This window comes from Zingiber officinale, chromosome 7B, assembly GCF_018446385.1.
Source record: "Zingiber officinale cultivar Zhangliang chromosome 7B, Zo_v1.1, whole genome shotgun sequence".
In the NCBI taxonomy this organism is placed as follows: domain Eukaryota; kingdom Viridiplantae; phylum Streptophyta; class Magnoliopsida; order Zingiberales; family Zingiberaceae; genus Zingiber; species Zingiber officinale.
The window spans coordinates 96,490,552-96,562,640 of NC_055999.1; the positions used below are offsets into that span (position 1 = coordinate 96,490,552).

General features: G+C 44.4%; 2 protein-coding genes across 2 annotated transcripts; both read left to right on the top strand.

Annotated features, from left to right (window-relative positions):
- The first annotated feature begins 21,577 nt into the window (after positions 1-21,577).
- LOC122003952 (F-box protein SNE-like) lies at positions 21,578-22,244 on the top strand. Its single transcript, XM_042558912.1, has one exon. The coding sequence runs from the start codon at positions 21,613-21,615 to the stop codon at positions 22,117-22,119; it is 507 nt and encodes a 168-aa protein (XP_042414846.1). The 5' UTR covers positions 21,578-21,612; the 3' UTR covers positions 22,120-22,244.
- Positions 22,245-42,500: 20,256 nt separating this feature from the next.
- LOC122006414 (short-chain dehydrogenase TIC 32 B, chloroplastic-like) lies at positions 42,501-44,625 on the top strand. The gene is made up of 8 exons (XM_042561911.1): positions 42,501-42,717; positions 42,823-43,054; positions 43,126-43,205; positions 43,322-43,475; positions 43,557-43,635; positions 43,871-43,955; positions 44,078-44,124; positions 44,292-44,625. Exons 1-8 carry the CDS (start codon positions 42,600-42,602, stop codon positions 44,457-44,459), a joined length of 963 nt encoding a protein of 320 aa, XP_042417845.1. The 5' UTR covers positions 42,501-42,599; the 3' UTR covers positions 44,460-44,625.
- The last annotated feature ends 27,464 nt before the right edge of the window (positions 44,626-72,089 follow it).

Genomic DNA, 72,089 nt, shown 5'->3' on the forward strand with positions numbered 1-72,089 from the left:
AGGTCCCAAGATTTGGGTACCTAAAACATCTATCTTTCGTGTCTTGTAGGCATTGGTAAAGGGGGAGCGTCTATCAACTTGGTTTGTTGATAGTGGATGCTCCAAGCATATAACCAGGGGCAAGTCACTATTTTCTACCATTCAAAACAAAAATAGAGGTAATGTGTCATTTGGTAACAATGGTAGTCTTAAGGTTATAGGAGTTGGAGACATTCATATATCCGAATATCTCCAAATCAAGAATGTCCTTCTAGTCAAGGGGATGACTTTTAATCTCCTGAGTGTCAGTCAATTGTGTGATACGGGTTACACAATTGAATTTCATTCGAGTCAATGTCTAGTCAAAAACATTGACACACTTGACACGGTACTAGTAGGCACAAGGGTAGATAACATTTATCAAGTTTCTTTTAAAAGTGTTACTAATGCTCTTGCTAAGTGTTTCATGTCAAAAGAAGAAGAATCGTGGCTTTGGCATAGGAGGTTGGCTCATGTGAACATGAAGAATATCCGGAAACTGGCCAACAAAGGGTTAGTGCGAGGCTTACCAAGCATCAAGTACCAAAAGACCAAATTGTGTAATGCATGTCAGAAGGGTAAGCAAACTAAAGCGTCTCATAAAGGTAAAAGCGTTGTAAGTACAACTACTGCCTTAGACTTATTACATATGGATTTGTTTGATTGCAGTAGTGTTATTTCATTAAATGAAAGTAGATACTGTTTAGTGATTATTGATGACTTTACTAGGTATACATGGACCTTCTTTTTGAAAATTAAGGATCAAACCATAGATATTTTTATTTCCTTTTGTAGAAGAACTGAAAATGAAAAATCAACAACAATTAAAACCATTAGAAGTGATCATGGTGGGGGATTTCAAAATCATAGGTTTTTAGAATTCTGTCAAGAAAAGGGATATAGGCATGAGTTCTCTACTCCAAGGACCCCACAGCAAAATGGGGTTGTGGAGAGAAAGAACCGAGTCTTACAAGAGGCTGCACGAAGTATGCTCAATGAGTACTCACTACCGAGTTACTTATGGGTTGAAGCTGTAAATACAGCTTGCTATGTGCAAAACCGAATCCTGATACATAGGTTTCTAGGAAAGACTCCCCATGAACTTTGGTTTGGAAGACCCCCTACAATTAAACATCTTAGGGTGTTTGGTTGTAAGGTGTTTATTTTGAACACCAAGGACCATCTTGGAAAATTTTCGGCCAAGGCTGATGAAGGGATATTGGTCGGGTACTCGCTCACCAGCAAAGCCTATCGAGTCTACAACAATAGGACTAAATTGATTGAAGAGTCCTCTGATGTAGTTTTTGAAGAAATCCCTAACTTAAATGATCAATCAAGGGATGTAGGAGAAATTCAATTTGAACTTAGAAATCTAAGTTTGAATGATCAAAATGAAGAACGAGTCGAAGTTGACTCTGATGTTGATGAGCAAAGGCAACAAAGAACTCAATCTGATCCTTTGCCTGATATTGAGTCCTTGCCGGTGCCTAGTGAGACCATTCATGAGGCACCACCAACACCAAGACAATCTAGGATAGCCACGAGTCATCCCCAAGACCAAATTGTGGGAGACATCCAACAAGGGGTTAGGACTAGGTCATTCTTTAGAAATGAGTCTAATGAAGTCGCATTGATTTCAGAGATTGAACCAAAATTAGTTGATGAGGCATTGCACGATCCTGATTGGATCTTAGCTATGCAAGATGAGTTAGGTCAATTTGAAAGGAACCAAGTGTGGGACTTAGTTCCTAGACCTAAGAAGACCACCATTATTGGAACTAAATGGGTCTTCAAAAATAAGTTAAACCAAAAGGGAGAAGTCGTAAGGAACAAGGCGAGACTTGTAGCCAAGGGCTATAGTCAAGTCGAATGTCTCGATTATGATGAGACTTATGCTCCCGTGGCACGATTAGAGTCCATTCGTTTAATGCTAGCTTTTGCTGCACATAGAGGTTTCAAGCTCTATCAAATGGATGTTAAATATGCCTTCTTAAATGGCTTTATTAAAGAAGAAGTCTATGTTGAACAACCACCGGGGTTTGTGAATACCGAAGCTCCAAACCACGTGTACAAGCTCAAGAAAACTCTTTATGGGCTTAAACAAGCACCACGAGCTTGGTACGAAAGGTTGTCAACATATTTACTAGAAAAGGGTTTTGTGAGAGGCCAAATAGACCCAACACTATTTCTGCGTAGAGATGGTGAAAATATTTTTGTAGCCCAAGTGTATGTCGATGACATAATTTGTGGCTCAAATAACAAGGGCTATTTGAATGAATTTATCACTCACATGGAAAGTGAGTTTGAGATGAGTCTAGTAGGAGAATTGACATTCTTCCTTGGACTTGAAATCAAACAAACTCGAGATGGAATTTATGTCCATCAGACGAAATACACTCAAGAGATGCTCAAAAAATTCAACATGAGTGACTCTAAGGAAGTGTCCACTCCAATGGCGACAAACACTCGTCTGGACAATGATGAGAGTGGGAAATCAGTTGATCTAACGCAATATAGAAGCATGGTCGGTAGTCTTCTATATCTCACAGCTAGTCGACCGGACATACTCTTTGCTGTGGGCATGTGCGCTAGATATCAAGTCTGTGCCAAGGAATCTCATTTAATTGCAGTTAAGAGAATTCTGAGATACCTTAAAGGCACAATTAGAGTAGGTCTTTGGTACCCTCGTACTGAGTCTTTTGACTTGATAGGTTATACCGACTCCGATTATGCTGGATGCAAATTGGATCGGAAAAGCACTAGTGGGGGTTGCCAATTTTTAGGTTCATCATTAGTTAGTTGGTCAAGTCGGAAGCAACATTGTGTTGCTCTCTCCACGACCGAGGCTGAATACATTGCCATGGGAGAGAGTGTATCACAATTGTTGTGGATGATTCACACTCTAGAAGATTATGGACTTTCGTATAAGGGAGTGCAAGTGTTGTGTGACAACATTAGCACAATAAACCTAATGAAAAATCCAATCCATCATTCAAGGACCAAACACATTGAAGTGCGTCATCACTTCATTAGAGATCACGTAGCTAGGGGAGACATTGCACTCACATATGTTGAGTCAAAGTCAAACTTAGCCGACATTTTCACCAAACCCCTTCCGAAAAATGAATTTAGTCATTTAAGGAGGGAATTGGGAATGTGTTTGGCTCAATAAGTCATTTTGACCACATCATGATCAATAAGGACAACTAAAACTACAAGAGAAATTGGGAAATTAATTTGGGCAACTTGGGAACATCTCACACAAACTATAAGGTTTAACAAAATGTTTTTGTTTGCTAGAAATGGGGTGAGATGCTAGGATCAACCAAATTATTCAAAATGTATCATGCATCCCTTGAATAATTAGGTTGAAGAGACATAAATTGAGTATGGGGAAGACCATTACATAATTCATATGTATTTGGTTCCTAGATCTTACTCATATATTCCAACCAAGGAATCTTGGTTGGACTTTTGCCTAGAAATTATCTAATTATGGTTGATGGCTGATGTGTTGATTGATATTGTTGTTTGATTCATTTCATGACTTTGATTGATTGATAATAAGATAGGTTGTTAAAGGAAATAATAGCAACTTGGATATATTTTGACAAACTTGAAACTGATCATAGCAATCCTAAGTCTAAATTAATACCTTGGTTCACTATAGGTAATAGTTTTATAAGGTTTTCTGAGATTGGAATCCTAAGATTCCAAATGTCTGAGTTTTTGGTTTTAAAGTCTGAAACTTTCGGGCTCTAAACAAGCTCAGACCATAAGAGCTCACTTTTTGAATATACTTGTGGGTGTTGATTCTTAGGTTCTAGGTTATGAATTTGGGAGGTTCTGAATTCTTGAGTTCTGAACTTTTCAGAATTCTCGATAGACAACGGCTCAAAATTTCAGTTACTGAAATTGCTGAAATTTGAAATCACTGATTATCAGACACTGATCGGTCCAGGGACCGATCAGAATGATGCCTGATCGGTCTCCACGACCGATCAGGACTCATTTGACCTCTGTTCGATATCTGATCAGTCTGCAGACCGATCAGGGGTTCTGGCACGTATCACTAGTTACTGATCGACCTCTGATCGGTCCGGGGACCGATCAGGAGGTTCCCTAATCGGTCTCCACAACCGATCAGGAGGCTCTGGCACGCATCCACCTCTAATCGGTCCAGGGACCGATCAGGAGGCTCCCTGATCGGTCTCCGCGACCGATCAGGACACTCCCTGACCGATCAGGACGTTACCTGATCGGTCAGGATTTCTCCTGATCGGACAGTCGTCCGATCATTTCATCAACTGTATACCCATCAGTAAACCATTAAAACTTCCCGACCTCTTCTTTTCCTCTTTCACGCGGAACCCTAGCCGACTCCTTCCCTCACCTCACTCCTTCTCTTCTCGTTGCACGCGGACCTCTAGCCGAACCCTAGCTGAAGCTCTAGCCCTCCGAAACTCTAGCCAAAAGTTCAATGGCACCAAGGTAACTCTCTACCTCTCTAGAACTTTGGCAGTTCGGTTTCATTTCTCACCATATATGTTTTTTTTGGTGCTGGTGGCTCCGGTGCTCACTCATTGCCCCATTTTTCCACTTTGTTAACCCTTAGAAAGAAAGTAGTGGGTGAAGGGACCTCTAAATCTAAGTCACCTGAGAAATCCAAGTCTCAGGCACCCTCCCGACCTCAACCTTCCTCTTCTTCAAGATTCCCGAACCGCCAGTTTGAGCAAGCATTTCAACAGAGGACATTCAAGCTGCTTCCATGTCGATCTGTGGATCGAAAGTACATGGATGAATTTTGTCCCTCTGTATCCGAAACCCTAGCCTATTATAAACTTGACTCGGTAGTCTACCTAGAAAGGGACATCAACCATGACCTAGTATCTGAATTCTACAACAATCTTCATCAGAACAGTGATGGTGTTTATAAAACTCGAGTCACTAAAAGAACTATCGATTTCTCCATCAGAGAATTCTTTGGGTATCTAGGTTGTCGTATGTGTTCAGAGGATCCTTTTCCCATTTATCCTGATTTACCAGAGTCACTACCTCCTCCACTTGATGTATCACCTGACACTATCTATGAGTATTTCTTTGGACACCCTAGACCTGATGGACTAGATGAGCTAGATGTTGACTTCCCTACTTTTGCAGCCTTGAGATTATCTCCTCAAGACTACATTCTTTTTAAGATTGTCATGAACTGCCTTCTACCTATCACATCTAAATCATTATCTGAGATCCGATCATATCATTGTCTTATGCTTTATGGTTTACGTCGGCGTCTCGATTTTGATATCATGTCGAGCATCTATTCTTCGATCATCTCATATTCTCAGCCTAGCAGCTCCACTGTTTATATGCCTTATGGCCATATAATTACAGATTGGCTCGAGACCCTTCAGATTGATGTCTCTAAGGGTAGAATAGTCAAGATGGTCAGACAGGATTGCAGACTTGGGAAGCGGGCATTTTTCAAGTCTGGAATCATAGGACAAAATGGGGATGTTCGGTGGAAGGATGGGAGAGTACTAGGTGAGTTACCACGGGGACCTCCACGACAGGTTGCTCCTGTTGCTGCTCCTCCTGCTGTTGACGATGGAGAGGCCGATCCTGATCTGCACTGGCAGATCGCCGAGCTGGAGAGTCGCTTTGATCGACACGATAAGCTACTGGCTGCTGAGCTCCATGGACTGCGTGTTCGGATCGACCAGCGCTACGATGACTTGCGCAGTCAGCAACTGGTGACGCAGCAGCTACTTCTGGGCTGGATGGCCAACTACCCACCTCCGCAGCGTTTCTCGGGCCATCCACCTTCGAGCTCCAGCATGCCGCCTCAGGGTTACGTGCCTCCCGCGGATGATGATGATGTTCCTCGTGTTGAGGAAATTGATTGATACATTCTGTTTGACTGTCTGTATTTTGGATGCTATTCTGTTGGATATTTTTGTATGACCTGGATATTTGCTTATTTCATCTATTTATGCTGCTCATTTTCCTGTTTTTCTTTGTGTGTCATTTCCTATTGACTATTAATATGATGTTCCTATGCCATGACTTGATTGTATCTTATCTCTTTCTTACTGTCATATTATACACTTAGAGGGAACTATAGGTGCAAGACAGTATGGGTTAAGGGGGAGTCTTTTGAGTTTTGTAACCTCATTTGCACCTTTTCGGTGTTTGACAAAGGGGGAGAGGATACCTAAGTTTAGAGATGTATGAAGGCTTGATTTTAGGGGAGAAGATAACGGGAAGGATCTTGATTCCCGTTATTGACTTAGTGGAGTATCCATCTTAGGGGGAGGATCTTGATTCCCCTAAAATTATGAAAATAAGAACATTTCTGATCTTTCTGATCTAAACTTAAATTATGTTGTCAAACAACAAAAAGGGGGAGATTGTTGATACAGTCTAATCTGGCTGTTGTTTTGATGTTGACACTGATTTAAGTTTGTATCAGATATTAATTGAACTCGGTTTAATTAATGATCAAGGTTGATCAAGTGGAAGGGAAAAGTCCAAGTTGGAAACTTGGCACGCGAAGTCGGAGAGGGCTTGGTAGCTCGTTCTCCGGACTAGGTCAGAGAGGGCTCGGTAGCTCGTTCTCTGGACCGGACGAAGTCGGAGAGCTGGAAACTTGGCACGACGAAGTCGAGAGGGCTCGGTAGCTCGTTCTCGAACCAGGCCGAGAGCACATAGGTGTCTCTGGACCGGACTGGGAAGTCGAGAGGGGCTCGGTAGCTCGTTCTCCGGACTAGGTCGAGAGGGCTCGGTGGCTCGTTCTCTGGACGGGCCGAGTCGGAGAGGGCTCGGCCTCGTTCTCGGACTAGGTCATAGAGGTTCGGGAGCTCGTTCTGCTCGGTGAATTAGGAGAGGGACCTAAGTGGACATTCCATGGAACATTGGATCGGTCGGTAGACCGATCGATGTTACATAAGATGCTGGATCGGTCGACGCATCGATCTGTTGAATTTCCATGAATCGTGCGGTGACCGATCAGAAACACTTAGTAGCACATCGAGTGCAATCGATGATGCGTAGACCGATCGAAACTTCGATGCACACCGGTAATCGATCGATGCAGTCAGACCGACGTCAAGAGCTTCTCGACACCGAGTAATCGATCGGTCTTTGGACCGATCGAGAGATATGCGAAGAAGAAGGAGGGATCGGTCGTGGAGACCGATCCACTGCCCGATCGGTCTCCACGACCGATCGGACATGCTGGACCGATCGGGATGCCCGATCGGTCCATGGATCGATCCGTGACCGATCCACACACAATCAAATTTGTTGTTTCGCGATTCCTCCACCGCATTTGATTTGCAGAATCATATAACCTCCGTGTCGTTAGCTTTTGAGTTTGCAGGATCACGGTGTATCATTCCAGCTTAATTTCAAATTAAGTACATAAGAGGAATACGACAAAGGGCCTTTCTGCTGTGATTCGCGGCGCATGGTGCATTTGAAGCAACAACGGCTACTGGTGTGATCTGGCCGCTTGACTCCTGGTGATTGGTTCGAGCTCAGAAGACACCAGTGAAGACTGTGATTTCATTGGTGTGAGTTCAGAGAACCAGGTAAGGAGGAAGAGGGATTGGCTGCAGCGATGATTCTGTGCAGTTTGACCACGATCCGTGACAGCGGAAGACAGAGGCTTAAGAAGCAGTAAAAAGCGAGAGAAAAGAACAAGAAAAAGCAAGAAAGTGAAAAACGTTCTGTTGATCGTTGTGGTGTGCTAAGTTCTTGAGCTCTCGGGTGAGAAACTGCTGTCTGCTGAAAATTCTCTATTTCCACTGATCCTCGCGTGGTTGTAAGCTTTAGTTCATTCTTCTTTGCCACCGAGCTCTGTAAGTCTTGTGGTTTAACATATATATTTCTTGAGACTTTGTGGAAAGGTTACTCCACCGAGAAGGAGAGCTTCATTAGCCGGAGTCATCCGGGGTGTGATCTACCGAAGATCAAGGGCTCGTCCACCTTACGGACACGCCGAGGAGTAGGGGCAAGTTATCCCCGAACCTCGTAAATCAGTGTGTTAGTGTGCTTGTTTCCTTCTTGTTTTAGTTTTCTAATTCCGCTGTGCTAACAAGTTTTTTGTAGAAATTTTTGTTTAAGTTTTTAAGGGGCTATTCACCCCCCCCTCTAGCCATCTAAGATCCCAACAGTCGTGACCCGGAAGAGTGGGTGCATCTGAGCCAACTGAAGAGAAACTGGGTCCGGAGGTGATGACATGGAGTCTAGTGCAGCAAGGATCCGAGACGGCGGCACGCAAGCCAAATATAATAGCGGCTCGCAGGCCGGCACACGACAAGCAGGCCGGACAATACTAGTAATGCACAAGCACAACAACAGTGTGAATAGAGAAGCACAACAACTCGACGGCCGGAACCACATCGGCTTACCGGCCGAGCGCCTTCTCGGCTCGAAGGCCGACGTAGACAAATAGTATAAAGGATGCAACGACTCGGAAAATGATGACATCCACTAGAGACGGTGGTTGTGACCACGGGAAGAGGCAGCGGCGACTGCCAGCGGTGAACGTGGCCGTAGGAGGGGGCAGCGACGACTGCCAGCGGTGAATGTGGCCATAGGAGGGGGCAGCGGCGACTGCCAGCGCAAGGAGGTGGCTGTCGCGTGCCGAGGCGACTGGACGTGGCAGCGAGTGCCGCTGGACGCGATGGCGAGGGCCGCTGGACGCGGCGGCGAGGGCCGCTGGACGCGGCGGCGAGGGCCGCTGGATGCGGCGGCAGCATATGCGGCGACGATGGAGGGCCATGGCGGGAGGCCCCTGCCAACGAGAGGAGAAGGAGAGAGGAGGGAGGCGGCTCACCGGTGGCGAGGAAGAAACAGTGGCAGCTGTGCCTTCCTTGCATCGTGGTGGCGGCGAAGAAGCAAAGACACGAAGCGATCGCCCGGTAGTGGCGTCGCGATGAGGAGAAGAGAAGAGGAGCGTCAGCGACAAGGGAGAGGGGGGGAAGTTTGTCGGCGGCGGCTCCCTGCGCGAGAGGGCTGGCAGCGCAAAAATCTCGAACTCCCTTCCCCCTGTTTAGTGGCTGCCACCTCCCTCAGACCTCCCTTTCCTATTGCTACAGTGCCCCCCTTTAAAGAAAAAACCCTTATCTTATGAAAAGACCCCCTTGCCCTTCCTCTTCCCCCTATTTCCATCTTATGTCATAACCTGCATCTGGATCACAAGCCTCCCCTTCAAGTCTAGTCGAAGGAGGCGTGAGTCCGACTGACTAGACCAAGCCCAAAACAGAATCGCTACCGAACGCGAAATCAAATCACTGGGCTCATCTTATCACGTCGAATGAGTAGTTGTGGCAATGCCGAGCAAGTGACCCAAGTAGTATCAAGCGCGCGACGAGAAATGGTACGATCCGGGCAATAGGAATAATGCTACTCGGGTAGAAAGACGGGCGATCGAGCCGGACGCGCGATCAAGAATATGCTGATCAGGCAATCAAAAAAATGTGAACCTGCGTAATCGAGAGAGTGTCGCGCGAGAGACGGTAGCAATGTCGAGCGTACTTCGAGAAATAGTATCATGTCAATAACCGAACAAATGCAGGGCAGGCGGTCAAACGACAAGTGAGCGACGAGTAGAATGATAGTAGACCGAGCGACGCATGAGATGCTGAGTAGACCGAGTGGACGAGCGATGCCGAGCGTGCGACCGCGAAGATGCTGACCGGGCGATCGGAATGTCGATCGGGTGAATAGGTGTCGGGCGGACGATGCCAAGCGCGCGACCTCGGAGATGCTGATCGGATGATCGGAAGGATGCTGATCGGATGATCGGAAGGATGCTGATCGGATGATCGGAAGGATGCCGATCGGGTAGATAGGCGCCGAGAGAACAATGCTGAGCACGCGACCGCGAAGACGCCAACCAAGCACTCAGAAGAATGGAAATCGAGCCTCGGAAAATGTTGGTCAGATGACTATAAAATGTGACTGGGCATCCTAAAGAGCATCGATCGTGCGACCTAGTTCAAGCGTGTGGCCGAATGGACGGTCGAGCGATACCGGTCAGACGGCTACGAGAGTGCTGACCGAGCAGCACCAAGAATAGTCAACGGGCGATCGTAAAATGCTGGCCCGACAATCGAGTAAAGCTGAGTGGCCGATGCCTAACGGCGCAGAGCCTATAAGCTATCCTGGTTCGCGACCAGTGGGGACTCTTGTCCATGACCATCGGCGATAGTTTGACCCAGAACGGGAGGGGGGGGATAAGATGCTCCTATATGCACCGCGACTCGTGAAAACTGCTTGATCCCGAACGGGGAAGATAAATGCTCGTGAAGACTGCTCGACCCCGAACGGGGGAGATTGATTATCCGATGAACTAGTACATGAAGATGGGGGTTTAACGTTGCCGCTCGACGGTTTTCAAGCCGGGGTTTTTATAGTCGCCGATTCGACTCTAGAGTTTAACGTCGCCGCTCGACGATCTTCAAGCCGGGGTTTTTATAGTCGCCGGTTCGACTCTAGAGTTTAACGTCGCCACTCGACGGTTTTCAAGCCGGGGTTTTCATAGTAGCCGGTTTGACTCTAGAGTTTAACGTCGCCACTCGACGGTCTTCAAGCCGGGGTTTTTATAGTCGCCTGTTCGACTCTAGAGTTTAACGTCGCCGCTCGACGGTCTTCAAGCCGGGATTTTTATAATCGCTGGTTCGACTCTAGAATTTAACGTGGCCGCTCGACGGTCTTCAAGTCTGAGTTTTTATAGTCGCCGGTTTGACTCTAGAGTTTAACGTCGCCGCTCGACGGTCTTCAAGCCGGGGTTTTTATAGTCGCCGGTTCGACTCTAGAGTTTAACGTCGTCGCTCGACGGTCTTCAAGCATAACTCAAACCCGACCGATCGGCCCGGGATCTTCGATAATAAGCTCGCGGCTCAGATAATATACGTTTGACCGATCGACACGGGGTCTTCAATATCGAGCCGGTGGCTCGGATAATATACACCCCGCCGATCGGCACGGGGTCTTCGACATCGAGCCGGTGGTTCGAATAATATACGCCCGACCGATCGGTATGGGGTCATCGACATTGAGTCGGTGGCTCGGATAATATACGCTCAGCCGATCGGCACGGGGTCTTCGACATTGAGCCGGTGGCTCGGATAATATACACCCGGCCGATCGACTTTGGGTCTTCGACATTGAACCGATGGCTCGGATAATATACGACCCGACGACCGGCACGGGGGTCTTCGAAATCGACCTGGTGGCTCGGATAATATACGCCCGGCCGATCGGCATGGGGTCTTCGACATCGAGCCGATGGCTCGGATAATATACGCTTGGCCGATCAGCATGGGGACTTCGACATCGAGCCGGTGGCTCGGATAATATACGCTTGGCCGATCAGCATGGGGTCTTCGACATCGAGTCGGTGTCTCGGATATTATACACCCGCCCGATCGGCACAGGGTCTTCGACATCGAGCCGGTGGCTCGGATAATATACGCCCGGTCGATCGTCACGGGGTCTTCGACATCAAGCCGGTGGCTCGGATAATATACGCCCGGTCGATCATCACGGGGTCTTCCACATCGAGCCGGTGGCTCGGATAATATATGCCCGGTCGATCATCACGGGGTCTTCCACATCGAGCCGGTGGCTCGGATAATATACGCCCGGTCGATTTGCACGGGGTCTTCGACATCGAGCCGGTGGCTCGCATAATATACGCCTGGCCGATCGGCACGGGGTCTTCGGCATCGAGACGATTGCTCGGATAATATAAGCCCGATCGACCGGCACAGGGTCTTCGATATCGTGCCGGTGGCTCGGATAATATACGCCCGGCCGATCGGCACGGGGTCTTCGACATCGACCCGGTGGCTCGGATAATATACGCCCGGTCGATCGGCACGGGGTCTTCGGCATCGAGCCGATGGCTCGAATAATATACGCCCAGCCGACCAGCACGGGGGTCTTCGACATCGAGCTCGTGGCTCGAATAATATACACTCGGGTCATCAGCACGGGGTCTTCGATATCGAGCCCTTGGCTCGGATTTGATGGAAACCCGGTCGTTCGGCACGGGAGTCCTTGCTCGAGAAACTATGATAAATTCTATGACCGAAAGAGAATACAATTGAAAAACTAACCTGCCGACCAGCAGAGGATCTGACTCAATTTCTCGACTCCCGAATACCCGTGGAGTGAGGAGGATACGATATACTCGTTGAAACCCCTCAAGGCCATGAGGATGGCGGAACTTTTAGGGTCATCCGTCTTCACGTTCCAGACCAGGTGCGTTCCCACATGCGGCGCCAAATTGATCCTGTCGGGAAGCGGAGAAGACGAACCTGCCGAAATGACATGTCTGGAAGGTTGATCGCATCCCCATGACCCAAACGGTGAGCTATCTTCTGTGTTGACCAAGTCGTCGGAAGTCCTCCTCTGGTTAACCGTTCATGTATCCAGCGACCGGGTTACCCCGGTCCCTGGTACCTGGATGCTCGAGGCGGGTCCCACGAATATGTAAGCAGCCTAACAATAATAGAATAGTGAAATAAATGTAAGATAGGTACAATGACATACCCTGGCCCCGGGGGGGGGCGCCCTCGGAGGGATTGGCGAGTGGGTCGTGAAGCTAATCGAGTCGTCGTGACCCGGAAGAGTGGGTGCATCTGAGCCAACTGAAGAGAAACTGGGTCCGGAGGTGATGACATGGAGTCTAGTGCAGCAAGGATCCGAGACGGCGGCACGCAAGCCAGATATAATAGCGGCTCGCAGGCCGGCACACGGCACGTAGGCCGGACAATACTAGTAACGCACAAGCACAACAACAGTGTGAATAAAGAAGCACAATGACTCGACGACCAGAACCACATCGGCTTACCGACCGAGCACCTTCTCGGCTCGAAGGCCGGCGTAGAGAAATAGTATAAAGGCTGCGATGGCCCGGAAGATGACGACATCCACTAGAGACTGCGGCTGTGATCGCGGAAGAGGCAGCGACGACTGCCAGCGGTAAACGTGGTCGTAGGAGGGGGCAGCGGCGACTGCCAGCGGTGAACGTGGCCGTAGGAGGGGGCAGCGGCGACTGCCAGCGCAAGGAGGTGGTTGTCGCGTGCGGAGGCGGCTGGACGTGGTGGCGGGGGCCGCTGGACGCGGCGTCAAGGGCTGCTGGACGCGGCGGCGAGGGCTGCTGGACGCGGCGCCGAGGGTCGCTGGACGCGGCGTCAAGGGCTGCTGGACGCGGCGGCGAGGGCTGCTGGACGCGGCGCCGAGGGTCGCTGGACGCGGCGCTGAGGCCCGCTGGACGCGGCGGCAAGGGCCGCTGGATGCGGCATCAGCGTACACGGCGACGATGGAGGGCCATGGCGGGAGGCCCCTGCCGGCGAGAGGAGAAGGAGAGAGGAGGGAGGCGGCTCGCCGGTGGCGAGGAAGAAACGGTGGCGGCTGTGCCTTCCTTGCATCGTGGTGGCGGCCAAGAAGCAAAAACACGAAGCGACCGCCCGGTAGAAGCGTCGTGATTAGGAGAAGAGAAGAGGAGCGTTAGCGACGAGGGGGAGGGAGGGAAGTTGGCTAATGTCGGCGTCGGCTCCCTGTGCGAGAGGGCTGGCGGCGTAAAAATCTCGAACTCCCTTCCCCCTGTTTCGTGGCCAACACCTCCCTCAGACCTCCCTTTCCTATTGCTACAGTGCCCCCCTTTAAAGCAAAACCCCTTATCTTATGAAAAGACCCCCTTGTCCCTCCTCTTCCCCCTATTTCCATCCTATGCCATAACCTGCATCCGGATCATCGCCCATTTAATTACAATTGAAAAGAATCCAAAAAAGAGAGAAAAATAAATAATTATTTTCTTATTGATTATTGCATTCTCATCATGGTATCAAAGTCATAATCCTTCATTTCTCCTCCATCAACTTTTCTACACCTTCATCATCTCTTACTTTGACCGATCCTCAAATTTATTAGAGTATTGTTGGAGGCTTATAATATGTCACTATCACATGCCCTGATTTATCTTTTGAGGCTGGTCAATATATGTATTATCCCACTGAACAATATTGGGAAGGAGTTAAGAGAATCCTTCGCTATCTCAAGGTACTATTCTTCATGGTCTCTTTTATATCAATATTCCTTACGAGAGTTAAATGCATTTAGTGATGCAGATTGGGCAGACTCTCCTAAAGATAAATGTTCTACTGGAGGATATACAATATTTTTTTAGACGAAATCTTATCTCATGACATTCTAAAAATCAACCTACTGTATCTTGATCTAGTACTGAAGATGAATATAAAGTTTTTGTTAATGTAACGTTTGGAATCATTTGGCTCCAAACCCCTTTCTCATAGTTACATATTTCTACTAATGTTATACCTAAGATATGGTTTAACAACATTGGAGCAACATATCTTACTGTAAATCTAATTTTTCATACTCGCACAAAACAAATGGATATAGATTTTCACTTTGTATAAGAACATGTAACGGCTAAACAACTGTCAGTCTCATATATCTCTACAGAGGATCAAGTTGCTTGCATCTTCACCAAATCATTATCTAGAAAACAGTTTCATAGAATGGCAATTGATTCGGATGTAAACGGGGGACATGGGGGTAATTATGGAGAAGGAGGGGGCAGTTGGGACTTTTGACACCTTAAGGATTTTAGTATTTTTAAGGAACACTGTTCACGCAGAAGAGGAGGTCGGTTCATGTTTAGGCCGCCGCCAGCCAATGAGGAGTCTTCTCCCTCTCACACCCTTCGTCGGCACCCGACGAAGCCGCCGGCGCTGCCCTCCTCCTCTACTCTACCTCCTTTTCGCTCCAGCGCCTTCAATAGGAAAAAGGGGCATCGTGTTTGGCTTTCCCGCCGCCACCTAGCAGAGGGAGGGGGAGCTACTGCCTCCGCCTAGTTCGCCGCCGACCCTGATCACGACACTGCTCCTCCTCCGCGTCTCCGGCGCCGGCCATCCTTGGTCGGTGAGATGGCCTCCTCTCTCCTCGCTCTTCTCCTCGTCCTTGATCTGGGCCACAGTTAGCTGAGGCATGTCGCCACCGCGAGGGAAGCTCACCACCTCCTCCTCCCCCTTTCTCCAACGTCGACGCCATCGAGGGACATCGTCGTCACTTCTAGCAGTTGTCGCAGTCGCCTCCAGCAACAGCAGCCACCTCCGACGACCAGTGTCGTCGCCTCGTGCGACCATCACTACAGCCGCCTTCGGTGTCCAGCGCCGTCGTCTTCGGCGTCCAGCTTCTCCGCCTCCAACGACTACCGTCGCCACTGCCTCCGGCGACAACAAATGTCATCGCCGACATTTCCAGTAGCCGCCGGCACGGCCTCCCGTGGGCGTCACCTCCGGCGACAACCACCGTCACCCTCCGGACAACCGTCATCTGCATGCTCAGGTTTTGTACTATTTGTCTACTCTGGCCGGCGAGCCGATAGAGTATTTGGCCTTTGCACCGTTATTGTATTCCAGCCTTCGTGCCCCTATTCCGGCCTGCAAGTTGGTGTTGTAATTAAACCGCGTATCATCATACGGATCCCTATCGCGTCCGACTTTGAGCCACAGGAGCCAGTTATTCATCTGGTGGACGCCCATCTACTCTTCCCGATCGCGACGATTCAATTAGCGCCGCAGTCAGCTCATCCATTCATCCGAGGGCGCTCCCCCCGTGGCCAGGGTACGTTCTCATACTTGTTACTTATTTTATTGCTCTATTTTACGCGGCTACTTATATCTTCGTGAGACCCACCTCGAGCACCGAGGTACAAGAGACTGGGGCAACCCGATCGTTGGTTGCAGGTAACGTTGACCAGAGGACTTCTGCCGACCTGGTCAACACAGAGGACAACTCACCACCGGGTCATGGGGATACGGTCAACCTTCTAGACGCGTCACACTAGTAGGTCCGTCTTCTCAGTTTCCCGACAGGATCATATTTTGACTAGAGGACTTCTGTCGACCTGGTCAACACAGAGGACAACTTAACACCGGGTCATGGGGATACAATCTACCTTCCAGACGCGTCACACCAGTAGGTATGTCTTCTCAACTTCCCGACAGGATCATATTGGCGCCGTCTGTGGGAACGCACCTGATTTGGAACGTGAAGATGGGCAACGTCGGAAAGTTCTGCCATCCTTATGACCTCGGTCAATTTTTGCGTTATCTTTTCTCTTTCAATTATATGATCTGCCATAGTTCCTCGATCGAGGACCCCCGTGTCGATCGGTCGAGCGTATATTATCCGAGACATGGCTCGATGTCGAAGACCCTGTGCCGATCGGGCGGGCGTATATTATCCCACGGCTCGATGTCGAAGACCCCGTGCCGATTGGTCGGGCGTATATTATCCGAGCCACGAGCTCGATGTCGAAGACCCCGTGCCGATCGACCGTGTTTGAGTGATGTTAGAAGACCGTTAAGCGGTGACGTTAAACGCCAGAGCCGAACCGGCAGCTATAAACACCCGGCCTGAAGACGGTCGAGTGGCGACTTTAAACCCTCGCGTCATCGGCGGTCGAGCGGCGACCTTAAACCCTCGCATCATCGACGGTCGAGCGGCGACCTTAAACCCTCGCGTCATCGGCGGTTGAGAAGCGACCTTAAACCCTCGCGTCATCGGCGGTCGAGCGACGACCTTAAACCCTCGCATCATCGGCGGTCGGATGGTGACCTTAAACCCATATCTTCACCGATCAGCTTAGCAGAGCATCTATCTCCCCCGTTCGGGGTCACACAGTCTTCACGAGCATCTTATCTCCCCTGTTCGGGGTCCCACAGTCTTCACGAGCATCCATCTCCCCCGTTCGGGGTCGCACAGTCTTCACGACAATCTATCTCCCCCGTTCGGGGTTGAGCGGTCTTCACTGGGCACGAGGCATATCAGAGCATCTTATCTTCCCTGTTCGGGGTCGAGCTATCTCCTATGGTCACGGACAAGAGTATCTCCACTGGTTTTGGACCAGAATATCCCATAGGCTCTGCGCCCGTTCGGCTAACGACTTTCGCTTCCACGCGTCTTCTACTCACGGGCTACACTCCGATGCAACTCATGTGCGACGCGCCCGTTCGGATCACGACTTTCATTTCTATGCGTATCCGATTTCACGGGCTATGCTCTTGCTCAGTTTTCAGGCTCCACTCCCGCCTAGCGCTGCTTCGTCTCTCGCTCGGTATTTGTCCAGGCGCTCACTGGGCGTTCGCCCGATAGCTTGCTTGGCAGCCGCTTAACATTATTTTTCGTCGCTTGGTCGACACTTTGGTAGCAGCCTGATCCTACGCCCGATCGTCCACTTAGACACGCGCTTGTTTTGTACGACATCCTGGTGGTTGGTAGGTCAACATTTTCTCGATCACCCGTTCAACATCGCTCGCTCGTCCGCACGGTCAGCATTGTATGACCTATTGGTCAGCATTTTCTCGATCACCCGATCGACATCGCTCGCTCGTCTGCCCAGTCAGCATTGTACGACCTATTATTCAGCATTTTCTCGGTCGCCTGGTCGGCATCTTTGCGGTCGTGCACTCGGCATCGCTCGTTCGCTCGGACTACTCTTGGTCCCTCGTGTCGCTCGGTCTACTATCATTTTACTCGTTGCTCGCTGGGTGTTTTGCCGCTCGCTCGGCATCGGTCCGATGGTCGACTTGGTATTATTTCTCGTAGTTCGCTCGACATCGCTACCGTCTCTCGTACAATGCTCCCTCAATTACTCAATTCGTCTTTTTTCCGATCGCCTGAGCGGCATCTTCTCGATCGGGCGTTCACCTCGATCACTCGTCTTTCTACCTGATCAGCATTATCTTCGGTGCATGGACAACGCTATTTCTCGTCGCTCGCTCGACATTACTTGAGTCACTTGCTCGGCATCGCCACAGCTACTCAGTCGACGTGATAAGACGAGTCCAGTGATCTGATTCCGCGTTCGGTAGCGATTTTGTTTTGGGCTTGGTCTAGTCAGTCGGATTTGCGCTTCCTTCGACTAGACTTGAAGGAGAAGCTTGTGATCCAGATGTAAATGGGGGGCATGGGGGGTATTTAAGGAGAAGGAGGGGGTAGTTGGGACTTTTGACACCTTGAGGGTTTTAGTATTTTTAAGAAACACTGTTCACGCAGAAGAGGAGGTCGGTTCATGTTTTGGTCGCCGCCAGCCAATGAGGAGTCTTCTCCCTCTCACACCCTTCGTCGGCGCTCGACGAAGCCGTCGGCACTGCCCTCCTCCTCTACTCTACCTCCTTTTCGCTCCAGTGCCTTCAATAGGAAAAAGGGGCATCGTGTTTGGCTTTCCCGCCGCCACCGAGCAGAGGGACGGGGAGCTACTACCTCCGCCTAGTTCGCCGCTGACCCCGATCACGACACTGCTCCTCCTCCGCGTCTCCGGCGTCGACCATCCTTGGCCGATGAGATAGCCTCCTCTCTTCTCCTCGTCCTCGATCCGGGCCACAGTTGGTTGAGGCATGTCGCCGCCACGAGGTAAGCTCGCCACCTCCCCCTCCCTCACTAGATGTACGACACCGCCGTCTCCTCCCCCTTTCTCCGGCACCGACGCCGTCGAGGGACATCGTCGTCACTTCCAGCAGTTGTCACAGCCGCCTCCGGCGACCAGCGTCGTCGCCTCGTGCGACCATCGCTACAGCCGCCTTCGGCGTCCAGCGCCGTCGTCTTCGGCGTCTAGCTTCACCGCCTCCAGTGACTACCGTCGCCTGCCTCCGGCGACAACAGATGTCGTCGTCGAAATTTCCAGCAGCCGCCGGCACGGCCTCCCGCGGGCGTCGCCTCCGGCGACAACCACCGTCACCCTCTGGACAACCGTCATCTGCATGCTCAGGTTTCGTACTATTTGTGTACTCTGGCTGTTGAGCCGATAGAGTATTTGGCCTTTGCGCCGTTATTGTATTCCGATCTTCGTGCCCCTATTCTAGCCTGCGAGTCGATGTTGTAATTAAACCGCGTATCGTCATACGGATCCCTATCGCGTCCGACTTTGAGCCACAGGAGCCAGATATTCATCTGGTGGATGTCTATCTACTCTTCCCGGTCGCGACGACTCGATCAGCGCCGCAGTCAACTCATCCATCCATCCGAGGGCGCCCCCGGGGTCAGGGTACGTTACCGTACTCGTTACTTATTTTATTGCTCTATTTTACGCGGCTACTTATATCTTCGTGGGACCCACCTCGAGCACCGAGGTACCAGAGACCGGGGCAACCCGGTCGCTGGTTGCAGGTAGCGTTGACTAGAGGACTTATGTTGACCTGGTCAACACAGAGGACAACTCACCACCGGGTCATGGGGATACGGTCAACCTTCCAGACGCGTCACACCAGCAGGTCCGTCTTCTCAGCTTCCCAACATGATCATATTTTGACCAGAGGACTTCTGCCGACCTGGTCACCACAGAGGATAGCTCACCACCGGGTCATGGGGATACAGTCAACCTTCCAGACGCGTCACACCAGCAAGTCCGTCTTCTCAACTTCCCGACATGATCAACAATCAAACTCAACGTGTTGCACATCCCGTTGAATTTATCGGGAGTAATGACAACAAAGATAGCAGTTCAAGATAATAATCAGAAGATTTATCATGTTCCGGATAGAAATAAGAAATTGATTTCAATTATTGATAGCTTACTATATTTGGATTACAATCATAATCATATTTATCATTATTTTTATATTTATTATTACCATAGATATTATAATATGTTAATATATCTATCATAATATTTTTATATATATTATTTGATCATTTGTATTAATAAATCTGTTCCAATTTTTCCATTCATTTATTTGAGACTTCTTTATTTTCTTATAAAATATATATGTTTGGGATAAGGAAGATATATGGTAATAAGTATTTAAATTGTTATTAGGATTAGAAAAGTTCTTTGTTTTTTTTCTGAGAGTCGAAAGAAAGTTTATTCTATGTTAATTTATTTCATCAATTCCTTATTGATTTTTTTAATCGTTGTAAACGGATTTAATAAAAATAATAATTTTTTCTTTTTTTCTTTTTTTACCAATTACATTCTTGTCAAGGAGCACATCCCAACTCAAGTCAATCGCCTCTAGACGAGCTCAACGATGATATACTCAAACAGGAGAAGACCATGCTCTCACTCTCTCTCTCTTTTTGAGCTAACTCAACCCACACGTTTCGCAAGCTGATAGACACAGCTCATGCAGTAACTCGGCTTGCAAAATCCAAAGACAGGTCCGAGCAGCAAGACGACAGGCGCAATAGCTCGAAAGGCTGCGCCGAGTGCTCGAGTTCAAGCACTTCATTCCTGCCTACTAAATACTAAAAACCACCCTCCCTCTCACTGTCTCACTACCTAAAGAGCAGTTGGCTAACCCTCTTCTATTTCCAATTCTATTTCTATTTCTATTTCTATTTCTATTTCTTCCTTTTGCTTTTTTTTTTCTATGTTTCCGATATATATTTTCCCCTCTCATCTCACGAGATGATGAGGTGGTGACATGACAACCATGCCATCGCCATGCACTCCACTTGCTTCTCTACAATCTCCATCTTTTTGTTTGTTTCTTCCTCTGCTATCTTGTGAAGCCCTTAGCCGAGGCAGAGACAGATGGTGGCCTCTGTGTTCTGTTGACTTATTCTGCGAAATTAATGTTTTGGCAGTGATTCCAGGGGTGGTGCGGAGAGATTGCCAGAGCAGATTTTGGAGCCTCGCCATTTCTCCACTTGTTCCTCCAGGAATCTGTCCTCCATGGCTGGTGGCTTTAACTGCGACGCCCTTTGGTGTAAATTGAACTACCATTATTTGAGCACCAAGGTAGCTGCAAAAAGAATGTTTGGTTGCGTAATTGTTCGACTTTGGTGCCGTTAATTATTGTGTATGTCACGTGTGAACAAAATGATGCACGATGTGACACCGGATCGATGAATGTGTTTCAATTAAGTACTTCGATCGCATCATGGATTAATCATGTTCGAATGATACTGATCGCTGTCAATTTGGCTTGGACTGCCTTAATTGCGGAGGAAAGGCTATGAACTGGTGGCCATGATCACCCACTTTGTTAGCTGCTGTAACTTCCATTGAAGTCGAGAGAAAAAGGAGGCCTGATGCATGACGATGAAGAAGAGAAGAAGAAACCGCTGGTATAGGTGTATATATATAACACCACCATGCATGCACCAAAAACAACAGGGAAATGCATTTTCAATTCCCAATCAAATTTAGTGGCTGACAAGAGTGTTTCGTTAATTAATGCATGGAAGGAAAGGGAGATCAAAATAATACAACATAAAGTTCACGTATACTTTTTGCGCATCCCCAAGCTCTTGGCCCTTCCTTGTTGGCCCCATCCCCTCGTCTTCAGAGATACCTTTCTCCTTCTCTCCCTCATTAATATTTTTATTATTATTAATAATAATAAAATTCATTTTGTTAATAAAAATTAAAATTTAAATAAAAACATAAGAATTACGAGAGAGTAAAAGAAAAAAAAGGAAAATGTGGGAGTCAAAAAAAAAAAAAAAGGAAAATATCTCTAAGTCTCGTAATTATAAAACGTTGCCATATTCTTTCGTCTCTGTAAAAACAGAAAGGAGAGGAGGCAGAGCGCTTGAGCGGGGATAATGTTACTGGAAGAAGAAGAAGAAGAAGGAAACGGGAAGACTAGGCTCTTCTCGATCAACGACAACGTCGACCTGCTCTCCGAGATACTGGGCCGCCTCGACGGACGGTCGCTGGCGGTGGCTGCTTGCGTCTGCAGTCTCTGGAGCGCCGTCGGCCGCCGGGAGGGCGTGTGGGAGGCCGTCTGTCTCCGCCACGCTCCCTTCGGAAAGGGGGCGGCGGAGACAGCCACCGTTGGCTCCACCCGGTCCGTGGTGGCCGCGCTGGGTGGGTACCGCAGGCTGTACCGCCTTTGCATCGGCCCGGCGCTAGACCGGCTCGCCTCCGGAGGCGGAGGAAACGTGCCACCTTCGGCCTCCTCCGCGCGCAACCTTTCTCTGTCACTGTCGCTGTCGCTCTTCTCCATCGATTGCTACGAGAGGCTGGGCGTGGGCACGGCGGCGGCCGGTGGAAGGCAGCAGAAGCCCGCGTCGCTGCTCTTCCTGTCCAAGCCTGTGGGCGTGTCATGATCTCCACCGATAGTTTTCGGCCTCGGAGAATCAGGGGCCGTTCGATCTATTGTCGTCTCTGCTTCTTATTTATTCACTTAAAAAACAAAAAATGATTCATAATCTGCACGACTATTCCTAAACTAACTAATATTAACATAACAATCAAATTCTTGAGCAATGAATTAGTTGTCTTATTTGATTGAGAATTTCCAAATTATTTATTTTTGAGAATTTTTGAGAATTTCTTGATTAAATGGTTAAGGTACAGCCTCATATGGATATAGTTAATTATCCATTATCGAGATTCCTGATGTGGAACCTAATCTGCATACTTCGCCATGGTCCAGTGCCTGTTCACCACGTGGGAAGCTATTTTTCAACTGGGCTTGGGTGGTACTGCAAGGATAGCGTTGTGCCAGGTGTCTCAGACAAAAGTCACGAAAAGAATTTGAGTGAGGTGTTACCATCATAAAATTTAACATTCGAATCTCGATAAAATCAAGATAAATATCTCTTTTATATATTAATCATTATTCTAAAAGTTAGTAGATACCCATTGATCTCGTCCGTAAGCTCAGGCTATACTGTCGTTGGTGTTGACGGAAGGTCGTTACGAAGTCGGGTCGATATGACACCTGCCTGAAGGGTTCATACGCGCGGATGACAAGGGGGTGATGACGGAGATGATGCAGTAAGGACCCTGCGCATACTCAGACAAGCCCCCTCACGTTAGAGACAAAAAATTAGGGAAAAAATCCCTAGGTCAGGCCCTCCGACGCTCAAGTCAGGTACTTTTTCTCCAAAAACACAGAGAAAGAACGAAAAGTAAAAGACGAGTGTGAAAAGATGAGTCAGCGTACCTGCGTAAGGGACAAAGCTTCCCTTTTTATACTGCAAGGGATGCTTCTGGAGTTTAACGGGTGTTAGGGAATGTCAGATGTCAGGCTTTGTCTGGCGGTGAATGACACACGATGTCCTCCTATAGGTCTAGGAAGGAATCAGCGGGTGGTGAGCACCTGACCGTTAGCATATTCTCTGACAGACAGTGATTATTCCCTGACAGGTTGTTACGATTCCCTGACTTGCTTGTCGTGTAGTGTTTGCTTGCCCCGATCTGTTAACCTTGGACTAGGCTCCTGTGCATGTCGACCTCGCTTTGTGGGGGTGTAGACCTACATTTCCTAACCCGCGTTTGCTGCTTCAAAAATCCATATCTGTACACTAGCCCTGTTCTGCGAGTCCTGTCTTGTGAACTCCTGACCTGCCTTACCTTGTATCATGACCTGTGTGCCTTGGTTTGGTTCCACTTATTCTGTGTCTCGATCTGTACGCCTCAGTCTGATTCCGTATATCCCTATCTGTATGCTTTAGTCCGATTCTGTCTGTTCCGACCTGTACGCCTTAGCTTGCCCATCTCGACCTGCACGTTTTGGTCCCTGTGTTCTGTGCTATAAGGCTATAAATCCTGGTCTATATCCTTAGCTTGCATATCCCGACCTGTACGCTTTGGTTCCTGTGTTCTGTGCCGCAAGGCTATAATTCCTGACCTGTATCCTTGGTTTGCACATTGATAACTATCATTTTATCATAACATTTTGATCCATATAGGCATACATTTTAATCTTCTCATATGTTAAAGTCATGTTTACACCATGTTTCATTGAGTTAGAGTCATTTGTGGACTTAATTACAAATTATATCATATTTGTGGTATTTGATGCTAATATTTGGATATAATCTTTGTAGGCATCAAGGGATCATGGATCCGAGGTTGATCAAACCAGATTGAACTCAAATCCGAGCTTGAATGGGAAGATCAAGCTTTGAAGCCACATGAACCGTTTGTTCAAGTTAAGAGAGATCTGACAGATCCGTGAAGAATCTGATCCATCCAAGCAAAGGGGAAGTAGATCATAACCAGTGATCAAGATCTGAAGATTTGGATCAGATTTGGAGCAAGATCCACCGTTGGATCGATCCGGAAGAATCACAGTCGTTTATCATAGATCTGAGATTTGATTTAAATCACAAGAGAAGCTACAGTTCGTTCGTGAATTGCTACAGGACTGAGCGTCAAGAACAGAGGAGCGATCTGCTCCAGCGATCTCCTTCCTCAACCCATTCCACCGCCGGCGGCTAGGAGAGGTCAAGGGTATCCCTTCCTCCAACTGAGATCCATCCATCAGCAACCGGCGATGCCACTTCATACTTCTTTTCCAAATCTGACTCCAATCATTGCAGCGACTTCATGGAGAAGGAAGAAGCAGCGAAGGTGAAGGATTCTGTGGTTTCAGCCGATTCTTTTGTCTTCCGGTCGGCGATCTTCCTTTCCTGAAGTTCCGCACCCATCTGAACCATCGAAAGTGTTTGATTCTTCCTTTTCTCTGATCTTGATCCATTTCCAGCTGAGTTACTTTGTTTGTCTTCAACGCCGAGTTCTTCATCTGATGTAGACCGAACCTAAGCTAGGGTTTCTCCAATTTGATTAGTGTGAATCCTCTAAATGATAGTTTCTTTATCTCTGTTTGAATTTTAGTTTGTTGTAGTTGATCAATGCATAGTTGATTCAAATTCTCTTGCTATTGCTTCGAAACCTTCGATTAAGAGTACTGTTCTTGATGTCTAAACAATTTAGGTTTGCTTAATGGTTGCAATAGGCTATTCTTGGTTATTATTTCTTTCAATGCAGTAGTTTAGATTAGTAAATTCTTTTCTTGTTACTTTCCATGAATTGAATTTGCAAATGTAGCATAAATTTTGGTTCTTATTTCTTCTATTTGTTCATAAGTCATTTCTTAAATCCCAATTTGTCTAGAAAACCCAAGCCAACAATAATTGATCCTAAGACTATCATCCTACTGTTTACATTCCTTGAGAGAGACGATCCGAGTCATCCTATACTGCATTAGTGTAGAAAGGAGTTCGATGAAATTATTTGATACCCAAATCACGACAAAATCGAGTTTATCACACATCCCGACCTGTACGCTTTAATCCAGATATCCTGTGCCACCAGGCTATAAATCCTGACCTGTATCATTGGTTTGCACATCCCGACCTGTACGCTTTGATCCAGGTATCCTGTGCCACCAGGCTATAAATACTGACCTGTATCCTTGGTTGGCACATCCCGACCTGTACGCTTTGATCCAGGTATCCTGTACCACCAAGCTATAAATCCTGACCTATATCCTTGGTTGGCACATCCTGACCTGTACGCTTTGATCCAGATATCCTGTGCCACCATGTTATAAATCCTGACCTGTATCCTTGGTTGACACATCCTGACATATACACTTTGGTCAAGGTATCATGTGCCTTAAGGCTATAAATCCTGACTTATATCCTTGCTTCCAAGTTCCTACTCGACGCGTAGGCTTAACCTCGGATTAGCACTTGTGCTTGACCAGGACCATCTTGTAACCCGACCCTTTGATCTCCATATAGGCCGGATTCTTGACCTCCATGTAGGCTAGACTCTTGACCACCACGTAGGCATGACTTTTGACCGCCACGTGAGCTTGACTTCTGACCACCACGCGAGCTTGACTTCTGACCACCCCAAGGGCTTGACTCCCAACCACGTCCGCTATCTGACTCCACTATCATGCATCGTATCACCCATGATTTACCTTCTCCATGTTGGCCCTGGGATGGATTGACGGGAGTATGGGGGACGAGTGTATTCATCTTTTACCACCATGAAAAGCATTTGATTAAACCAGCAAGAATATCTAACTGAAAAATCATGCATTAAGAAATGTAAAGTTTGAATTTCATAGGAAATGTTTTTTCTTTAGTACAAAATTTAAGAATATTAAGAATATTGATTATTTGGATAAGTTTGTAGAGTATTTTTTATTTATCGATGGATAAAATTTTTTCGTGGGATTGAATTAGACATTCTCAGGATTAGTTAGTTAGAAAAACTAGATACTAGTAGGTGTCTAAAAAAATAAATCCAGAGTGATGCAGTGATAAGGAGAGGCCCATCTTGGGAAAGGTCTTCGCCGCAATAGAGGCCAAAGTCAAGGCGGTCAACGCCCCCTATCGCAGGGCGGGCAGGCGAGTGATTTGTCCGACCAAGATATGAAAGGCCCGATCCGACATTATCACTAACTCGGCCACCAGCTGAGCTAAGACGCTCAAGACAGGAATGAACGCCAAGTTTCTGTGGAAGCAGGTCGAGCGGCTACCCCGCTCGGCCTTACATCAATATCCAGATCAGCAAAGTAGAGTCATAACCGAGCAAGCCACATGCAGGCAAAGCTACTACAGCCGAGCGGTTATCCCGTTCGGTCTAGACACGCGCAACAACCAAACAGTGGAAGTATAGCTAAGCGGCAATCCCGCTCGGCCAAGTAGTAGATTCATCAGCCAGATAAGGGATTCTAGTTGAGCGGCCACCCCGCTCAGCCCTGCAACGAACAACACTGGACAGAGAACTTTCAGCCGAGCGGCCATTCCGTTCGGCTGACCAATAGACAACAGGATATCCTTTGACATCCTTTTGGGAGTTAGTGCTGCCGACGGGCGACATGGTCAGATAGAAGATCATACGACGGAATCTTTCACTGTCACTTCAGAGATATGCTCGGCTAGTCAAGGTACTGTGTTAGGGACACTTTACTGACATGTCTCTTCAGGGAAAGCTTAGGACTGCGCGCTCGCTTTAAGAAGCGTGCACACACGCTACAGGAGCCCTATATAAAGGGGGGGGGGGGGTCCAGGCATCGGCGGAGGTATGCATTTCTCACGATTTCTACAGTTGCGCTACAGTTCCTTTGTTTCTTGCTTCGCCGGAGATTGACTTGAGCGTCAAAGGGCCATCGTCGGGGATCCCTTCCCTGGCTCGACACTGACGCTGCTTGTATTGCAGGCAGAAGTGCCTCGGAGGTCAGTAGGAGCACCACGTCCCCAGCATCCGCTTCCTTGACTTTTGGATATGATTATATTTGGCGTCATCTGTGGGAACGTCACCTGAATCTGAGCTAAGAAAATTGAAGACGTTGGACAGCTAGCCACCGTGACGCTCACGCAAGAGGAGTTGGAGATGCTTGTGCAAGCACGAGTAGCAAAAATGATGGAGCTGTTGGTTGCTACTCGGAATACCGTTCTAGTTCCCCTGTACAAAAATTTGTACAAGCATAGAACTATCCTAGCTACACATGTGCTCTACTGAAGTTAAATTTGGATTGCAAATGATGCTTAACATTATTAATCCAAATTGTCCTTTAGAAGTTAAACTTGGATTGGAAACGATACTTAACATTTTTACTCAAAGTTTAACCGATGTATTCTTCATAAGTTAAACCATATTACATAAGTTAATTAAATATCTATTTCAAAGATTGACTTCCAGGTTAAACATGGTGAGGCACTAGGTTTTCTTGGGTATGAGATCATCCACTATTTCCTAGACAAAGCCTTTCAAAGAAATCAGATATTTAACTTCTTACAGTAAACTAGGTTTAACTACAGAGACCTCAATAGAAGCACAATATCGAAACATGAAATCGAAAAATAAAATCGATAACAAAATAATAACCTAAAACCGATAGTCTCTTGTGTTTGGTTTTTCAAGATCTATACAAAGAAGATGAACTAGTTATGATGCGGAAACAAATAACTAGTTATACATTTCTTAGTAGCTTATAGACCTCTTGATCTTCTGTTGTATTCCTCTCCTCCTCTTGGACTGTTGGAGTGTATACTAAAAGCCTAGCTTTTGGTATAAACATTTATCTAGAAATAAGAATCACATTGGTCGAATGTCTACATTTATGATAAATGTAGTTGTTCAATTAATTTATATTGTAGATGACATGGTGTGTGGTGTCACACACAGAAGATCATGTTATCAGTAGCTTATAAATTATAAACAGTAGCTCACAACCATGATGGAAAGGAACAAACCATTGGAAGGTCGTAGTGTAATTAGGTATTAGTTTATCTTGACTATATAATTACACTAGTACACTCAGAGTGTATTGAGTAGGACCATTTGAGGTCGTTTCTTTTATACTGACTTTATAAAGAAACAAAGACCTCGGTTATTATGGAAGTGTGTGCTCTTAATCCTAATGTAATAACAAGCACATATATTTGATATTTATTTCTTTAATTTATCAATGGGTGAGATTTAGTTCGTTGAATCAATAAACCCGATAAGTTGGGAAATGGTATCACTTATAGTGTGTGTTGTTGATTATAGAAGGAAACTGTGTCCTAGAGATACTAGGTTGATAATGTCCTCAAGAGGAGCTCATAAAGATTGTCATGTTAAACCTTGCAGGTGGACTTAGTCCGACATGATAATAAGGTTGAGTGGTACTACTCTTGGACTTAGATATTAATTAAATGAGTTGTCAATAACTCACTTAATTAGTGGACATTTGATATCTTAAACACGGGAGACTAACACACTCATAATAAGAAGGAGCCCAAAATGTAATTTGGGATTGGTGCGGTAGTTCAATGATAATTCTCTAGTGGAATGAATTATCATTGATAAAATTAAGTTGTGTTCGGGGCGAACACGGGATGCTTAATTTTATCGGGAGACCAAAACCAATTCCTCCTCTCGGTCCCTATCGTAGCCTTTTATTTGTAGAAGTTTTATACCCACCTATACCCACCTTCTATACCCACTAATAAGGGGTCGGCCAAGCTAGCTTGGGAACTAGGGCCGGCCTAGGTATATTATTGGGTGGCCAGCCCTAGCTTGAACCCAAGCTAGTGGGGCCAAATTAAATTAAAAAGAGATTTTAATTTTAGTTTTTATTATGTGGAAGAAATAATTTTTTAAAGAGAATTAAAATTAAAATATCTCTCTTGTAAAAGATCTACAAAAGATTAAAGAAAGAGATTAGATCTCTTTCCTTATTTGTAGATTGATGAGTTATTTTATTTTCTCTTTAAAAATTATCCACATGTTGATAAAATTAAAATTATAGAAATTTCCTTTATCAACCATGAAGAGATTTTTAAAGAGAAATTTTATTTTTAAAATTTCCGGAAACAAATTAGGAAGTTTTAATTTGTTGATTAAAACTTGTCTAATTTATTTCCTCTAGAAGTGGCCGGCCATTAGAGTTTATTTGGGAAATTTTATTTTATTTTTCTCAAATAAATCATGTCAAGGAAATTAAGGAAATTTTATTGTAATTAAATTTCCTAATTTGCCTAGGCCAAGGAATATAAAAGAAGGGGTGAGGGTGCCTTCACAAGACACAACCTCTATTGTTTTCTCTCCCTCTTTTTTCCGTGGTGTGGCCGACCATCCTCTCTCTTCCTCTTGTGGTGGCCGAATACTTCATCTCTCTTGGAGTTCTTGTGGTGGCCGGATACTACTTGGAGAAGAAGAAGAAGAAGGAGAGAAAGCTAGCATCTCTTGGAGCTTGGTTAGTATTTTGATTTTCTTCTTTGGTGAAGTTCTTCCTTTGTGGCCGAACCTTGCTTGGAGAAGAAGAAGGTGGTTGGTGGTTTCTCATCTTGGTAGATCGTTGCCCACACAACGTCCGAGGTTAGAAGAGGAATACGGTAGAAGATCAAGAGGTTTTTCTACAAGGTATAACTAGTAATTTCTATTTCCGCATCATGCTAGTTATTTATGGAAATAATACCAAATACAAGAGGCTTACGTTCTAGTATTTCGAATAAGTTTTTTCGAAGTTGTGTTCTTTTGTTTCTTTCTTTTCCTTGTGATTTGATTGTTCTCTTTGGTTAACCTAAAGTTATTTTAGGAAATTAAATATTAGCTTTCTATTAAAGGTTGGTTGCTACTCGGAAAGCCTATAGGTTCCACTGTACAAAAATTTTGTACAAAGGTCTGAACCTTTTCCTAGCTACCATGTGTTCTTTTAAATTAAATTTTGGATCTCCTGCGGAACTTAACACGTTTGATCCAAAACTTAATCTATTTGTTCTTTTAGGTTTTGACTTGGATCTCCTGCGGAACTTAACACGTTCGACCCAAGTCTCCTTAAGTTATTAATTCCATTAAATATTAATTTCCATAAAAGGTTCCCAGTACTGACGTGGCGAGGCACATGACCTTCTTGGATATGGGAGCAACCACCACCGACTAGACAAAACCTTTAATAGAAAGGTAATATTTAATTTCCTAAAATAACTTTAGGTTAACCAAAGAGAACAATCAAATCACAAGGAAAAGAAAGAAACAAAAGAACACAACTTCGAAAAACATATTCAAATACTAGAACGTAAGCCTCTTGTATTTGGTATTATTTCCATAAATAACTAGCATGATGTGGAAATAGAAATTACTAGTTATACCTTGTAGAAAAACCTCTTGATCTTCTACCGTATTCCTCTTCTAACCTCGGACGTTGTGTGGGCAACGATCTTCCAAGATGAGAAACCACCAACCACCTTCTTCTTCTCCAAGCAAGGTTCGGCCACAAAAGAAAAGCTTCACCAAGGAGAAAAACCAAAATACTAACCAAGCTCCAAGAGATGCTAGCTTTCTCTCCTTCTTCTTCTTCTTCTCCAAGTAGTATCCGGCCACCACAAGAGCTCCAAGGAGGGGAGAGAGGTTCGGCCACCACAAGAGGAAGAGAGGGAGAGGATGAACCGGCCACCACAGTAGCAAACACCTTTGTACAAAATAACTAGTTATACATTTCTTAGTAGCTTATAGACCTCTTGATCTTCTGTTGTATTCCTCTCCTCCTCTTGGACGTCGTGTGAGCGACGATCTACCAAGATGAAATTCACCCAAGCTTCTTCCTTTGCTTCCAAGTTTCGGCCACCAACCAAACTCCAAGGGATACTAGACAAGAGAGCTTCCTTCTCTTCTTCTTCTCCTTTAAACAACTGGCCACCAAGAGAAAACCAAACTTGATGCTGCTGGCCTCCAAGAGAGAAAACTAAAGGAGAAGAGAGAAAGAAGAGGACCGACCACCAAGGGAATAGAAGAGAGGAGTTTTGGCCATAATAGAGAGGATGCAAGGCTTAGGTTGTTCTCTATGAGGCACCATCTTCCTCTCTTTTATAATCCTTGGTGAATCCAAAAAAGGAAAGTTTTAAAATAAAAAATTAAAACTTCCTTTTATTCCTTTACATGGCCGACCACCACTTGTGCATCAAACAAGGAAAGATTTTAAACAAAAAAAATTAAAATCTCTCTTTTAAAATCCCTTTTGTGGTTAGCTATAAAAGACATGTTTTATAAAATTAAAATCTTCTCTTTTAAATCCTTTTGTGGGTGTCTATAAAAGAAAAGATTTAAAATAAAACTCCTTTTATATCATGGTTATAAAAAGGAAAGTTTAAAATTAAAATATTTCTTTTAAACATTATAGATAACACAAATAAGGAAAAATTTCAAATATATCTTTTAATCTTTTGTAGAAAGTTATAAAAGGAAAGATTTTAAAATTTAAAACTCTCTTTTAAAACTATGTGGAAAACATCATAAAAGGAAAGTTTTTAACAAAATAAAAATTCCCTTTTATTTCCTTTTGTGACCGATCTAAAAAAGAAAAGTTTTATGATTAAAATCTTTCTTTTAAATCCTTTTGTGGATGACTATAAAGGAAAGATTAAAACTTCTTTTTCTATCCTATGTGGCTGGCCACATCTTGGACACCAAGATATGCTTGGGTCGGCCACCTCTTGGCTCCAAATAATGCTTGGCTGGCCCCTTGCAAGCAAGGCTTGGCCAACCCATTACTTGGGTAAGAAGTGAGCTTAAGGTGGATATAAGGCTTTATAAATAAGAGGCTACAACAGGGACCGAGAGGAGGAATTGGTTTTGGTCTTCCGATGAGCTTGAGCTTCCCATGTTCGCCCTGGCGAACACCTAACTCAAGTTCATCAATAATAACTCATACCACTAAAGAGTTATTATTGCACTACTGCACCAATCTCATATTACAATATGAGCTCCTTCTTATTATAAGTGTGTTAATCTCCCTGTGTTTAAGATATCGAATGTCTACTAATTAAATGAATTACTGACAACTCACTTAATTAATATCTAGCTCCAAGAGTAATACCACTCAACTTTATTGTCATATCGAACTAAGTCCACCTGCAGGGGTTACATGACAATCCTGATGAGCTCTTTAAGGGGACATCACCAACCTAGATCACTAGGACATAATTTCATTCTATAATCAACAACACACCATATAAATAATATCATTTCCCAACTTATCGGACCTATTGATTTAACGAACTAAATCTCACCTTTTGATAAATTAAAGAAATAAATATTAAGTATACGTGCTTGTTATTATATCATGATTAAGAGTACGCACTTCCATAATAATAGAGGTATTTTCTTTTTTTACAGTCAGTATAAAAAGAACAACCTCAAATGATCCTGCTCAATACACTCAGAGTGTACTAGTGTAATCTTATAATCAAGATAAACTAATACCAAATTACACTACAACCATTACAATGGTTTGTCCCATTCTATCTTGGTTGTGAGCAACTATTTATAATTTATAAAGAACTGATAACATGATCTTCTGTGTGACACCACACACCATGTTATCTACAATATAAATTAAATGGACAACTGCATTTAACATAAATGCAGACATTTGACCAATGTGATTCTTATTTTAAACTAAATATTTATACAAAAGCTAGCCTTTTAGTATACATCATAACAGGAGCAACAACAACAGGCGATAGCTAATCAGCCATCACCGCAACCTACGACCTCGACGACCGATCAACGAGCGGGACAAGAAGACCGAGCGGAGCAACTCTCCGTATGGGGACAGAACCGTAGGCCGACCGACACAAAAGGGGAAGCACCGCCGGCGTCGATCCCTTTCCATCGGGCTCTGTTCCAAACCCCCTCGGAGATAGCTCAAGCATATCAAGAGCGGGGGTCATCTTCGGATGGGGCGCCCGTGCAGAACGCGAGGAAAGGAAAAGCGCTTCGGAATGACGCATCCCCCGAACAGATCAACAAACAGTTCTCAGAGGAGATCTTACAAGACCCTCTACCTCGACACTACACCCCGTTGGCGATCAGGAAGTATAACGGGACAACCGACCTAGATGATCACCTGGATCGGTTCCACAATGAGGCTATGCTGCACCAGTACATGGACGAAGTAAAATGTAGAGTCTTTCTCACGACTCTCTCCAGATCGACGCAGCAATGGTTCAGGAGACTGTCGGACGACTTGATACAAAGTTTCAAAGACTTCTGAGCCGCCTTCCAGTACCACTTCGCCAGCAGCCGACGCTACCAGAAGACGAGAGTTAGCCTTTTCATCCTGAAACAAGGGACCAAGGAAGTGCTTCGAGCGTACATCCAATGCTTCAACCAAGTGGCCATGGATATCCCCTCGATCTCGTTTGAGACCATGATGAATGCCTTCACCCAGGGGCTTGCCGAGGGAGACTTCTTTCGGTCACTCATACAAAAGTCGCCCTGGAACTTCGACCACATGTTGAAAAAGGCCAACGAGTACATCAATGTGGAAGAAGACCAGGCGGCCAGAAGAAAGGATACGCTGATCGAGCATCCTATGCCGACCGAGCATCGACCTAGCAGCCATCTGCCGCCCAAGGGGTCGAGAGCTGAAGGGGCACGACTAAACCAAGAAGCTAGGGTGCATGTTATACAACATGTGGCGTCCGACCGACCCAAGGCGTCGAAGGGCAAGATATGGACGCCTATGTTTTACTCATTCCATTAGTCGACAACGCACAACATGAGAGACTGTCGAGGACTGACGTCGATCACCAACCGAACGACCCCCAGGGGATATCACCATCGCTCTCCATCTCCTGATCGAAGGGATCGCCGCCGCTAGACTGAGCGACAAGAAGAGAGAAGAGAACCCGAACGACATCATCATCAGCGGAGGGAGGAAACCGATCCCTTCAGGATCCCGTCCAAGCAGAATAGACCGTCCGCTCGGGAAGATGAAAATAGAAACAACGCTTCCCGAGGAGAGATAGGCATGATTACTGGAGGGCCGACCGGCGGAGATTCCAATCGGGCCCGGAAGTCATACGCTCGGAGGTTGGAGATCCATGCCATCGGATGCAACAGGGAGAAGGCCGAGGGACCCCAAATCAGCTGTGGCCCCAGCGATTTGGAAGGGGTCGAAATCCCTCATGATGATGCTTTGATCATCTGAGCGATGATCGCCATTTCCACCATTCACCGAACCTTCGTCGACACGGGGAGTTCGGTGAACATCATCTTTAAGAAGGTGTTCGATCAGCTATAGATCAATCGCAATGAACTGCTGCCCATGGCGACCCCGCTCTACGAGTTCACAGGCAATGAAGTCTTGCCGATCGGCCAAACAAGACTAGCCATCTCATTGGAAGAAGAGCCGTTGAGGAGGACCCGAACCACCAACTTCATAGTTGTTGATGCACCATTGGCTTACAACGCCATTTTGGGTCGACCGACCCTTAACGTGTTCTGTGCGGTAGTATCCACTTACTGCCAGAAGATAAAGTTCCCGGTAGATGACCAGGTGGGCGAGGTCAAAGGCGATCAACTGGCCACTCGACGATGTTACGTGGAGATAGTCAAGGCGGAGGCCAAAGAAGTGCAAAAGGCTCCATGGTTAGAGGTAAACGCTGTTATCGAGAAACCTCCTACCTTAATATATGAAGAAAAGGAAGAGGTACAGATCAACCCGAGCCAGTTGGAAGCCATGACTTTCGTAGCCACCGGCCTGGAGTAGAAGCAGAAGGCAGAATTGATCCTATGCCTCAAGAAAAATCATGACGTGTTCGTATGGTCAACACATGAGCTGTCCGAAATCTCCCCGAGTGTGGCCCAGCTCAAGTTGCATGTCTGACCGGACGCTCGATCAGTCAAGCAAAGGAAAAGAGATTTCAGCGCCGAGCAGAATGTAATCATCTGGGCGGAGGTAGAAAAGCTGTTGGAGGCCGGCCACATTAGGGAAGTCCAATTCCCGAGCTGGCTTGCCAATGTTGTGCTAGTATCCAAGCCAGACAACAAATGACGGGTCTGCATCGACTTTCGCGACTTAAACAAGGCATGCCCGAAGGATTTCTATCCACTGCCCAAGATAGATCAACTGGTGGACTCGACGGCGGGCTGTGAGATGATCTGTATGCTCGACGCATATCAAAAGTACCATCAAGTGTCGCTCGCCCGAGAAGACCAAGAAAATGTCAGCTTCATTACGGCCGACGGGACATACTGCTACAACATCATGTCGTTCGGATTGAAGAACGCTGGAACCACCTACTAAAGGCTAATGAATAAAGTGTTCCGATGGCAGATTGACCGTAATATGGAGGTATATGTCGATGACGTACTCATCAAATCCCTCCGAGCGGCTGATCTATGCACAGATATCGACGAAACCTGCTGGATGTTAAGAGCATACGGGATAAATATGAACCCGAGCAAGTGTCTGTTCAGCACAAAGAGTGGTCACTTCCTAGGCTACATTATCACCGAGTGGGGCATCGAAGCCAACCCCAGTAAGGTCCAAGCTTTGCAGAACATGCCTCCGCCTCAGAACTTAAAGGAAGCCCAGAGGCTGACCTGTCAGATCACGACATTGTCCCAATTCATATCCAAGTCATCCGATCGGAGCTTGTCATTTTTCAAAATACTGCGCCGAGCCATAAAATTCAAATGGGAGGCCGAGTCATCCAGCGAGCATGATGTTGGATCGACTTTAGTCAGGCAAAGCGACCAAGACCAGCAACCTGTATATTTTCTAAGTCATATATTGAAGGACGCTGAATCTCGCTACACCGATCTTGAAAAAATTGGCTTATGCACTGGTACTCGCGCGGCTAGAACAAGTGTGAAGGCAATCTTCTCAAGACCAGTGTAACGAGACTCATCATCCTTTAGAATGTGACTAAGGAAATACACCGGCTGTTCTTCGTCGTTCTGCCGGACTAGCGCTGAACCGACCGCGTGCTCGGTTGAAGATAAATAAATGCGGGGAGGCTCGCCGACAAAAGGCTTTGCTAATACAGGTAATGAGTTTAGGTAGGTCTTCAATTCTTTGAACGCTCGGTCACACTCCTCGTCCCATTGGAATTTGGTTGCCCGACGCATGATCTTGAAGAAGGGCATGCTCCGATCGGCCGTCCGGGAGATGAACCGGGATAGCGCTGTTATGCGGCCCATAAGGCGCTGAACTTCCTTCAAGTTTCTGGGTGGCGGCATATCCTGTAGCGCTTTGACCTTGCTAGGGTTTGCCTCAATGCCTCGCTCGGTGACTATGTAGCCTAGGAAACGACCACTTTTTGCTCCAAACAGGCACTTCTGCGGGTTCAACTTGATGCCGTACGCCCGTAATGTCTGGAAAGTTTCCTCTATATCTGCACAGAGGTCGGCCACTCGAAATGATTTAATGAGTATATCATCAACATATACCTCTAGGTTTCGCCCGATCTGCTTCCGGAACACCCTGTTTATGAGTCGCTGGTACGTAGCCCCCACGTTCTTCAGTCCGAATGGCATGACGTTGTAACAATAAGTGTCGTCCGCCGTGATGAAACTAACCTTCTCTTGATCCTCCCGGGCGAGCGGCACTTGGTGATAGCCTTGATATGCATCCAGCATGCATATCAGTTCGCACCCGACGGTCGAATCCACCATTTGGTCAATCCGAGGCAGTGGGTAAAAATCCTTCGGACACGCCCTGTTCAGGTCGCGAAAGTCGATGCAGACTCTCCATTTGTTGATGGGCTTGGAGACTAGCACCACATTTTCGAGCCAGCTTGGGAACTGCACCTCGCGTATATGGCCAACCTCCAGAAGCTTTTCGACTTCCGCCCGTATGATGACGTTCTGCTAGGCACTATAGTCCCGCTTCCTCTGCTTGACGGGCCGAGCGTCCGGCCGGACATGTAGCTCGTGTTGTACGATGCTCGGCGAGATTCCTGGCAGCTCGTGCGTCGACTAAGCGAAGACATCGTGGTTTCGTTGGAGACATCTGGTCAGCTCCTCCTTCTGGCTTGCCTCCAGGTCAGAGGCTATGAACGTCATGGCCTCCGGTCGAGCCGGATGAATCTGTATCTCCTCCTTTTCTTCATAAACAAGAGTAGGCGGCTTCTCAGTTATAGTATTTACCTCTATACGGGGGGCCTTTCGAGCGGATCTTGCCTCGGCTCGCACCATCTCCACATAGCAACGGCGCGCTGCCAACTAGTCGCATTTAACTTCTCCCACCCGGTCTTCCACGGGGAATTTGATCTTCTGGTGGAAAGTTGAGACGACCGCCCGAAACTCGTTGAGAGCCGGTCGGCCCAAAATGACATTGTATGCAGAGGGAGCGTCTACAACGATGAAGTTAGCAGTCCGCGTCCTTCTGAGTGGCTCTTCCCCGAGCGAAATGACCAACTTAATCTGACCGACTAGTTGAACCTCGTTCCCCGTGAATCCGAACAAGGGTGTGGTCATTGGTAGTAACTCCGCCCTGTTGATTTGTAGCTGGTCGAACGCATTCTTGAAGATTATGTTGACAGAACTCCCTGTATCAATAAAGATGCGGTGAATAGTGTAGTTTGCTATTACCGCTCGGATGATGAGGGCGTCATCGTGCGACACTTCGACTCCCGCGAGGTCGCTAGGACCAAAACTGATCGTCGGCCCGCTCGCCTTCTCTTGGCTGCATCCCACAGCATGTATTTCCAATCGTCGGGCGTACGACTTGCGGGCTCTGTTGGAGTCCCCACTGGTTGGCCCACCGGCGATGATATTGATTTCCCCCTGAGCGGAATTACTTTTATTTTCTTCCTCCCGAGCAAATGGTCTGACTTGCTCATGGGAGACTCGAGGGTTGGCCATTGCCTGGTGATGTTGCTGCTAATGGTGGTGCCGCTCGGGTGAACGCCTAATTATTCGTCGCTCGACGTGTTGATGCTGAGTTCGCCTGTCCGGTGAAGGGGACCGACGACGATAGATTCTCGGCTCAGGCTGACTGACCGGGGGGAGACTTTGGCAGTCTCGAGTATTATGGGTGGCTGATTGATGGATTTTGCAAAACATGGGCGTCCATACCTTGCCTTTTTGTCGAGGTCGCTCGGCCGCAATGTGCTGAACGACGGGCGCCTTGGAATCTTGAGGTGGCCTAATCCCCTCGGCATGCGGTCCTTTTGGCGGTTGCTGGTTGATGTGTGCTCTCCGTTCGGTTTAGGCTAGGGGCTCGCCCGGCGCTTCCTTCTTTCGGGCCGCCTGTGCTTCCTCCACATTAATATACTCACTTGCCTTTTTCAGCATGTGGTCATAGTCGCGAGGCGGCTTCCTGATGAGTGAGCGAAAAAAGTCCCCATCGACTAAGCCTTGTGTAAAATCATGCGTCATTGTCTCAGACGAGACCGAGGGGATGCCCATAGCTGCTTGGTTGAAGCGCTGGATGTAGGCTCGGAGAGTTTCTTTCGGGCCTTGCTTCATGGAAAAGAGGCTGACGCTGGTCTTCTGATAGCGCCGACTGCTGGCAAAGTGATGGAGGAATGCCGTTCGGAAATCTCTGAAGCTCTTAATTGATCCGTTCGGCAACCTCCGGAACCAGCGTTGAGCCGAGCCGGATAATGTAGTGAGGAAGACTCTGCATTTAACTCCGTCGGTGTATTGATGAAGAGTAGCAGCGTTATCGAACTTACCGAAATGGTCGTTCGGATCAGTTACGCCATTATACTCCACGATCGATATTGGAGCGTAATGCTTCGGGAGCGGGTCATGTAAAATCACCTTAGAGAACTGGTGATTGACCCGCTCAGGGGATGACTCTGTACGCGGTGCTTTCCCCTTTCTGGCGTCCCTCACGGGTGCTTCATAGGACGATCCCTGGTTGGCTAAGGCCAGCTCCGACGGAGTCTGGAACAGTGCCCGATGAAATGGAATGGGGGCAGCCGGCGCGTCTCCTGGTGTGCTGGTTTGCCCTTTGTTTTGAGCCTACGTAGAATATTGTTCCCGCCGGTCCTCCATGGCCGCTCGACCTCCAGAGACCGAGGCGGCCTGTTGCGCTATCCTCTCTGCTTGGGCCTTCTGCTGTTGCTCCACCATCTTTGCGACTCGTGCTTGGATGAATGCTTCGAGCTCCTCGGGAGAGAGCGATACCATGAGTTGGCATCCAGCTTCTTCCATCTTCTCGGCTCGAATTCAGGTGCGTTCCTACAGACGGCGCCAATTTGATCCTGTCCGCACACTGAGTCGATGGAAACTGGGAGTGTGGCGCTCTCTGCTGCTCCCCGGTGATCTTCGCACCGACGTAAGCCTCCAATGAATCTGCAACAAAGTCGGGCTGGGAAGGGGTTCCCGGCGATGACCCTCCGACGCTCAAGTCAGGCGATGGCCAGGAGAGGCGGAATAAACACTGTGGCTACAGTATAATATGAGAAAATCATACCTCCGTCGAAGTCCGGGGGTCTTTATATAGGACCCCGGAGAGGCGCGTGCATGCTTCCTGAAACGTACACGTTTCTCAAAGCATACTTTGGGATGACTGTGTCAGAAAAGCATGTCTGACGTCATACCGCAATTGTCCGAACATATCTCTGTCATGTCAGCGGAAACTCCCTTCGTACGATCCTTGGTACGACCTGGCCGCCGACCATGCTGCTTGTCGGCGGCAGACGTCTCGAGAATGATATCACTAACTGTCCCTTTTGTCCTCTTCTAAGCCCTTTGTCTTTAACCGGGCCAGTCGAGCTGATCGCTCGGCCTCCCGGGCGCTCGGGTATACACGTACCTCGGACCGGGTGAGCAGGTCGATCGGTCGATCGGTCGATCGGTCGATCGGTCGATCGGTCATATACTCGGATGGGGCACCGGGTAGTTGTTCTGCCGTTCGGCCCAGCAACCCAGCTACTCGGCATAGCGGTTCCCCTATAAAGGAACTTGTGAGCATCGGAAGCTCGACCCAAGGTCGAGCTGTCTTCGTGCTGGCCCGGGGTCTACCCAGACCGGTCGACCAAGAGATTCCTCCCTGCTCGGCCGAACCTTTGACTTCCTCCTAGCTCGGCCGGACCTTTGACTCTCCCATGCCATTAACCCCTTCCTCTATGGGCCCCCGCTCCTTATCACCGGATCAATGATACGAACAAGTTCACAACGTCAAGTAACACAACAATCAATAACATAGTTCTAAAAAGTAGCACAACAAATAAAGTTCACGACCTCAAATAGTACAACAATAAATAACATAGTTCTAAAAAGTAGCCCAACAAATAAAGCTCATAATATCAAATAGTACAACAAGTAACATAACAACAAATAAAGTTCACAATATCAAATAGGACAAGTAACATAGTTCTAATAAGTAGCACAACAAACAAATAAAGTTCACAACATCAAGTTAACATCCAAATTTACAAGTCTAACAAAAATACTCACAACATCAAATGCTAAGATTGAGGAGGAGGTGGAGCTGAAGATGAATTAAGGATTGTAGTACTCCAAGTATTCAAGTATATCTTATCTTGATCTCATTAATGTCAGCTCATCCTGAGTACTAACTAAACTCAGATATTTGCTACTTCTTCTTTTGTGTCTTCTAGTCATTGTTCGATGGATTCAAGCTTTTCATGGGGATGCTATAAAAGGAAGTCCGCTTTCACGGACATAAGTACATGCTCACACACGAGTCCAAAGTAGCTTTTCAACTCCTTGATTACTAGACTAACTTAAGCGTTAGATTGGCTAGGTTGGATTCCACGTATTATTCTAATCCCTCTTATCGAATTCTTCAGGTCCGATTCTTGATCATCTCTCATATACTTAGACAGGCGCGGCTCAAGGCATAGGTCATTAAGGCCTATGCCTAAGGCCCCAAAAAAATTAAGGCCCATTATTAGTTAAAAATAAATAAATATATTTAATATCTAATATTTACATTTAAAAGATATACTGTGCAGTCCCAAGCTGCATTATGCACGCACGCATACATATTTTGTTTTAATTTGACTTACTTCGATTTTCGTTCTAGTTGCATATTTTGCTTTAATTTGACTTGCTTCGATTTCTATTCCAGTGCTCTCTAGATTTTGCTTCAGATTCTGTATTGATTCCAATGTAACGATTTTACTTGATTTTATTTTATTTCAATTTCCACTGTGCTCTTCAATTAATTTCAATGACAACTATATTTAATTACATATTAACTATAATTATTATATTCTCTAATCCTAAAGTTATAATATAACTATATAAGATCTTACATCTAATTTCTTTTCTTTCATCTCATTTTATAATTAGTTGAACATCTACTCATTCTCTCATTAATGTTCTATGTATTTTTTCCTCTTTCATCATTGGTTCTCTAAGAAGACATCATTCTCCTATTTTACTCGATAATATTTTTTTTACTCTTTTTTTTTAAATTATAGAAGGAATGGACTATAAACCTAAACCTAAATTATTAATAATTGCATCAAAATTTTTTTTTATATATTTGTGTCGATAATAGTCAAATTTTGAAATATCATCAAATTAAAATTACATGACTTAAATTTTTAAATCTAGTTTATTTTTAAAAATAAATCCGCTGATATCAATCCCAAGTCTAAATAAAAAAAATAAAGAAAAAATTAATTTTTTAAAAAATATTATTAAATATTAATTTTTTTTTACCTAGGATCGAGTGGAATCTTGAGACGGCCCCTGTACTTAGGAGTCGTGCCTCCATTCATCCACGCTCTTTGCTGGAAGTCAGAACAAAAACAGGAACAATGTAAAAGAAAATAATAATAAGGGTAAAAGTTCACAAAATTCAACGGTAGTTTAATGGACAATTAACGAGCTCTGAAATTGCCTAAAATATATTTTTTTAAAAAAAAATAATTCTGACCATTATTTGCCCACTCGTTTTATTAAAAATCTAATTTACCCCAAGGTCAACGTTAGACTTGACCGTTTATACGTCGTGACTGTTAGGGAGTTGACCATGCCGTTTTCCAACTTGCAAATGCCGGGTACGCTCAACTGCTGTCGAGGGACTCCATTGTTGACTTTGCATTATGCAATTAACTCCCCACGGCCTTACAAGTGTTTCATTTAATTAGTAAAATAATTCACTTTAACCTTCCTCAAAATTTTACTTTACCTCTCATAGTTTCGAAATTATCATTCATCTGCATAAAAATAGAGAAACATAGATAGAGAGGAAGGTGAGGTGAATTTTTAAATTTTAGAAGTAAACTATAGACTAAAAGTGAAGATTTGAAACTCTTCTCAAATAATTTAACTGACAAGAGTTTTCAAAATATTTTGGTTATCATAAACTTTATAGTTGTTTTAATAATATGTTAAACTTTAAGAAGTGAAATAAAAGTTCTCAAAATATTTATTGTCTATTAATTGTGGTAATTACTTGGAAAGCGAGGTGGGCTACGAGACAAATTACCGGTCCACTCCCGACGGCCGAAGCCCTTATAAATGGCGTTCCGGCAACTCTGCTCTTCTTGCTCTGTTCGAATCTCACCTTCCTCTTCTCTGCAGCTCTTCCGCCGCACCCCTTCTTCGTCAGAACCAGCTCGCGCACGCCATGGGTTTACTCAGACTCGCCACCGGAATCCGCGGCCCCAGCGGATTCGGATCCGGATCCACCTCCGAGCAGGTTACCGAAGGCGTCGACGCCTCCCGTCTCACTGCTCTCGTCACCGGTTTGCCCACTCCCCTAATTTCAGCCCAGTTTCCGTTTCTTCCTTTCCCGATTTCGTCAAAAATTAGATGTATTTATGAGCGAGGGTTTCGGTTTTTCAATCCAGGGGGAAGTAGTGGGATTGGAGCCGAGACGGCTAGGGTTTTGGCCCTCCGAGGAGCCCATGTCATCATCGCTGCGAGGAATATGCAAGCTGCCAATGAGGTGAAGCAGCGCATCGTAGATGAAATTCCATCTGCCAAAATCGACATCATACAGCTCGAACTCGGTTCTCTCAAGTCTGTGCGAGCTTGTGCGGAGAAATTCCTTTCCATGAATCTGCCCCTCAACCTGCTGATGTAAGTATCTACCTTTTGTGTGCCCAGCTATTTCTTGGGTCATTTTTTCATCTTCAACTCTTTTGTTCCAGAAACAACGCTGGCATCATGTTCTGTCCTTACACGCTTACGGAGGATGGAATCGAGATGCAGTTTGCTACAAACCATCTGGGTATCTTTGCCTGCTCAAATCCACTTCGCTAACTCTAAACTAGAATTTTAGCGGACAAACTTTACACCAATACTATGAGTTTGACATGTTTTTCATGCGGAATTGTTTTATTGCAGGTCACTTTTTGTTGACCGATCTTCTACTTGAAAAGATGAAAAGCACCGCGAAGAGTACAGGAATTGAAGGGCGTATTGTGAATGTCTCATCGCTAGCTCATGTGAATACGTATCCAGAAGGAATACGGTTCGACAAAATTAACGATAAGGACACGTAAGTTTCTCCTGCATTAAAACAAGGCAATGCTTTCTCCATTTAGTTGAATGAACTAAAAGTTTCCATCTTGCTTTATAGATACAACGATAAATTGGCATATGGACAATCCAAATTGGCCAACGTACTGCATGCCAATGAGCTCGCTAGGCGCTTACAGGTACTCCATTTTCATGCACAGACTGAATATGAATTGCTTGTGTGTATGAACTCTGCAAGGGATCCTGCAAAAATGGTGATAGAAAAATTAAACCAAACTTTAGTTTGCACAAGACTTTCATTGAAGTTGACTATAAACTGCATTTTGTTTCTTGTTCCTAATTTGATTGCATGGCAACTGAAGTGACATGCTTTTGCTAGTTACTCACAGATTCGTCCACTTTTATGGTTAACAGGCAGAGGACGCAAACATTACAGTCAATTCTCTTCATCCTGGTCTGATTACGACAAACTTGATGAGACACTCCCTTCTTTTAATGAGTATGTTTCTTAAACCTTAAAATGAGTAGTGTTAATTTGAGCCTAAAAGGGGAAAGGAGATGGAAAAGGTTGCTGTCAAAACCGGTCTCTCATTAATATTTTGGACGTGTTTGTGTTTGCAGGAGTGTTTAGATTTTTCACTTACATGTTGTGGAAGAATGTACCTCAGGTTTGTCAGATTTGCTGATCACTGTCTTTAATATAGCAATATAGTTGAACTAACTCGCACCTTAGTTCAACCCTAGTTTTATTCAAGAAATTCCATATAAAATCTTAATAAATTTTTTGAACGAGTCAAGAAATGAGATGATAATATATTTGTATGAATAATTACAGGGAGCAGCAACTACATGCTATGTGGCACTGCATCCGAACCTCAGGGGTGTGACTGGGAAGTATTTCGATGATTGCAATGAGGAGGATACGAGTAATCACGCCAAGGACGAAGAACTAGCAAGAAAGCTTTGGGATATAAGCGAGAAGATGGTTAAAACCAATAAATAAAGAACATTCAAGGCAAAAGGATAAATAGCATCTATCAAGATCTTTTAAGTTCATGCAATAAGATGTAGTCGAGAGGAGTAATTTTGAGTGTCTCATAATTAAAATTTCTTTGTCTTTGAGTAATTATGTTTGTTATGGAAGTTCAAGGATGATAATTTTATACTTATCTTGGTCCTTTATTTAATAAGAATAATGCTTAATGTACAAATAATGTTATATACAAGATTACAAATAATCTCCTCGAAATCTCACCAATACTTTAATAAATTTCTCATGAAACATTCTTTCCAAATTCTTTGCATTTTTTGCTTTCATTCTCTCTTTCACGCCACTGATCCCGTCCGGAAGCTGAGTTAGACAGACCGTCGGGTGAGGTGGATGGAATGTTGACCGAATTGCGACGTCCCGAAGGGAGGGTGTGCTGAGATGATTTCTATGTTGACCAAGTCTTCAAAAGTCCTCTGGCTAACGCTACCTGCAGCCAGCAACCGCCCCCCCGTCCCTGGTACCCCGAGGCTCGAGGCGGATCCAACGAATATATAAATAACAGACTAATAATACAATAATGAAATAAATGAGGGACGAGTACAGAAAACGTACCTTGACCTAGGGGGGCACCCTTGGATGGGGTGCTGCTCGAGTTGTCACGACTTGGAAGAGTAGACGACGCCCGATCAGGATAGAGGGTTGGATCTGACGGTGTGGAGTCGAATGCGGCACGAAGCCGGGAGACGAGCTGCAGGTCGGGAAATACTAGTGGCACGCAGACCGGGTGAAGACAGCGGCACGCAGGCCGGGATATAACAATGGCACGCAAGCCGAGACAAAACATTGGCACGTAGCCCGGGAGAGGGCACTGGCACGCAGGCCGAGAGAGGGCACTGGCACGTAGACCGAAATAATACACTATCGACGCACAAGCCGGGATACGACCCCCAAATCAGATCAGTGCAAAGGTCAAGACATAACACACATAAATTGGCGCGAAGGCCAGGGCACAACGAAAAGGGAACACCACCAGATCAGTCACCATAGGGCCTACGTCCATGGTGGCCGAACCTGTGCTTGTGAACCTCGATAGGAGAGGAGGTTCCGACGAAGCCGGTAGCGATGGTGGGGATTCCGACTATCCATGTAAAGGGAGTTGGTAGCTCCTTGGCTGCCTCTGGCGATAGTAGTAGGAGGAAGAGAAGAGGTTGTGGCAAGCACCGGTGAAGAGCGGAGTGTGAGGAAGGGGAGAGGAGAAGTAACCGGTCCGGCAGCGGTGACATCGTGAGGAGGAGAAGAGAAGCTAGCGGCGAACCGTCCAATGGCTGCATCGTGAGGAGGAGAGGGGGAGGAGATGGTGGCGACGAGGCAGAGGGAGGAGAAGATCTGGAAGCGGTCGGTGTCAGTGCCGATGAGGAGTGTGCGAGGGAAGAAGAAGGCATCCCCCCGGCGGCTGGGCCCAATGCACGAAGAAGAAGGAAGAAACCAAATCGCCGCCTCCCCCCTTGTATGCTACAATGTTCCCCCTTAAAGCCCTTATTAGCCATTGACCAAAATGCCCTCCCCTCCTCCTCAAATTTCTTCTCTGCCCTTAACTTATATCCACATCACAAGCCTCCCCTACAAGTCTAGTCGAAGGAGGTGCAAGTCCGACTGACTAGACCAAGCCCAAAATATAATCACTACCGAATGCGGAATCAGCTCGTTAGGCCCGTCTTATCACATCGAACGAGTAACTGCAAACGGCGAGCGCCCGACAAAGTAATGAAAAGAAGTGCCGCCCAAGCAGCAAAAGCAATACTGAGCGAGTGTCGAAAGAGCGATCTAGCAGATGTCGAATGATATCCAGCAGACGGTCGAGAGATGCTGAGTAAAACGATCGAGCGACAATCAATATCGGGCGACCGAAAAGTGTCGACTGAGTGGTGTCGAGAGTGCGATCGAGCGACAATAAATCACGACCGATCAATAGAGAGAATGATGGGCGAGCAGAGCCTTGAGCGCGATCGAGAAAATACCGACCGAGCGATCGTAAATCGTGATCGAGCAATAAAGAGAATGATGGACGAGCAGAGTCGTGAGTGTGTCCGAGAAAAAGCGTCTCCCGAGTGATAGCAATTCACGACCGGGCAATCAAGAGTTACCGACCAGGAAATAGTGAGAATGTCGAGCGGGTTGAAAGATAATGAACGAGCAGTGTCAAGCGCGCGACTGAAAAAATATCGTCCGAGTGATAGTAAATCGTGATCGGGAGTAGAAAGAATGATGGACGAGCATAGCCATAAGCGCGACCGAGAAAAATAACGACTGAGCGACAATAGATCGCGACCGGGCAATCGAAAAATGCCGAGAGGGTTGAAAGACGATGAGCTAGCAGGGTCGAGCACGTGATCGAGCGACAATAAATCACGACCGAGCGACCGAAAAAATGTCGACCGGGTAAAGAGACAATCGTCCAGCTGAACCAAGAGGTCGATGATGAATGGTCGCAAAACTCATGAGCAGAGCGAAAGCGGGTCTCATGAATAACGCGAGCATGGAGCCAATGAGATCGAAGGCAAACAGGAACAAAGCCCTTGAGCTGAGAAGGCGCAGAGCTCGTGAATCAAGCAGCGAGTGAGACTTGAGTCTCCAGTAATGTAGCGAGTGAGATGAGTGTCGACCGAGCAATAGCGGTGAGCAAAAACATGAACTGAGAGTGTCGGGCAGATCGACAAGTGAAGCAAGTGTGATGAGTGCCGAGCAGAGTCCGTAGTAATAGGGAGCAGAGTCCGTAGCAATAGAAGCAGAGCACCGTGGGGTGAAGGGAGCAGAGCCTGTAGACGTAAAAAGTGTAGGACCGTTGGGCCGGCTAGAAGGGGGGGTTGAATAACCCTGTAAAAAATAAAATCGACCCTTCTCAACTTTTCAAACTAACACTTGGATATAAAATAGAAAAGCAATAAATCAAAACCGAAAAAGATGAGGCACCAGATGTTTACTTGGTTACAACCAGGGAGGTTGTTAATCCAAGGAAAATGATCGCACTATTATCTCCTTTAGGCGGAGAAACCTCTTTTACAGCAATTTAGGCACAGAAAGAAAGAAGCTAATATAAACAGTGGAAGCACACAAGCGTTGTTACAATTTCTGAACTGATTGAAAAGCTTCTGGATCAAGGCTATATTTATAGCCTTGGTCGGGGTGCCTGGAGGGTTTCGTGCGCCTAGGGGGGATAAATTTTATCCCCCAACGTTCAGATCGAGTCAAAGCTCGATCTGGTCAAACTTCACGGCTCGGGCACCCAGAAGGGTTCCGGGCGCCCCGGGCTGGTCCGGGTGCCCCGGACCCCCAAGTCAGCAGATGTTGACTTTTCTCCATCGGGACCTTTGCTCTAGTCCGGTCCGCCTCGGTCCAGGTCTTCTACTCTAGATCCGCTCACTTGGGTGATTTCTGCCATCCGGAAAAGGGCTCACCCAAACCCAACTTCCGGTCTTCTCGAACAGGCTTCCCTCCGGCTTCTCATCCCTCGGAACCGCCGCGTGTTTCCTTCTCGTCCACCAGCGTACTCATCGGCAGTCTTAGTCCCTCGGTCGCACCCCATGCCAACCTTCTTGCTAGCTGCGTCTCTTGCTCCCCGAGCAATCTTCCGCTCCGGCTTTCGTCCTTCAGAACCACCGCATGCTTCCTTCTCGTCCGCCGGTGTACTCTTCCGCATCTTCATCCCTCGGATGCACCGCGTGCCGTCCTTCCCGCTAGCTGCGTCTTCCGCTCGAGTACCTGTGCTCCTACACACTTAGAGACAAGGTTAGAAACACACAGGAGCTAACTTAACTTGTTGATCACACCAAAACAACTTTGGGGTTCCAACAATCTCCCCCTTTTTTGTGTGAACAACCCAAGTTAAGCTAGGGTAAAAATAGACATAAAATAAACTTAACTAAATTTGCAATTAAGTGCAAAAATAAAACAAGTTAAATTTTGGTCTACCTCCCCTTAGACTTATACTTTTCCTTCAACCCCTTTGATCACATAAAAAATGGGGTTCTAAGAAAAAATCTAAGGGTAAAAACTTAGAAAATTTTCTAAGTAAAAAATTCTAACTTAGACAGTTTTGCAAAAAAAATTAAGTAGAAATTTTCAACTTTTAACTTAGACAAAAAAATATCTTCTGAAAATTTTTTCTAAGTATAAAAGAGAAATTTTCTAAGAAAAAAAAAATACTCAAAAATTTTTCTAAGTTAAATTTTTTTTTTAAGACTTTGCAAAAATTCTTTTTGGGAAAAAATCCTAACTTAAGATTTTTCACGTAAAAGTATTTTTCTAAGTATAAAACTATTTTGAAAAAAATGTTTGAAAACCTCTAAAAGTATTAATTAATTCTACTATTAATGTTTTATTAGTAAGTTAATTAAACATTTATTTCAATATTTTGGCTTCCAGGTCGTGGCGAGGCACTAGACCTTCTTGGTTATTGGAGCAACAACCATTTCCTTAGACAAAGTCTCATGGAGAAATTTACTGTTTAATTTTCTCACTGAAGGTGCTAATTTCGTTTAAACTTTAGACTAAGCAAGATTTAGGAACTCAATATAGGTTCCAACCTACTAGATTAACTAAATGTTTCTTAGGTACATATTTTCTTGAAATATTCCTAATTTGTTCCTGGTGATATCTATAATACCAATTTAAATTTTAAAATTTTCTAAAATTAGATGAGCATGCATGATTTTTCAAATTATCTACTTGAATTTTCAGATCTTTATTTTCTTATTTCAATTTCTCATTTTCTAATTTTGATTTGTCTAATTCTTCTAAGGGACAAGATTTAGCCAAAATTATTTTTAAATTTTTAATCTCCTTTTCTAATTTGCAACAGTCTTTTGTTAATAATTTAACAAACTTAAAGAGTTTATCGGGAGGAAGTGATCGTACCTCACTTACCTTGTCGATCTCGTTGTTCGTTTCTCCCCCTGAACTGCTGCTTTCTTCCGGCATGGCTCCCTCTTCATCGATGCTCTCGATGCTCATTTCGGAAGAGCTTGACTCGCAGTCGTTGTCTTGATGACTTGCCATTAGAGCAAGTCCGAAGAATGCCTCGACTTCCGACTCCGACGACGTATCATCCCACGTCTCCTTTAGGGTCTTTTACTTTTGGATAGGCTTCTTACCCTTCTCCTTGTCCTTGTTCTTCAGCTTGGGGCAGTTGTCCTTGATGTGCTCTTCTTCATCGCAGTGGTAGCAGTGGATCGTCATTTTCTTTTTCCCCTGCGGATGGTTAGTAGATCTAAATTTACAAAGTTTTTTTAATCTTCTTACCATCATTACCATTTCCTCGTCATCGAGAGAAGATTCCGACTCAGGTTCGTCTCTCTAAGCTTTGAGGGCGATGTTATTCTTGGGCTCCTTCGAACCTCCACATCTTGATTCATGCACTTCAAAAGTCGAGAAAAATTCTTCTAACGAAATCTTTTTTAGATCTTTAGAAATGTAAAAGACATCTACTAATGATGCCCATTTGGTATTTCTAGGAAAGGAATTCAAAGCGTACCTTAGCGAATCTCGGTTACTTACCTTTTCTCCGAGATTCGAGAGTCCGGTGATGATCTCCTTAATTCTCGAGTGCAGGTGCACAACCGTCTCGTCTTCCCCAAGTCGCAGGCTGATGAGCTGATTGCAAAGTAGATCTCTTCTAACGAGCTTGGCTTCGGACACCCCTTCGTGCAGCTCGAGGAACTTCTCCCAAAGTTCCTTTGCCGAGTCGTAGTTCCCGATCCTGTTGACTTCTTGAGGTGGAAGAACACTTAGCAGATGGTATTCTGCTTTGCTATTCACCACGAAGTCGGCCTGCTCCTTTTTCGTCCAATTGTTTTTCTCCTTATCTTCTGGTACTGTAAAACCAAATTCCATTGTAAGCATTAATTCAAAATCGGTGGTAAAGAATACCTGCATCAGCTTTTTCCAAGTGGCGAAATCCCCTTCGAATTTTGGTGGGTGGATGCTTGGTCCGGCCATCTCGTTGCTTCGTTCGGCGGTTAGTTCTCCTGAAGCGCCTCGACTCTGATACCACTTGTAGGACCGTTGGGCTAGAAGGGGGGGTTGAATAGCCCTGTAAAAAATAAAATCGACCCTTCTCAACTTTTCAAACTAACACTTGGATATAAAATAGAAAAGAAATAAATCAAAATAGAAAAAAGATGAGGCACCAGATGTTTACTTGGTTACAACCGGGGAGGTTGTTAATCCAAGGAAAATGATCGTACTACTATCTCCTTCAAGTGGAAAAGTCTCTTTTACAGCAATGTAGGCACAGAAAGAAAGAAGTTAATCTAAACAGTGGAAGCGCACAAGCGTTGTTACAATTTCTGAACTGATTGAAAAGCTTTTGGACCAAGGCTATATTTATAGCCTTAGTCGGGGCGCCTGGAGGGTTTCGGGCGCCCTGGGAGGGATAAATTTTATCTCCCAACGTTCAGATCGAGTCAAAGCTCGATCTCGTCAAACTTCACGGTCCGGAAGCCCGGAAGGGTTCCGGGCGCCCCGGGCTGGTCCGGTCCGGGCGCCCCGGACTGTTCTGGGCGCCCCAGACTGTTCTGGGCACCCCGGACCCCCAAGTCAATAGATGTTGACTTTTCTCCATCGGGACCTTTGCTCTGGTTCAGTCCACCTCGATCCAGGTCTTCTACTCCAGATCCGCTCACTTGGGTGATTTTTGCCATCCGAAAAAGGGCTCACCTGAACCCAACTTCCGGTCTTCTTGAGCAGGCTTCCCTCCGGCTTCTCATCCCTCAAAACCGCCGCGTGTTTCCTTCTCTTCCACCAGCGTACTCATCCACAGTCTTCGTCCCTCGGTCGCACCCCGTGCCGACCTTCTCGCTAGCTGTGTCTCTTGCTCCCCAAGCAATCTTCCGCTCCGGCTTTCGTCCTTTGGAACCACCGCACGCTTCCTTCTCGTCCGCCGGTGTACTCTTCCGTAGTCTTCATCCCTCGGACGCACCGCGTGCCATCCTTCTCGCTAGCTGTGTCTTTCGCTCGAGTACCTGTGCTCCTACACACTTAGAGACAATGTTAGAAACACACAGGACCTAACTTAACTTGTTGATCACACCAAAACAACCTTGGGGTTCCAACAAAAAGCACGCAAAACAGATGGAGAATACAGAGCATATAGTAATAATAGAGTGAAGTGCCTATAGCAGTAAAAGAATGCAGAACCCCATGGTGAAGGGTGCAGAGCCTGTAGTAGTAAGAGGATGCAGACCCTCATGGTGAAGGGTGCAGAGCCTGTAACAGTAAGAGGATGCAGACCCTCATGGTGAAGGGTGCAGAGCCTGTAGTACACCTGATCGAGGAGTTGGGCCCTTGGTGCCTGATTGAAGAGTAAGGCCCCTAGCCTGTAATCAAAGAGTGAGGCCCCTAGATCCTGATCGGGAAGTCGTACTGCGAGTCAATGATCGGGGAGCTGTGTCCCTAGTGTAAGAGCGGGGAGCTATGTCTCTAGTGTATGAGTAGGGAGCTGGGCCCCTAGTGTCCGATCAAAAATCGAAGACCCTAGTCTTTGATCAAGTACTAGGTGTTAGAGTGTATACTAAAAGCCTAGCTTTTGGTATAAACATTTATCTAGAAATAAGAATCACATTGGTCAAATGTCTACATTTATGATAAATGTAGTTGTTCAATTAATTTATATTGTAGATAACATGGTGTGTGGTATCACACACAGAGGATCATGTTATCAGTACCTTATAAATTATAAACAGTAACTCACGATCATAATGGAAAGGAACAAACCATTGGAAGGTCGTAGTGTAATTAGGTATTAGTTTATCTTAACTATATAATTACACTAGTACACTTAGAGTGTATTGAGTAGGACCATTAGAGGTCGTTTCTTTTATACTGACTTTATAAAGAAACAAAGACCTCAGTTATTATGGAAGTGTGTGCTCTTAATCCTAATATAATAACAAGCACATATATTTGATATTTATTTCTTTAATTTATCAATGGGTGAGATTTAGTTCGATAAATCAATAAGCCCGATAAGTTGGGAAATGATATCACTTATAGTGTCTATTGTTGATTATAGAAGGAAACTGTGTCCTAGTGATCTAGGTTGAGAATGTCCTCAAGAGGAGCTCATAAGGATTGTCATGTTAAACCCTGCAGGTGGACTTAGTCCGACATGACGATAAGGTTGAGTGGTACTACTCTTGGACTAAGATATTAATTAAATGAGTTGTCGAGAACTCGCTTAATTAGTGGACATTTGACATCTTAAACACAGGGAGACTAACACACTCATAATAAGAAGGAGCCCAAAATGTAATTTGGGATTGGTGCGGTAGTTCAATAATAGTTCTTTAGTGGAATGAATTATTATTAATGGAATTAAGTTGTGTGTTCGGGGCGAACACGGGAAGCTTAATTTCATCGGGAGACCAAAACCAATTCCTCCTCTCGGTCCCTATCGTAGCCTTTTGTATATAGAGATTTATACCCACCACATACCCACCTTCTTACCCAACCAATAGGGGCCGGCCAAGCTAAGCTTGAAGCTCAAGCTTAGGGCCGGCCAAGCCTAAAGGTTGGCCTTAAGGTGGCCGGCCACATCATATTAAAAATGATTTTTTATTAAAATTATTTCTTATGTGGATATCATAGTTTTAAAAGAGAGTTTAAAAATTAAATCTTTCCTTTTAAAGCTTTCTACAAAAGATTAAGAAAAGATTTGAAATCTTTCCTTATTTGTAGATTGAAAGGAGATTTTATTTTTAAGAAAAACTTTCCTTTTTGACCATGATAATAATTTAAAAGAGAAGTTTAAAAATTAAATATTCTTTTTTATTAGTTTCTACAAAAGATTAAGAAAACATTTGATATCTTTCCTTATTTGTAGATTGAAAAGATATTTTAATTTTTAGAGATAACTTTCCTTTTGGAAATTATCCACATGTTTAGAAGAAGAATTTTAATTTATAAAATTTCCTTTTTATTAACCAATCATGAAGGGATAAAAATTATTGGAGAAATATTTTTAAATTTCTAGAAACAAATTAGGAAGTTTTAATTCTTGTGTGAATTAAATTTTCCTTGTTTTGGGGAATTAGAAGTGGCCGGCCATTATTATTAAAAGAAGAAAATTGTTTTTTAATTAAAATAATTTTTTTATGACAAAAGAATTAAGGAATTTTTTATTAAAATTTCCTTATTTGTCAAGACCAAGGATTATAAAAGAGGGGGTAGAGGTGCCTTCACGGGTGATCAACTCTATTATTCTTCTCCTCTCTTTTCCTCCTTGGTGGTCGGCCCTAGCTTCTTCCTCTTCTCTTCTTCTTATGGCCGGCGGCAACCTCTCTTGGAGCTCTTGATGGTGGCCAGTTCTATCTAGGAGAAGAAGGAGAGAAAGGTGGTTTTGTTTCTTGCATCCCTTGGAGCTTGGTGGTGGTGGCCGGACCTCTACTTCTCTTGGAGAATTGTGGTGGCTGAAACTTGCAAGGAAGAAAAAGGTGCTTGGTGGTTCTCATCTCGGAAGATCATTGCCCACACAACGTCCGAGGTTAGAAGAGGAATAGGTAGAAGATCAAGAGGTCTTTTTAGAAGGTATAACTAGTAATTTTTCCTTTCCGTATCATGCTAGTTATTTATGGAAATAATACCAAATACAAGAGGCTTACGATTCTAGTATTTCGAATATGTTTTTCGAAGTTGTGTTCTTTTATTTTTCTTTTCCTTGTGATTTGATTGTTCTTTTTGGTTGACCTAAAGTTATTTTAAGAAATTAAATATTAGCTTTCCATAAAAGGTTTTGTCTAGTCGGTGGTGGTTGTTCCCATATCCAAGAAGGCCATGTGCCTCGCCACGTCAGTACTGGGAACCAATTATGGAAATTAATATTTAATGGAATTAATAACTTAGGTGATTTGGATCAAACGTGTTAAGTTCCGCAGGAGATCCAAGTCTAAACCTTAAAGAACAAATAGATTAAGTTTTGGATCAAACGTGTTAAGTTCCGCAGGCGATCCAAAATTTAATTTAAAAGAACACATGGTAGCTAGGAAAAGGTTCAGACCTTTGTACAAAATTTTTGTACAGTGGAACCTCTAGGTTTTCCGAGTAGCAACCAACAATTGGTATCAGAGCTAGGGTTTTGCCTCTGTGTATTTGGTATTAGTTTAATTATGCACATGTCATACATAATTTAGGCAGATTAATAGTAGGATGTGCTAACTTTGTGGATGCAGGATCCAACTATTATGGCTTATAGTTATTATGTGTGATTGGACCCTTGGACATGTCAAGGGCATTTTATTGTGTGTGCATGATTGTATTATAAAATACAGCAGGAGCTGTATTTAGTTTTATTAGGATTTTATTTTTGATCTAGATACATGTACATTCCTTCGAGGAATATAGGATCGAAAAATGTAAAATTCTATTTATGTCGCAGATCGAGTCTTGTAAGGCGTGGAACCTTTTAAGGACCAGAGGCGCAGCGGAACAAGGAGCAAGATGGATGCGACAACTAGACCCGGTGGCAGTGGCCAAAGATGGCAGCAGCTAGGGTTGGTGACACACGGAGGACAGCAATAGATAAAAGCCATAATAGTTGAAAATTAGTTTTTCTATTTATTACTTTTTATGCTGTGTTGTGTGTGCTTGTTAGTATGCATATTTAGTAGGCTAGCATAGTTAAAATTTCTCATTTATAAATAACTAAGTGGGAGAGGGATTTTTAAGTAAATCCCATGGTCTCCATTACTGGTTTGTAAGTGATGCAAAGAAGCTTGCGCGTTGGCTCTGAGTGCCTTCCTCCATAACGGATGAGCTTGTTTGTGGATCACTAGAACAGACTTCCATTTTTGGATGACTATAGGAAGTTAATTAAGAGCGTGTGATCTTCCCCAACGGAAGGGGCATAATCTTATTAATGGACTTAGTGTCAAGTAATGGTATACACTTAGACACATTTAATAGTATCCTCCCCAACGGAGTCACTACTATCACTTGTGTGACCAAAAGGAAATCAACTATTGATTTGTCATAAAACTAGATTGGCAATATAATAAAATTAATAAACCCCTCTTACAAATGTTTGAATTTGTATACGTCCACACTAACGTGGCATACAAGATTCATGGTGTTTGAGGTAATTTTATTTGTCAAAATGTTATATTGACAAGATAGTCAATGGGTAAAACCCTCCTCTTACAAATGATGAATTTGTATACGTCCACACTAACGTGGCATGCAAAATTCACGGTGTTTGAGGTGTTGGTAAATTTAAATAATATTGTTTGAGGAATCAATGTTATTTTAAATTCAAAGAGTTTTGACCAAATATTTGATCAAAGATGATCAACTATTAATTTTATTCGTTATAAAGTAAAGTTGACGAGATAATAAAATTAATGAATAAAATCTCCTCTTCGATTTTGTATACACAAAATTCATGGAGATTTTAAGGAGTTGATCTTAACCAAATATTTTTGAGATTCTTAGGATGTTTGTCAATCCCTAGTAGTCATACTATAGAAAAGACTTAGTAGTCCCAATTGTAATGATTGGAAATAGGACTTGGACATTAAGGTAGACTGTCTTCTTAGAACTAAGAACAATTTAGGTGTATTTAATTCATTAGTTGAAACATGCCTAGTGGTGTTATCTACCAGAACCTGGAGTGTAGATACAAGATGCCATTAATCATGTCTGCAATTCATTGCAGGAGACCCGACAACTAAAGGTAAATCACCGTCCACATGGGCACTATTGTAAAATGGTAGCTGTTGCAGTTGGAGATGTTTATCCTTTGATAAGAATAAAATATGGATTTTAAGTAATTGTCTTTACGCACCAAGTTTAGAAAGAACCCGATTTCCGTTTCTAAACTATTATAGATATTGTGTCTATTTTGATAACAAAGTTGTTATCAAGAAAAATAGGGAAGTTATCTATTCTGGTATGATGGTTGACAATTTATAATCCAATAACTCTCACGATGCAACAAATGGAAATTAGTAACACATCTTCTAATTTTAAGAGAAAGCAACCTTCGGAAATGAACCAATTATATCTTTGGCACCTAAAGCTAGGTTATACGTAAGTAGGATTCATTGGTAGTGGAAATCTTTCCAACCTGCGAGTCTTACTTGGAAGGAAAATAACCAAGAAGCTTTTAAGTCCAAGGGGTATGAAGTCAAAGATATGTTGAAATCGGTTCATTCTGATTTGTGTGATCCTATGACTATCCAAACAAGAGGTAGTATTGAATATTTCGTCTATTTTATAGACAACTATTCTAGATACAAATAAATTTACTTAATGTACCGCAAGACTAAGTACTTTGATTAGTTCAAAGAATACAAGGCTGATGCGGAGAAATGTTAAAGTAAATGTCACTATGGTAAGATCGTAGTGGCAAGTACCTCTTGGGAGAATTTAGGAGTCACTTATCAAAAGTAGGGATTCAATCCCAACTAACTGCACCTGGTACACCCCAACAGAATGATGTAGTAGAAAGAAGGTAAAGGACTCTTATGAAATAATTAGATAGATGATGAGTTATTTAGAAAATTACCAAATTTGTTTTAAGGATAAACTCTGAAAACGAAAGTGAACATAGTACCTTCCAAGTTAGAACTCTCTACTCATATAGAATTGCTGAATAGGTGAAAACCTATTTTGAAGCATATTCGGATTCGGGTAATCCAACACATATGTTAAAGAGAGACAATGATAAGTTGGATAGGAGTTCACTTGTTTGTAAGTTATCCTAGATAAACAAAAGTAGGTTTATAGTCTTAAAAATCAGAAGGTCATTGTTAGCATCAATGACTGATTTTTTAGAAAAGGACTATATAATGAACCACGTGCTCATAAGTAAATTTTTTCTTAAGGAAATAATAAAGGACATGTCTAACCTAGTACCAACTGTACAAGATGAGATACCACAAGAAAACTGCAACACGTATCACAAATTGATACACAATTACAGAAAGTGTCTTATTGTAGTGGGAGGGTTGTTATGCAACCTAAATAGGTTCATGTTTTGGGAGAGTTTTTGGACTCGATCCCTGGAGGGCATGAACCTGATCTCCGGTCATATGATGAAGCACTCCAAGATAAAGATGCAGCATCTTGGCAAAGAGTAATGAATAAAAGAATTAGAATATATGTATTCTAATAAAATCTGGAAGCTTGTAGAATCACCAAATGGTGTAAAAGCCGTTGGGTGTAAAAAGGTCTATAATAGGAAAAGAGGGATAGACAGGAAGGTAGTAACTTTCAAAGCAAGGCTTGATGAAAAAGGAAACTTTTTCACTGGTAGTCATGCTTAAGTCTATCCGGATTCTTTTATCTATTTGGCAAGAGGATGTCAAGACAGCATTCCTTAATGGAAGTCTTGAAGAAAGCATCCATATAAAGCAACCAGAAGGGTTCATTGCAAAGGGCTAAGAGCATCTTGTGTGCAAGCTCAATCAGTCTATGGACTGAGGCAAAGCTTCAAGGTCTTGGAACATCCGGTTTATCAAAGTAATTCAGACCTATGGATTTATTTAACCGGATAAGTCTTGTGTATACAAAAGGTGTGATGGAAGCGTGGTGGTATTTCTTGTACTATACGTAGATAACATTTTTGGTAGTTGGAAACAATATCAAAATGTTGTCAGAAGTAAGGGTATGGTTGTCCAAACAATTAGATATAAAGGACTTGGGAGAATGTATATATTCTTGAGATCAAAGTAATAAGGGATCGCAAGAAAAAATATATTTTACTTATCCCAAGCTTGATACATCGGAAAAATCCTTGCTCATTTTAAGCATGCAAAACTCCTAGAAAGGTTTCTTACCTTTTAAGCATGGAGTGTCTTTATCTAAAGAGATGTCTCCGATGACATCAAAGGAGATTGAGGACATGTAGGCAGTTCTTTATGCTTCGGCAGTTAGACAACCTAATGTATGCTATGCACGAGATCAGAAATCTGTTTTGCCAAGGGCATAGTTAGCAGATATCAAAGTAACCCTAGACAAGGACATTGGACTGCAGTAAAGCATATATTAAAGTACCTTAGAAGAACTAGAGATTATATGCTAGCTTACAAGGCAGTTAATTTGGCCCCTGTGGGTTCCATGGATTTTGACTTCCAATCGGATAGGGACAATAATAAGTCAACCTCGGGGTTTTGTGTTTACTTTAGGAGGTAAAGTCATAACTATGGAAGAGTGATAAGCATAGGTGTTTTTTTGGACTCCACCATAGAAGCTTAGTATATGGCAAGCCTCTGAGGAAACCATAAAAGCTGAATGACTTAATTACCTCAAGATAGACTTAGATATGATTTCTAGTTTGTCCAAAGATTATTACAATTTATTGTAATAATAATGGTGCAGTAACAAACTCGAAGAAACCATGAGTCTATAAGGCAAGTAAACACAATAGAGCGCAAGTACTACCCAATACGAGAAATCGTATAAACGAGGAGAAGTTGTTGCCGCCTAGAATGCATCAGATGATGACCTATAGATCTTTTCACTAAGGTCCTTAAGGCGAGAGCTTTTGATGGACATGTTGAAGGGTTGGGAATCAGATGTATGGCAGCAGATATGACAGCTTAGTCTTTTAGTATAAGTGGGAGATTGTTAGAGTGTATACTAAAAGCCTAGCTTTTGGTATAAACATTTATCTAGAAATAAGAATCACATTGGTCAAATGTCTACATTTATGATAAATGTAGTTGTTCAATTAATTTATATTGTAGATAACATGGTGTGTGGTATCACACACAGAGGATCATGTTATCAGTACCTTATAAATTATAAACAGTAACTCACGATCATAATGGAAAGGAACAAACCATTGGAAGGTCGTAGTGTAATTAGGTATTAGTTTATCTTAACTATATAATTACACTAGTACACTTAGAGTGTATTGAGTAGGACCATTAGAGGTCGTTTCTTTTATACTGACTTTATAAAGAAACAAAGACCTCAGTTATTATGGAAGTGTGTGCTCTTAATCCTAATATAATAACAAGCACATATATTTGATATTTATTTCTTTAATTTATCAATGGGTGAGATTTAGTTCGATAAATCAATAAGCCCGATAAGTTGGGAAATGATATCACTTATAGTGTCTATTGTTGATTATAGAAGGAAACTGTGTCCTAGTGATCTAGGTTGAGAATGTCCTCAAGAGGAGCTCATAAGGATTGTCATGTTAAACCCTGCAGGTGGACTTAGTCCGACATGACGATAAGGTTGAGTGGTACTACTCTTGGACTAAGATATTAATTAAATGAGTTGTCAGTAACTCGCTTAATTAGTGGACATTTGACATCTTAAACACAGGGAGACTAACACACTCATAATAAGAAGGAGCCCAAAATGTAATTTGGGATTGGTGCGGTAGTTCAATAATAGTTCTTTAGTGGAATGAATTATTATTGATGGAATTAAGTTGTGTGTTCGGGACGAACATGGGAAGCTTAATTTCATCGGGAGACCAAAACCAATTCCTCCTCTCGGTCCCTATCGTAGCCTCTTGTATATAGAGATTTATACCCACCACATACCCACCTTCTTACCCAACCAATAGGGGCTGGCCAAGCTAAGCTTGAAGCTCAAGCTTAGGGCCGGCCAAGCCTATAGGTGGCCGGCCAATAGCTTGGAGCCCAAGTTTAGGTGGCCGGCCACATCATATTAAAAAAGATTTTTTATTAAAATTATTTCTTATGTGGATATCATAGTTTTAAAAGAGAGTTTAAAAATTAAATCTTTCCTTTTAAAGCTTTCTACAAAAGATTAAGAAAAGATTTGAAATCTTTCCTTATTTGTAGATTGAAAGGAGATTTTATTTTTAAGAAAAACTTTCCTTTTTGACCATGATAATAATTTAAAAGAGAAGTTTAAAAATTAAATATTCTCTTTTATTAGTTTCTACAAAAGATTAAGAAAAGATTTGATATCTTTCCTTATTTGTAGATTGAAAAGATATTTTAATTTTTAGAGATAACTTTCCTTTTGGAAATTATCCACATGTTTAGAAGAAGAATTTTAATTTATAAAATTTCCTTTTTATTAACCAATCATGAAGGGATAAAAATTATTGGAGAAATTTTTATAAATTTCTAGAAACAAATTAGTAAGTTTTAATTCTTGTGTGAATTAAATTTTCCTTGTTTTGGGGAATTAGAAGTGGCCGACCATTATTATTAAAAGAAGAAAATTGTTTTTTAATTAAAATAATTTTTTTATGACAAAAGAATTAAGGAATTTTTTATTAAAATTTCCTTATTTGTCAAGACCAAGGATTATAAAAGAGGGGGTAGAGGTGCCTTCACGGGTGATCAACTCTATTATTCTTCTCCTCTCTTTTCCTCCTTGGTGGTCGACCCTAGCTTCTTCCTCTTCTCTTCTTCTTATGGCCGGCGGCAACCTCTCTTGGAGCTCTTGATGGTGGCCGGTTCTAGCTAGGAGAAGAAGGAGAGAAAGGTGGTTTTGTTTCTTGCATCCCTTGGAGCTTGGTGGTGGTGGCCGGACCTCTACTTCTCTTGGAGAATTGTGGTGGCCGAAACTTGCAAGGAAGAAGAAGGTGCTTGGTGGTTCTCATCTCGGAAGATCGTTGCCCACACAACGTCCGAGGTTAGAAGAGGAATAGGTAGAAGATCAAGAGGTCTTTTTAGAAGGTATAACTAGTAATTTTTCCTTTCCGTATCATGCTAGTTATTTATGGAAATAATACCAAATACAAGAGGCTTACGATTCTAGTATTTCGAATATGTTTTTCGAAGTTGTGTTCTTTTATTTTTCTTTTCCTTGTGATTTGATTGTTCTTTTTGGTTGACCTAAAGTTATTTTAAGAAATTAAATATTAGCTTTCCATAAAAGGTTTTGTCTAGTCGGTGGTGGTTGTTCCCATATCCAAGAAGGCCATGTGCCTCGCCACGTCAGTACTGGGAACCAATTATGGAAATTAATATTTAATGGAATTAATAACTTAGGTGATTTGGATCAAACGTGTTAAGTTCCGCAGGAGATCCAAGTCTAAACCTTAAAGAACAAATAGATTAAGTTTTGGATCAAACGTGTTAAGTTCCGCAGGCGATCCAAAATTTAATTTAAAAGAACACATGGTAGCTAGGAAAAGGTTCAGACCTTTGTACAAAATTTTTGTACAGTGGAACCTCTAGGTTTTCCGAGTAGCAACCAACACTAGGATCTTACTCTCTTATCAGGGAGCTATAGCAGCTCCTATAACCGTAAAAAGGGAGCAAAGCTAGTAACGTACCTGATCGGGGAGCCGTGCCAACCGGCTAAGCGTTTGTCTCGGTCCCTTGACTCCCGAATACCCATAGAGTCAGGGAAAAAATATAATGGAAAAACTAACCTGTCGACCAACTGAAGCTCCTCTCGATCCCTAGACTCCCGAATACCGGTGGAGTGAGGGTAAAAGGTAATATGTTTGTCGGGATCCTCCGGAACTGTGATAATTGCAGAGAACCTCCCGATGTTATCCATCTTCACATCCCAGAACAGGTGGATGTGTTCCCATAGACGACGCCAAATTTGATCCCGTCCGGAAGCTGAGTCAGACGGATCGTCAGGTGAGGTGGATGGAATGTTGGCCGAATCGCGATGTCCCAGAGGGGGGGGTGTGTGTTGAGATGGCTTCTATGTTGACCAAGTCTTCAAAAGTCCTCTGGTCAACGCTACCTGCAGCCAGCGACCGGATTCCCCCGGTCCCTGGTACCTCGAGGCTCGAGGCGGATCTAACGAATATATAAATAATAGGCTAATAATATAATAATGAAATAAATGAGTGATGAGTACAGAAAACGTACCCTGGCCTAGGGGGGCGCCCTCGGATGGGGCGTTGCTCGAGTTGTCGTGACTTGGAAGAGTAGACAACGCCCGATCAGGATAGAGGGCTGGATCTGACAACGTGGAGTCGAATGCGACACGAAGCTGGGAGACGAGCTGCAAGTCGGGAAATACTAGCGGCACGGAGACCGGATGAAGACAGCGGTACGCAGGCCGGGATATAACAATGGCACGCAAGTCGAGATAAAATATTGGCACGCAGACCGAGAGAGGACACTAGCATGCAGGCCGAAATAATACACTATTGACGCACAAGCCGGGATACGACCCCCAAATCAGATCAGTGCAAAGGTCAAGACATAACACACATAAATTGGCGTGAAGGCCAGGGCACAACGAAAAGGGAACACCACCAGATTAGTCACCATAGGGCCTACGTCCATGGTGGTCGAACCTGTGCTTGGGAACCTCGACAGGAGAGGAGGTTCCAACGAAGTCGGTAGCGAGGGTGGGGATTCCGGTTGTCCATGTAAGGGGAGTTGGTGCCTCCTTGGCTGCCTCCGGCGAGAGTAGTAGGAGGAAGAGAAGAGGTTGTGGCAAGCGCCGGCGAAGAGCGGAGTGTGAGGAAGGGGAGAGGAGAAGTAACCGGTCTGGCAGCGGTGACATCGCGAGGAGGAGAAGAGAAGTTGGCGGCGAACCGTCCAATGGCTACGTCGTGAGGAGGAGAGGGGGAGGAGATGGTGGCGACGAGGGAGAGGGAGGAGAAGATTTGGAAGCGGTCGGCGTTGACGCCGGTGAGGAGTTTGCGAGGGAAGAAGAAGGCATCCCCCCGGCAGCTGGGCCCAATGCACGTAGAAGAAGGAAGAAACCAAATTGTCGCCTCCCCCCTTGCATGCTACATTATTTCCCCTTAAAGCCCTAATTAGCCATTGACCAAAATACCCTCCCCTCCTCCTCAAATTTCTTCTCTGCCCTTAACCTATATCCACATCACGCCACCATTGATCGTCACCTTTGCCCATCAATAACTTCATCGTCGGTACTTAAAATTTAGATCCGAGAGTAGATTTGGAACCTCTTCACAAGATCTATCTAATACTACTCATTTTGCAAGGTTTTCTTTCATCCAATTCAAACCTGTTAGTCGGTACTTAAAATTTAGATCCGAGAGTAGATTTGGAACCTCTTCACAAGATCTATCTAATACTACTCATTTTGCAAGGTTTTCTTTCATCCTATTTAAACCTGTCAGCCCTTGCTTGTGTTTTTTCTATCGTTCGTCGATTTCTAGCTCCTTAGGACTTGGGTAACTCAATTTCAGGTCTTAATTGTTGTTTTTGATTTGTTTAGTAAAATTAAATAATCTCACATTGGGAATTGAGAAAATAAGGAGTCTTAAGATAACTCCTATCCTTTTTTTTATGATATTAGAATCTGGAATCTGTAATTGTCTCCTCTATTTAGGCAATTAACTCTTTCTCTCACATTTTGTAATATTTCCTAAATGAGTGAAAAGTTAGATTTTTCTTTTTTTTTTTTCTTTTTCTTTTATTCTTTTCCTTCGTTTCCTTCGCGTGCCTATGCCCTAGTCTCGCGACGCCATCTCCTCCCTTTCCTAACCGGCACCGCACACGACGGTTCCTGCCTCCTTGTTATTTAAGCCGTGGCCCCTCATTTCTCATCTCCTTCTTCTTCTTTCCCCCTTCCTTCTTCTTCCTTGTCTCCGCCGCTGAGATCAGGACCAGCCGGCCGCCTCCCCTGTGCCGAGTTTTTCTCCTCTTCCCGCATCGCCATCTGCTCCGCTACCCCATTGAGCACCGACGCAAGGACTTCTCCTCACCGACACAAATTCACTGACCGACCACCATATCCGACCCAATGTGCCATTGCGCCCTAGATTTTTTGCCATCATCGATCGCTGGACATCGCCACTGGCCATTGCCACCGCCCGATCCGGCCGAATCCCGTGCCCTAGATTGGGTTCACAGTCACCCGATCGCTCGCCGATGCACCTCTGCATGGGACCCTTTTCGACCTAGGGCAGAGAGGGGAGCCCTAGTTCTTCCTCTGCGTGCCACTGCCGAGCGCGACCTTGCTTCTTCCCTCTGTTCTCAGCGTCTCAACCCATCGCCTCCTCTCGGCCTCGATCACGCCAGTGCCGAGGCTCTTCGTCGCCGGCGCAGGGTCACCACAGCCACATCTGAGCCTTTCCTCTATGCCTTAGCAGTGGTCTTTGAAGTAGGTATTCGACCCTAACCTCTACTTTGGATATCTAAACTTTGGGTGGTTTGATTTTAGGTTCTGGTTCCAGGATTTGCTGGTTTTCAGCCAACACATCACTGGTAGCTGGAGGTTTCTAACAGGAGTAGTGGTGTTTTGCCGAGGATTTCCAACAGCTGCGATCCCTAGCTGTGGACCAACAGAAGAGGCTTAGTGTTGAGGTAAGAAGAAGAAGAATTGTTATAGCGTACACAGATTTGAAGCTAAGGAAGGATAAGATTATTAAATATGTTTAGAGATTTTATTTAGCTATATGTAATGAGCTAAAATTATATGTTTGATATTCCAGGACATTGATTCGAGACGGTGTCTCGACGAGGGATCTATTTTGGTCTCGATCCTCTTATTGGAAGCGGGTACTTTGACTTATCTTTTTAGATATGTCATTTGATATGCATAGTAATTTTTAACAAATAGTAATAATTATGTTTCTTATCTGCATCGGTTTGTCACTACCGAATATCTGTTACATGCTTGTTTTTACTTACTTGTTATGCATTCCATGTTAGTACCCACCAGATTTTATATGCTTATAGAGGTAGTGACATAACCATGCCTTATTATGTTCAGGACCTAGGTTTTTTTTATACCTTATCTGACTTGTGTACCTAGACCATTGATTTGATTCATTTATCCTATGGTACACATTATGTAGAGATGGATAGGATCAGGATATTTCCATGCTTAGTGCCATGCATCATCTCGCATGATTGCATGCTGTGCGATTGTTGGCTCCATTATTGTTGAGCATATCGCCAGTTACATGGATCTGCACACACAACCACTCATGGGTTAGTGGTTTTTATCAGGCAGGGTGTGTTGCAGCAGGTTGCTCTGTCAAGGGCTCCGTTGGTCCACTCATGGGTAGTGTGATGCAGCGTTATAGTAGGACAGGGATCCCTCCTCTAGACTGGCTCAGGGAGATGAGAGCATTGAGCTCTCCTACTTATGATTTGGGGTAAGGAGGGTAGGTGTACTCCGACAGCATCCTATCTACTCGGTCACTCATCAGGAGTAGTGATGGCAGAGTGCACGGTTATCACAGCCCTATCCACTCGGTCTCACCATCGTGTGTGAGACGGCTGACTGACAGTAGGGGTGACCAGGATATGTCATTGGCATCATACGCATTGATGCATTTATTGTTTGTGTTTGCTGCATTTATATGCTGCATATTTGATGGATGCATATGTTTGACATGCATACATGATTTCTATATCTCTCGGTCTATTATCCATACACCAAGTCCTAGTTAATACAGTTTTTCTCCTATATATTTCAGTTTGCATTTATCATTCCTATATCAGGAGACTGTACGCATAATTATTGCTATTGGTTATTTTCTTACTATGCATGTCAGCAGTTACCCGCTGAGAAGTTGACTCACCCCATTGTTATTATTATTTTCAGGTTAAGGCTGTCCGGAGAGTTCCAATCGTTAGTCCCCTGCAGATCGCGAGGATATTTATTTGGTATTTTGGTTTTTCTTATTATATTATCTAAACTGTGTTTTAGACTTGTTCTAGATTTTTGGCACTTGGATCTTGTATGGTCCCTAATTACCGTTGTGATTTGTGTTTTATGGGTGTAGTTGAGTAGGATTTTTGAGATGATTTTCCTTATCGTTGCATTAGTTTAGTTTTACTATTAAACTGCGTGGGTGTTTGCTTATTTTTATTGTTATTGTCGCGGTCGTGTTGGTCGAGGTATCTGGATGGTTGTAGGAAGTTTCAGATTGTCACCCGTACAGGGGAGATGCTATTGAAATTTCTTCTGGTAGGGACTACTTGGGGCGTGACAATATTTATTTGGTATCAGAGCCAAGTTTCGGATACTTGGTTTTCATATTTTGGTATCAGAGCCAAGTTTGCGAGTCAAACTGGGTACTTTCGGATTTGTACGGATTTCCGTTATTTTCATGTTTCGGAATTCCGTTTTGGTTTTGTACGGATTTCCTTCGATTTTCTCGTACGGGATTTCGAGATCATAAAGGGGGACTGGACACCGACGGAACATCTTCAGACGACATATAGGTATGATGTTTAATTTTATAGTGTGATACTGGAAGTAATATCCGCATCATAATTTAACAGATATGAGGCGAGGTGCACTTGCTCCTGTGCCGAGACGTGGTGCTGGATGGCCACGTAAGAGGACTTTGGAATCTCTGGACTTGCCAGAGATGCCAACTGGGGTTGAGCCTATCGGTCAGGGACAGACTCAGGATACTGCGGGCGTGTCGGGCTCTCAGACCCCGATGACTCCTTTAGAGATACCTACCTCGGCTGCAGCCGCTGTTCCCACCCCTACCTTATTTACGGTACCACTAGGGGTACCACCGGCATACCCGACACCTGCTCCGGCAGAGCCTGTGGCATACCCAACACCACTGCCACTTGGACATACCGTGTACCCGGCACTAACGGCACATGTACCCCCAGTGCCTACAGTGTACCCAACACCAACGGTACTGGTTGCTTCATTTCTGGTACCACCACCTACCGTACCTCCAGCCATGGTCACTCATATCGACCCTGCAGTACCGCCAGTGGCACATGCTCCAGCTTATGCAGCAGCACCAAGAGTACCTCCCCCGTTCTATCCAGCAGTACTACCTGTGCCACCAGCTTCGGGGATTCCGCCAGTTCCCGCGACGATCCCTACCCACCTCACTAATATTGTCGCGGCACGAGCCCGGATTCTAGCATTGACAGAGTCAATGAAGAGTCGATTCACACTATTCCAAGGAGAGGCTGATCTGAGTGTGGCCCAGTCCTGGATAGAGACCATGGACCGGACCTTCTTCTACATAGCTTGCTCTGAGTGGGAGAAAGTAGAGCTGGCTGTTTTCCATTTACAAGATGAGGCTGACACCTGGTGGGTTTCATATTGTTCCATCATAGGCGAGCAGAACATCACTTGAGTCAGATTCAGAGAGGCTTTTGAGAGCCGCTACTTCCCACAAGCATATCAGATGACTCGCTGGCAAGATTTTCTGAGTCTGTGGCAGAACAACCGCTCGGTAACAGAGTACAATGCCGAGTTTAATCGGTTGGCCAGATTTTGTCCAGAACTAGTTTCTGAGGACAGTTCCCATATGTATCAGTTTATTCAGGGACTGGATGGACATCTACAAGTAAAGCTTGTCGATTTTGGGAACTCATCTTACATAGAAACACTGGACAGAGCCCTAATGATAGAAGTAGCTCACCAAAGAGCGTATCCGGACAAGAAAAGGAAGCAGACGGGTCAGGCATCAGGGCAAATCCAGCAGGCACAGGCTACCGGACAGCAGCAGAGTGTTCGTAGTTGGCCAGGTCAGGGTACTTCTGGGGCTTCTGGTCAGCCTTAGAAGTCGAGGCGGTCTTCATCAGGACGTTTCCGACCTCCTTAGCAGACCCAGAAACAAACCGCCAGTGACATCCACTGCGCTCGGTGTGGATCCAGAGAGCACACCACATCAGCCTACACCCTGGAACAACCAGTTTGTTATTATCGCAAACTGCTTGGGCACATGAGCCGAGATTGTTCGCTGAAGGCTCAGCATATTGCTTTTGGAGTTTCTGGTCACGGAGTTCAGCTCAGTCAAACAGGGACTCAGCGAGGAGGGCACAGAGCCCAATCTTCACATCGTCAGCAGAGGACAGCTCCCCCTGCAACTGCTGCTTATGGCATGTATGGACAAGAGCACCCTAGTGCCCTCATGGTACCACAGAGTTCTATCGTGGGATCTCCATATCAGTTGCAGCCTCAGCCCCTAGTCCAGTATCTGCAGCCCCAGCCACTGGTTCAGTACTAGACGCAGTCCCAGCTACCAGTACAATATCAGTCGCAGTCCTCTCTTCCACCTCTGACCCCGTATCCAGCATCGCCTCAGTGGGCGACTCCTGCTCAAATGCAACCGTCGCTAGCAGCGCTACCACCTCCACCTCCACCAGAGACTGGACGGATACACGCGATTACCAAAGAGGATGCGCAACGGGCCGACGGATCCGTTTTCGCGGTACGATTTCCATTTATGCCTTATCTGCTGATATGCTAATAGATACTGGTAGCTCACATTCTTTTATATCTCACACCTTTATGAGGGAGATTGGTATATTATCCACTATTAGACCGCAGCGACTGACCGTCTCTCTACCATCCGGTGATGCTTTGGACGTCATCCAGGAGGTCAGAGGTTATCCGTTAGACTTTGGCAACATGATACTTACGGTACATCTTTTAGTACTAGAAATGGTCGACTTTGATATTATTCTTGGCATGGATTGTTTGTCAGCATATCATGTAGGGGATTGGTGGCCGGCTAGAAGGGAGGTTGGATAGCTAGGTCACCCCCAATTTACTTTCTTCTCTACAAGGTGTTAGTGCGTAGTAGAATATACTAAACAAAAACAATAAGAACAAGCAAGAAAGTACAAACGCTAACATAAATCCTTTACGTGGTTCAGAGATTGCTTGCTCATACTCCATGACGTGTCCTTGAGGTGGACGAGCCCTTGATCCTTCGGTGGATCAATCCCCGGTAATCTCCGGCTAGCTCTTACTCTTTCTCGGTGGAGTACAACCTCTCACAAAGCTCTCTTCCTCTTACAAGATGAACACTTAGATTAGGAGGAGGAGAATGACTTGGAAGCTTTGGGCAATTGCTAAGGAGTTATTCAACAAGCATGAGTTACCTCCTTCAAGCCCTAAAGCTTTCCTTAAATAAGAGGAGAAAGTTGATCATCATATCAACTCATCTCGGCACCAGTCGACTGGAAAAGCCATCAGTCGACTGGTGCTACTATTGGAGGTAGCCAACAGCTACTTTGCAGCACCAACGGTCATTTACCAGTCGACTGATAAAACATGCAGTCGACTGGTGCAGTCGACTGCTAAAACATGTAGTCGACTGATCCACACTGACCAAACGAACAGAACCATTCTGTTTGCTCCTAGTATACTGCGCGGTTGACTGCACCAGTCGACTGCTAAAGCATGCAGTCGACTGCTACAGTAAACCCTAAAATTAGGATTTTACTCCGAGTACAATTTCTCATGTACTTGTACCCTCACCCTTACGACTCATTTGACGCTTCCTTTGTAGCTTTAACCTCTTACCTTCAAGCCTACTTCTTTTGACTCTCGTCCCTCGGATGCATTCAAGCCCGTGGCTCGTCCCCAATTCCATCATTCGCGTATGCCTCAAAGTCGCTTCCCTCGGCCCTTGTCCTCGCTACCTTGTCCACGGTCCCTCGGATGCTTCATCCTTCACCGGATCCAAAGCCATCAACCTGAGTCGCATGTGTATCCTGCAAACCTGCCCAACTCAAATACACATATCAAATACAAGGGTGAACCTAACTTAAACTCTTTGACACACACATTAAAACTATGATCGTACCGATCAAAACCTAGGTCGATTGCACCAACAATCTCTCCCTTTTTGATGTGTGACAATATGTTTAAGTTAGGCATAAATATCAACATGAAAATTAGAAGCAATATGTAAACATGAAGCATAATACCCAAGATCCCCCTTAACATATGCTCTCAACCATAATTTTCAAGTTTTGCACATAGTTAGGTTTCTAACTTAAACCTTCGCATTTCTCCCCTTTTGACACCATCAAAAATTATACCAAACATGTACACATACTATGGTATTAATGTGGACTTAAAAATACCCAAAACAAGCTCTTGAATGTGCTGGAAAATAGCTACCAGTCGACTGCTATCTGTCACAGTCGACTGGCAAAAACCAACCCGATTTTCAGCATTTTAAAGCCAACTTCAGAAATGCATAGAAAATTCTAGAATATTCAAAAAATCATGAAATTTTGAACACACATTTCTTATAATGTTCTTTACTAAGGAAAAATATGTTTTCATTAAAATTCATCATATTTTTGAAGTTTTGATAAAAACTCAAATACTTTGAAAATCACTCAAGTTTGTATCAATTTGAAACCTTGTTTTGCAATCATATATTTCAAAATAGCTAAACCGCAGTAAATAAAACATAAAAATATTTTCAAAACATTTAAAATGTACAACTATGATCTATGCGCAAGATGTCTATTAATTAAATATTTACTTTCCCCATAGTTGGCTTATGATCACTAAAACTTGATTCATTTCATAACTCATCAAGATGCCATAAGCATAAGTGAATTATTTGTATCATCCTATCATCTCACATTTAAGATTAGAAAATAATGTAAATCATTGTGAGATGAAGATAACTTCTACTTAACCCCCTTGATCATGAATTTCTATCATGGCTAAGTGCTCCCCCTTAAGGTCTCAAGTCAATCATTTTTCAAGGATTTGAACTATGATTTTAATGGTTGACTAACATAAAATCCTCTAACCCTTGAGGATTAATTTTGGCACCCAATAGAAATTCTTTCTAATTGGTTTAACCAAATATTCTTTGGGGATCCATTTTCTATCTATAGTCTTGGTTTTTGATTGACCCCTAGCAAGTAGACAATGGTAGGTCTTTTCATTGTTGGGTTCCTTGTATCCTAACCCATTTTTCTTAAAACTTGCCCTTTGGCTCCCAATAATCATGTTTAGGGTTTTAGAGCCAATTTTAAATTTTCTAAGGGCATTGGTAAGGTATTCTATCTTTTCCCTTAAAGCCTTATTTTCTTCCTCTAAATATGAATCATTTGAATTTGTAGAAGAAGCATGCATATCATTATCCTTAACAGTCATGGATTCTAATTTTTCCTTAAGCATGCAAATATCATTTTTCAAGGATTTGTTCTTTCTTTTTGCCTTAACCAAATCATCATTTGTGCTTGAAATAATTTTAATTAATACATGAGGAGGAAGATTATGTACCTCACTTACCGAGACGTCCGAATCCGATGTTTGACCTCCCCCTTCACTTGAGCTCTTTCCCTCTTCATTTTCGGATGAGGTGGAGGCTACATCATCAATTCCCATTAGAGGAAAATTGACTACATGGTGCTCTTCTTCCTCCGATGATGATGATGGATCATCCCATGTTGCTTTTAGGTTTTGAGCCTTCTTTCCTTTTCCTTTTGTCTTCTTCTCCTCCTTCTTCTTCCCTTCCTTCTTCTTCAAGAGAGGGCAATCATCTCTTATGTGTCCTTCTCCTTGACAGTTATAGCAAATGACCCTTCTTGTTCTACTTTTGCTTCTTGAGCTTTTCCTAGCATGAGATTTGTTAGTTGAAAACTTTTTAAATGCCCTTCTCATTTTCCTTACCATGTACGCCTCTTGATCGCTATCCATTGAGGCACTTGATTCTTCGGAGTCGGAGATGGTAGAGATGAAGATTTCTTCTTCTTTCCCTTTCCCTTGTTTGCCACAAGGGCTACTCCTCTTGATCTATGAGCTTCTCCATCTAACCCTTCAACTCTTGTTTCGTGAAGCTCCATTGTTGAGAAGAGTTCATCTAGAGAGGATTTCTCTAGGTCCTTTGATATGTAGTATGAATCTACAATGGAGCTCCAAGTTGTGGTTCTTGGGAAAGCATTTAGGGCTTTCATCATCATGTCTCGATTTGAAAGTGTCTCACCTACACTTCTTAGTCCATTAATA

What these genes read in the sequence shown, in the direction of transcription:
- LOC122003952 (XM_042558912.1), top strand. Translation starts at nt 21,613, where the DNA reads ATGTTACTGGAAGAAGAAGAAGAAGAAGGAAACGGGAAGACTAGGCTC.
- LOC122006414 (XM_042561911.1), top strand. Translation starts at nt 42,600, where the DNA reads ATGGGTTTACTCAGACTCGCCACCGGAATCCGCGGCCCCAGCGGATTC. An exon ending in GTTTGCTACAAACCATCTGG is followed by an intron (nt 43,206 to 43,321) that starts GTATCTTTGCCT and finishes GTTTTATTGCAG; the next exon opens with GTCACTTTTTGTTGACCGAT. An exon ending in TGTGGAAGAATGTACCTCAG is followed by an intron (nt 44,125 to 44,291) that starts GTTTGTCAGATT and finishes GAATAATTACAG; the next exon opens with GGAGCAGCAACTACATGCTA.